The 72,089-nt window shown below is 40.4% G+C and overlaps 1 protein-coding gene and 2 long non-coding RNA genes across 3 annotated transcripts; all 3 read left to right on the top strand.

The window, feature by feature from the left end:
* Positions 1 to 4,232: 4,232 nt before the first annotated feature.
* On the top strand, positions 4,233 to 9,550 carry PMP2 (peripheral myelin protein 2). The gene is given in 4 exon segments (NM_001082230.1): positions 4,233 to 4,350; positions 6,332 to 6,504; positions 6,704 to 6,805; positions 8,108 to 9,550. Coding segments are annotated over 4 exon segments (399 nt in total). The 5' UTR covers positions 4,233 to 4,277; the 3' UTR covers positions 8,159 to 9,550.
* A 20,587-nt stretch (positions 9,551 to 30,137) lies between these two features.
* Positions 30,138 to 41,615, top strand: LOC149126256 (uncharacterized). Its single transcript, XR_016235772.1, has 2 exons — positions 30,138 to 30,284; positions 40,246 to 41,615. It is a non-coding gene; the product is annotated as an uncharacterized LOC149126256 (long non-coding RNA).
* Positions 41,616 to 44,637: 3,022 nt separating this feature from the next.
* Positions 44,638 to 47,864, top strand: LOC138850006 (uncharacterized). The gene is made up of 2 exons (XR_011389391.2): positions 44,638 to 44,881; positions 45,341 to 47,864. It is a non-coding gene; the product is annotated as an uncharacterized LOC138850006 (long non-coding RNA).
* Positions 47,865 to 72,089: the final 24,225 nt, after the last annotated feature.

Here is a 72,089-nt window from a genome sequence, read left to right as displayed (position 1 = left end):
GCTTCTAGAAAACAATACCTTTCAATACATAAGTTACAAGCAACTTTGTAAAAGTTATCTTTCTTGATCTTCAAGACTACTTGTTCTAGCTTCCCGCCGGTGCTCACCCTGGGAGACAGAGGTGATGGCTCAATAATTGGGTCTCTGACACCTACATGGAAGGCCTGAATTGAGTTTCCATCTCCTGGAGAATCTCTCTGCCTCTCTACCTTTCAAACAAATAAAATGAAATTTTTAAAAAGCTCATCAATATTTTATAGATGATAAAAATGCAGTCCAGTGGCCAGCACTATGACATAGCAGGTAACACCCTGCCTGTAGTGCTGGCATCCCATATGGGTGCTAGTTGGTGTCCTGGCTGCTCCTCTTTCCATCAGGCTTCCTGCTAATGCACCTGGGAAAGCTCCTGCACACGCATGGGAGACCTGGAAGAAGCTCCTGGCTTCAGATTGGAAGCCATTGTGCCCATTTTGGGAGTGAACCAGCAGATGGAAGACCCCCCTCTCTCTCTGCCTCTCTGTAACTCTGCCTTTTAAATAAACAAATAAATCTTTTTTAAAAAATGCAATCCAAGTGCCATCGATTCAGTAAAGGATAAAGGTGGGTGAGAGCTTACTGCAAATCCACACTACACATTCTACTGTTTCACATTAGGAAACGGTCAGGCCTCTGTGGACCACAGTTTGAGTGCCACTACTACACATGCTTGATTTCTCGCTGGAAACCGAGGGTGCCCTTCCGTAGTACAGTGTGGGGGCTGGGAAGAGTCTGCAAGGCAACCACTGTGCTCTGCTGTCCCCTCCCCTGTCTCCAGGGGCCTCATGACAACATTTTGCATTAGTGGAAGAGTTACGGGCCCCTTCTGAGTCAGGACTGGTAAGAAGCAACCCTTGCCTTCCTCGGCCACAAAGGATGCTGGGGGCAGCAGATGAATGGTTCCAAGGCCCGTGGGTCACCTCATGGAGAAGAACTACTCAGACACCAGGAGAGTTTATCCCGATCCAGACATTGAGTAAAATAGAAACTTCGGGGTGAAGTCACTGACTCTGGAGTTTATTGCAATAACTGCTGTTACTCTGCAGCAATGTGAAATTTAAGAGATTTCATTTTTTCAGGATAGCTGTGGGCATGTTATAGGCTAGAATTTAACTGCAAAACGAGGTTTTAAAGATATTACGGTTGTGTTGGCGTGAATAAAAGAAAATATAACTTAAAAGTGAATCTAGTTGATTTCTCTGATCTAAGTTTACTCAGTCTGAAATCTCCATACAAAAATTCACGTGTAAGGGCTGGCACTAAGATACAGTAGGCTAAGCCTGTGTCTGAGGAGCTGGCATCCCATATGGGCACCGGTTTGTGTCCCAGCTGCTCCACTTCCAATCCAGCTCTCTGCTATGGCCTGGAAAGCAGTAGGAGGTGACCCAAGTGCTTGAACCCCTGCACCCACATGGGAGACCTGGAAGAAGCTCTTGGCTCCAGACTCTGGCCTGGCCCAGCCCCAGCCATTATGGCCAACCCCGGGAGTGAACCAGCAGATGGAAGACCCTTCTCTCCGTCTCTCTGCCTGTAACTCTACCTCTCAAATAAATAAATAAAATATTTTTAAAAAATTTGCATGCAAATTACATTTTCTCTGAATTGTTGGAAAAAAATTATAAGACCCAATCAAGGAAACAACAAAAGGAAGCAAATCAGGCTACCAGGATAACACTTGACTAGAAAATCACTTGAATTTTTGAGTTTATATTTGTTTCTTATGAAATCTACTAGACACACACGTTTTTCACCACATTTTGCAAGTAAATTATCTTAAAGGGATTCCTTTCTGCCCTCAGAGATGAGGGAGCAGTTGCCTGAATCCTAAAAAACACTTTGTGCTACTGCCTTAAAGTACAACCTACTTGAAAGTATTTGTAAGTGTTAATATTGCTTTCAGTACAAGAGGACATGCCAATAGAGTGGGAAAACTATGGAATCTCAGTATATGCCATCCTGGCAAGAAAAGAAAAGTGGAAATGAGAAATCCTGTCTTTTATTCCCTCCACAATCGATAACATCAATTCTCAGGTGTTCAATTAGAAATAATGATGTGAAATCTGAGACTAGCCTTTGGAAAAGAACCTGTGTGGCTCAGATTCTAGCAGAAAACAAAGCTAATTGCATTGTTTGGAGGAATCACAAAGCTACTTATTCTTGCTCCTTACTGTCTTAACAAAAGAGAAGCTATTAACTGCCTCTGGGGCAGCATAAAAGCAACTGTCACCATAGTAACCGAAGACCAAAGGTCCATTGGTAGAGAGAAAGTTACAAGGAATGACTAGCCTTAAGAAGGCAATTTTAATCTATGCATTGTTAAACTTAGAGAAGAAATGCTTATCTGAAACATGAAAGGGAGAATATGGATATCAGGCCTGCAGAGCTGTCTGGGAGGGGCAGGTGGTGCCCCGGAGGCTTGCATGCACTCTGCATCTTGGGCTCAGCTCACTTGCACTTTCCTGGTGTCACAACAAGATCATGTCATCCTAAACACGAAGGAATCCCTGCTTTTACTACTGAAGGACTAGGTGCTACAACCCATTTCCATACTTACGGATGCCTCCACAGCCTTTGCTATTTTCTTCCTCTAGCAGGAGGGAAGAGGAGGCAGGAGAGGGAGATGGAAGAGAGAACATTAGCAAGATACTATTAGTGACCATAAGCACACATTTTTGATGCATTTGTCGTATTTTTATGATTGTGAATAACCCCCCAATAAAAGTAGAGATTTTTGAATTTTCTTTCCTTCTTCAGTCAACAAATGTTCATTATCTACTATGTGCACACATGGTGCTATACCTTGGGATAGCACATGAGCAAAATCACATGTTGTCCCTACTCACATGGAATCAAGATTTCAGTGGGTGACAGAAATATTTTGGGTGTATAAAACCTGGTGATATCAGCTGTATCACAACCAGAATTAATCAGAATGTGAAAAACTTGCCAGGAAAAGGAATGGCAGCAATTAGACATTTCAAAGAGTGACACTTATGCTCAAAGTGGACTTGCCTTTGCTCCCTTGGTCAAATTCAGGGGCTTTAGTGTGCCACCATAGCCTAGATCTCTTGATTTTCATCTCTGAAGATTTTTAAGAAGACAATGAGTACTACTTTTAACCATGATGATGTCAGCATCGCCTCCCCTTTGACCCGGGCCACTGTGCAAATGTAATATAGAAAGAGCAGGGTGAGATGGTGGTCTAGGGCCTAGGCATTGGGGGACAGCGCTGGATTCCGGTCCTGCTCCTCCTTATTCAAGTTTTGGGTGCAAGTGACCTAACTTCCCCAGCTAGTTTTCCTCTCTGGTAAAACTGGTATGTTAACAGTAACAACTTGTAGAGTTGTTGAGAGGATTACATGAGATAATCTGTATTAAGCACTTAGTCTGATGACTAACCTGTAGTGAGCTTCCCATATCCATTAGTATTATTTTTTAATAGAAAATCCTTTCTTTAGAGACCTGTGGATTTATTTTTAAATGGCTTAAACTCAAAGTTGCCATAGTAACTAAGAACCTGCTTAGTTCAGAGTTAAAGATTTTTTTAGATGAAAATCTTTGCTGTGGTCAAAGAGGCTGCTATAGTGTTGCTTCTTGTCCTATCACATGAATACCATTTCTGTACTCTACTGTAACAGACTGATCTCATTGTCTGCCTACTCTCCCTGCCTGGGATATGTGAACTATGCCAAGCCTCCTTTACCTATGAATACTTCCTCACACTGCTCCCTGCATTTCTCTCCCACAACATATTTGAGACTGTTATTACAATACTCATGGACACTTCCCCTTCTTTCTTCCCTTTCAGTAAGAATTCTTAATTGTGCAGACTCAGGATTGAGAATGACCAAGATGCTTCAATGTACACACACACACACATTCACTCACAATCATATAGTCCACAGAATCTTCCAAGGCATTAAATACCTAAACATTCTTCTAAATCTAAGATTGGCCAAATATTTTTGTGAAGTTTCACATAGACCTCTCATTCATTTTCATAAACATTTTTTGGAGACAAAAGGCAACATTATGTGGGTTTTCTTTTATCCTGATGGATGGGCAGCTAGCGATTGAAAAGCCATTCACTGCCCAGTCCTGACACTGCCTTTCCCCATTGGGTCTCTGTGAGAGTCACATGCTCTGGACATCTTTGAAAAGAATCTTCCGAGGCCTCAGCATCTCACTGGAGTCTCCTGGATCCCACCTAGAACTGTGCGGAGTTGCTTCTGTCCATCACGATGAGCAACAAATTTCTAGGCACCTGGAAGCTTGTCTCCAGCGAAAATTTTGATGATTACATGAAAGCTCTGGGTAAGAAGCACTCTTTCTTGTTCTGGCTGAGAGGATCCTTTTTAAGGAAAGCTGTGGGACACTTCCCTCTAACACCTTTTCCAGGCCTCCGGGGGAGTTTGCATAGGTTGAACTATAATCCTTTTCTGGGGTTAATCTTCTTCTCCATCTTTTGGATAATGTATTATATTTTGTTTGTGGCAATTTTTAATAGAATTTAAATGCTAACTCCACTGATTTCAAAGACAATTTTGTACTAATAGGGCTTTAGTTGCAGGCCCAGAAGAAGCCATAGAAGGCTAGTCAACCCATCCTCTGGCCTTCCTGAAACCTGGTTTTAGAGCAATTCAAGTGCCTCTCAAAGAAGGAGTTGAGTATATTGAAGGCACTAGAAAATCCCACTTTAAAATGTTGATGTTTAGCCAAAATAAAATTTACTCTCTCTGCATCTAGGATGTCCATTATTACACAGTTGTAGATACAGGGATTTTGAAAAGCAAAAAATTTTCCTAAGTTAGGATGTTCAGAGACTAGGGGTGTGAATAAGAGAAAAGCAACTGGGATTGTAGCAGTGGATTGAAATTCAGTTACTCAAACATCAGAGAACTTCCCGGGAGTTAGGACAGCAAATGGGGATGGAAAATCTGGTCATTAGTTAAAACTCTATTTTCTAGACTTTCTAGAGAATGATACATAAGTATGAGCACAATAGATGCTCTTAACATCTATTTCTCTTGGAAATTTTCCGAGAAACATATGTATAATGGAGAGTGATGTCAGGAACCACAGGCTGCCCTGCTTGTCACAGTGCCTGCAGGTTTGCCTATCTGTCAAGAACGCTTGTATAAAACATTCTAGTGTTAGCTAAAATGAGCAAAATCATGCTACTGTTGCCTGGAAACTATGCGAATGTCATGAGATAAATCCATGTGTGATTGGTTAGACCTATGGACTTTACTTTGCAGATGAAGAAGAGGCAAAATATGAGAGTCTTGAACAGGGACTCTCTCATTCCATTGTTTTCAAATCACAGAGTGAGAAAGAGCACCTTGCAGACTGGTGAATGTAGACTCAGCTCTACCGCAGAGACTATGATTCAGTTTGAAAAACGTCCTAAATCATGTAATAGAAAAGCAATCAGAATTAGAGAAAAGTATACAGTTCACAGTTTATTAGATGTAACTCTTCACTTCTTGTTTAATATAGATATAAGTTTAGATACCAAACGGATTTTTTTTTAAAGAGGGAAAAGTAAATCAAAACATTTGGACTTCCCATAGGGGCCTTAGGAGACAAGTTTTTCTTTCATGTATTTCTTATTTGACATTTTTCCTCTTCCATGTATTTCTACAGTCTTGATGATAGCAGTAATATCAACAGTCTTGATGACAGTAATATAACCTAAAGATCTAGTTTTATTTTATTTTTCAAACACAGAAGAGCTTTAAAAATCACTTTATTTACTTGCAATCATTTGAAATGGTACAGATCTTGAAAGTAGGTGGATAGTTTTTTCTTAATAGCTAAATTTAGGAGCCACAAAATTTCAGAGTTGAGATTCTGGCAAGGAAATGAGGGGAATTATGCTCTGTTATCACAATATATTAACAAGGAAAAAAATATAATGGAACAACATGTTTATTCCCGTTTCATTTAAAAATATATTTATAATATTTGTAGTACAAACTATAGTATCTATATTAATTCAGATAATGATATATTTATGATTGGACATGGTAAGATTGGACATGGTATAAGTGGACAGCTTTCATTATTTCAGCTGCATATTTGTACTCTGTAAAATCTGAAGACATCACTTACTTTTGTAATGGTAAAACCTAAAATATTTGAGTTCTGGACATGTATTCCACCAGGTAGTGAACCATCATGAGAGGAGGCACTAGTAGTAGATGACACTACCTGCCAGCTACACACCTGTGACCTCCAGGCTCCTTGGGGACATTATCTTGAGCAACACAATCTAATACTACTTCATTTTCAGGTGTGGGGTTAGCCACCAGAAAACTGGGAAATTTGGCCAAACCCAATGTGATCATCAGCAAGAAAGGGGATATCATCACTATACGAACTGAAAGTACCTTCAAAAATACTGAGATCTCCTTCAAGCTAGGCCAGGAATTTGAAGAAACCACAGCTGACAATAGGAAAACCAAGGTGATCCTTAATGTTTCTCTTTCAAGTTGGTCCCATCAGTTGCTTCAGAGAGGCTTATTCCTGCTGGTGTTTAAAACCATAGGCTCCATTCTGCTGAAAATGAATGTGCCTCCTGAGACCTCTATGATAAAAATACTGAATGAACTACTTTAGTTACCCGATGTCCAGGGCAGTCAATGACATGAACTTGTCTTTGCAGAGTATCATAACCCTGGAAAGAGGCGCATTGAATCAGGTACAGAAATGGGATGGCAAAGAGACAACCATAAAGAGGAAGTTGGTGGATGGGAAAATGGTTGTGGTAAGAATATTTCTACTTCTAAAGACAGAAATAATGCTACATAAGCAAGCTGGTTATATTGTTTTCAAAATATGCTTTGTTGTTTGAATACAAATGGGTAAAACCGCTAACAAGAAAGTCAGAGTTAATGCATGAATCACATTTAAACCATAAAAGACTCGTTTTCAAATACTGGCCCAAGATTTTAGACATAACAGTACATAAATATGATAATAAAGTTAAACAGTGAATGAAAAAAATCTCATTAGTTTTGACTCACAAAGGAAAAGGCAAGTCTAATTTTTTTAAGATTTATTTATTTATTTATTTGAAAGTCAGAGTTACACAGAGAGAGGAGAGGCAGAGAGAGAGAGAGAGGTCTTCCATCTGATGGTTCAGTCCCCAATTGGCCGCAATGGCCGAAGCTGCACCGATCCGAAGCCAGGAGCCAGGAGCTTCTTCCAGGTCTCCCACACCGGTGCAGGGGACCAAGGACTTGGGCCATCTTCTACTGCTTTCCCAGGCCACAGCAGAGAGCTGGATTGGAAGTGGAGCAGCCGGGTCTTGAACCGGCACTCATGTGGGATGCCAGCACTGCAGGTCAGGGCGTTAACCCACTGCGCCACAGTGCTGGCCCCGGCAAGTCTAATTTTTAAAAGTAATATATGCCTCATAAGGCTCAATTGTAGAAAATTTGCAGAAATAAGGATTTTTTGCCTTCAAGAATTCACAGTAACTTAGAATAAACCATGCCAATAATGTAAGCTGAGCTTTTTGGAAAGCTCTTGTCAACTGATATGAAGCATGACAAAGGTTGTCTAATGGTTTTTAAAAATTAAGGCTCTGAGCTTACGAATAAACACACACTTTGCACATAAATAGATTGTGCAAGGATTTGAATACTTCTTTCTTTAGTACAGTGATTCTAAGTCCCTGTTGCACAATAGATCTACATGGAGAGGACACTCCACTATGGGGACACAAACAGATCCCCTGAACACAAATACTTGGGGGACAAGGGAAAAGGCATTAGTACATTGGAATGTGCCCAGGGTGATGCACATGTGCAGATAGCTTTGAAAACTATACTTTTAGTAGATTTCAATGTATAAAACTTCCCACTTTAGTAAAAATTCCTGCTTCTTAAAAAGCATAGATTAACTTCAAAACTGATTTTATTTCAGCGGTCATAATTCTGGGTTATCTACTGATATTTTATTACCTCCAAATTTAATCTTATAAATGTATTCCATTTTATTATAAATTTATTGTTCTCTGATTTGAATTTTTGGTAGTCAATTAATCTCTTTCCTCCTTTTTAAGGAATGTAAGATGAAGGGCGTGGTCTGCACCAGAATCTATGAGAAGGTCTGAGTAATTTGTTTCCTTGCTGAAGTGATATTTCATCATTTAATGTTGGTAGTCAATTGACAAGACCTGAGTATACTGCATTGTGCTCATTTGTTTGGTTTTGCTTTTGTTTCAAAGGCTCAGATAGGCAAAGGCCAAAAATGAGGATTAACCCAAAGTTCAGTATTATTTAAACATTCTCCATGTATATGCACGTCATTACTGTATTAAAGCAACTTAAATAATTGATGATGTCATTTAATTAACTGCCAAATTATAACCTATGCTGTATATTATAAATGATAATAAAAAAGTAATTGTAGACTGTTAAAAGGAAATAAAAATATTGTTTGGAATAACAAACTCAAATAGATTCAGGGACCAGGAAAGTTAAGAGGAAGGAGGATCAGAAGTGAGGCAATCTGCCTTAAGTTGAGGAGTTCTGCTGAAGGCATTGTGGGAACATGGTTAAGAACCTCTGGGTATGCCTGCATTCCATATCAGCATAACTGAGTTTGAGTTCCCACTCTGCTTCCTGTGCTTGCTTTCTACTAATGCATATCCTGGGAGGCAGCAGGTGTTGGCTCAATACTTGGTCCCTGGAAAGCACACGGGAGTCCCAGATTGAGTTCTGGACTCATGGTTTTAGCCTGCCTCAGCCCCAGCTGTGGCAGGCATTTGGAGAGTGAATCAGTGGGTGGCTTTCTCTCTCTCTCTCTCTCTCTCTCTCTCTCTCTCTCTCTCTCTCCCTCTTTTCCCCTTACTGTCTCTCTCACCCTCCTCCCTCCCTTCCTTCTTTTCTTCCTTCCTTCATTTCTTTTTCCTGTCTCTCTCTTTCCCTCTCCCACCCTCCCTCTCTCTCTATTGCTTTTCCTTTCAAATGAATAAAAATAAATAAATAGAGGATTTCTAGTCTCAGCTGAAAGGGGCAGCCTCTACCCCAACTGATTCTTTAAATTGAGGGATAATGTATAGAAGGTGAAATGTAGATATTAAGGGTAGAGTTGAATTGCTTGTGATGAATGCATGCACCATGTAACTCACAGCCAATCAACATACAAGACATTTCCTTAATCCTAGAAAGTTTTCTTATGCCCTTGCCCAATGTCCTGCCCAGGGCCACTCTCACTAAACCCAAGTATAGTAGTGATTTAGTTCCTCTCACTTCAGATTAGTTTGTCTGTTCATATATAAATGGGACTATACATTGTTTTTCTTTCTTCTGTTTTCCTTTTTAAATTCAATAAAATGTTTTTGAGTTTCATCCACATTGTGCCATATAGTGGTAGTACATTCCATTTTATTGTAAAGTAGCATTCCATTGTAAGGATATATCACAAAATATGTATACATTCTTCTGTTAAAACAATTGAGTTGTTTTTAGTTTTGGCTACTATGAATAAAATTGCTACCAACATTCTTGTCTAAGACTTTTTGTAGATGCATGAGTTTTTTTTCTTTTGGGCACATAGCTAGTCATCGATTTACTGGGTCCAATAATTTTTCACAGGCAGGAATGGGAGGCCACTATGTTCAAGTGATAATGGAACTACTTCAGATGTATTATATAACTGAGAAACTATGTTGATGTCGATGGGAACCAGGGTGTTTATATAAAAGAAGGGACTTACAAATATAGATTAAGGACAAGCAAGAAAGAAACATGTAGGGATGGAATAGAATCAATACAAATTCATGCTTTGTAAGCTATGCAAATGTGTTCATACATATGTATAATCTCAAGCACAGTTTGCATATATATATATATGCATGTGTGTAAGGTGTTCATGCATTATGTGTATGTATACATATATGTGTATAAATATACATTTTCTACCTTTATGTGCCAAAAGAACTTAGAAGCAAAGACACCGCAGAAGGAATGATAATATCTGGCACTCAGATGTTGGTGTCTAATATCATTTCCCATTAAAAAGAATGAGAGTCTTGGAAAAATTGCTGAGTCCAAAGCATGAGCAGGGCAGGTTTAAGAAAAGCCTGAAACATTTCACTGGAAAATAAAGAAATGATAAAAAAATTCAGGTATGCCATCAAAATATGAAGGGGTTTCCACTGACAAATCTGGGACAGTTTGAGTGCATAATTAGTGAGAAAAATAATAAGTTATAAATGACCAGGAAAAAATAGAAACCCATGAATTCATACAGATAATAGATAGAAATATGAAGATATGTCTTCTTTATCACAGAATTCAATGTACCAACTGGTAAATGCAGAATGAGTTCTGGAACCATAAAAACATAATTTTCCAACCATTATAGCAAATATTGGCTCAGTCAAGCAATGTCAATGGGTGCTAAAACTCGCGCGGGGACATTTGAATTAGGAGCAGGGCATTAATTTTGCCTGAATGCATCTCTTCACAAATTGTTTATTAGTTACAAGGGCAAAATAGGAGCTGTTCAGTGGAAAATTGCACAATCTTTGACTTGATTATCAAATTTAACCTCACCAACAAAGGGCGGATGAGCAACATGTGCCTTCAAATGTGATAGCCTGCGAAGGAAGCAATAGCACTTATGTAGGAGTTTGGCCTGGAATCCATACCTGAATTTAATCATCAGGAAACATCAGACAAATTCTAAGTGAGGAATGTCCTACTTTTTTTAAAAGGAGGAAGTATTGCCTAAATTTTTTGAAAATGTCATAGAAGACAAAGAAACACTGTGGAAATGTTCCAGATTAAATGATACTAAAAATAAATGACAATTCAATGCGGTGAATGATCCTTGACTGGATCTTGTACAACAGATAAAATAAATGCTCCAAAAGACAGTATTATTCAAACAGCAAATCAGATTAAAAGTACATTGAGATCAAATAAAAGAGTAACCTTATTCTTGGGAAATACACACTGAAGTATTTTGGGGTGATGGGAAACAATATATGCAACTTATTCTCAAAACTTTCAGAAAAAATACATGAATATAGAAAGAGAAGAGCTGATAAATAAATGGGGTTAAATTTAATAGGAATCTGAATAAAAGGTATTTTTCTTTTTAAAAATATTTATTTTATTTATTATTTGGAAAGGAGAGTTACAGAAATAAACAGGGAGAGATAAAGAGAGAGAGAAGATCTTCATCTGCTGGTTCATGCCCCAAATGGCCACAATGGCTGGGGCTGGGCATGCTGAAGCCATTAGCCAGGAGCCAGGAATTTCATTCTAGTCTCTCATATGGGTGCAGGGGCTCAGGGACTTCGTTCATCTTCTGCTGCTTTCCCAGGTGCATTTGCAAGGAGCTGGATTGGAAGTGAGGCAACCAGACTTGAACCAGGGCCCATATGGGATGCCAGTGTTGCAGGTGGCATCTTAAACTGTTATGGCCACAGTGCTGGTCCCAATTGAATTAGCTTTATTCTTTCAATTTTTTTGTAATTTGGAATTTATTTTCAGACAAGATTTAAAAAATATAAATCCTGTTTCTTCTTGCCATGTGATGCTCTGTGCCACCTCAGGTCTCTGCTAGCAAGAAATTCTTCACCAGAACCTGAACCAATGGTTTCCACTGGGTCTTAGGCTGCAAACATCCAAAACCCACTTAGTAAAGCCTGCAATGGACACATACCTCTTGTAGAACCACAACATGAACTCAGCTTCCTTATGGGGGACCAACCACCTGAGAGATAATGATGCTGCATCTGGGAGCACACAAATTGAATGAGAGTTTGCCCAATCTGCCAGAGACTTGTTGCCTCCCTTGCATGCAGTCCACATGGGTTCTTCTTCAGTTGCTGAGTTTCTCATGTTCCAAATAGACCAGGTGGAAAGAAGTGAATCAATAATCACCAAGTATCTAGTTCAGGCAAAAACTCTTGAGTTATTGTGTGTCCAGAGCATGGCCTAGAAATAGCATGCAGACTATTGGACCAGGTACGCTGGAACAAGATATAGCTACACACATAGTGTGAATTCACGATTTGGGATTAATTGGGACAATGACCTCCTCAGAGAGATGACCTGAAACTAATGGACCCCTCAACCTGGTTTTGCATAAGCTCTCAGGATTTTGATTCAGCTTTAAGAGCAACGGAGAGAATTCTAAATTGACTGTGATTAAGAGCTTGTGGGAAGTGGAGCTTATGAGAGTTGTGAAGTTGAATTTTAGAAAATAAAGTCATATTCCTTGGGGAAAAAAAAGCACAGCGCTTGGCAAGCCTTTTTCTGCTTCTTGATTTTCTTTCAATAAGAGCCTGGGCAGCATCACTAACGTGGTTTTTTTGCATTGTTTTGTTTTGTTTTTTTTTGTCTCCTTCCAGATAAATCCATTAAAATAGGAGAATTTAAAAAGCGTTGCTATTTTTACAGGTTGGTGGTAATATTACTGCCATAAATTGTATTCTTCAATAAACAGAATTGCTCTATTATATAAAGGATCATGCATACTTTTTACTTTCATAACAGGAAAAGTGGGATTATGCTGATATGAGCAAAATAGTCTAATCATTTCAGCAGATGGCACCTGCTGCTAGATTTCAAAAGATTTTCAATCTACTAAAAGAGAGGGTTTAAAAAGAAACAAACCACACCAAAAACTTGGTGTCTTAGTCCATTCCGGCTGCTATAACACCATAAAATGGGTGGACTTATAAACAACAGAAATCAATTTCTCATCCTTCCTATAGGCCCGGAAGTGCAAGACGAAGGTGCTGACAGAATTGGTGTCTGATGAGGGTCTCTTTCCTGGTCCGCATGGTGGGAAGGGATACACAAGCTTCTCTGGGCCCTTTTTATAAGGGTTCTACTACTCCCATTCAGCATGTGTCCCAACCATTCTTGAGGGGCTTACTACTGATGACCTCGCCACCCCTCATGCCATCACCTTGAGGGCTAGGAATTCAACACATGAGTTTCAGAGGTGCAAACACGTTCAGACTATAGCCTGGGCATTTTGGAATATTAAAAAAATCATCTCAAAACATACTTTTGCTTGTCTAGTTCTTTTTTAAATAATAAGGTGGTTCAGAGCATAGACTGCCCAGTTCAAATTTTAGTTACTGACTGTGTGTCATTTGGCAAGTCACTTAACCTTTCTTGACCACAACTCTTTTGTCCATTAAAATAGGGATAATAACAGAACATATCTCACTGAGTTATAAGGAATATGTTAATATGTAAAGTGATTAGAGCAGTTCTTGGCACAGGGTTAAGTATTGTAGAAGTAGCTTCTGTCATTATTACTTATCTGATAATGTATGTAATGTTCAAATGGATCATTCTTTTACACTTCAAAATAAAGAGAAGGTCTTAGAGGTGTTGATGTTTTAAGAGATTTGTACACCAAGTGACTCAATTTATTAGGAACACTGTTTATATAAGTCCCTACTTAGATGTTATTTGGCAGTTTCTGATTAAATCTTTAGTCAGAGGTTAATTGGAAGTTTCTGTCTGGAAAGTCTCTAGTTAGAAGTCAGTTGCAGGGTCGACACCATTGCTCACTTGGTTAATCCTCCACCTGTGGCACCGGCATCCCATATGGGCGCCATGTTCTAGTCCCGGTTGCTCCTCTTCCAGTCCAGCTCTCTGCTGTGACCCAAGAGGGCAGTGGAGGATATCCCAGGTGCTTGGGCCCTGCACCTGCATGGGAGACTGGGATGAAGCACCTGGCTCCTGGCTTCAGATTGGTGCAGCTCCGGCCGTAGCAGCCATTTTGGGGGGTAAACCAACGGAAGAAGACCTTTCTCTCTGTCTCTCCCTCTCACTGTCTAACTCTATCTGTCAAATAAATTAAAAAAAAAAAAAAGTCAGTTGGTGGTTTTGTGAATTCACTAGTTAACATTAGTTGGTTATTTCTGCATGGGTTAAGTTCAAATTTTACTGCTTACATTGAGTTATATTTTAGTTTGCTTTGGAGGAACCCAGAACACCGGAGCTATCTCAGCCTGATGGCTCCCCCATTACATTTTTAACACTGGTTTGTTGTTGTTGTTGTTGTTTGTTTGTTTGTTTAATTCCTCAGGTGATTTTAAAATCTGGCCAGTTCAACTACCATTATGCCAAAGTCTTCCAAAGTGAGAAATTTAATATAGTCTACTATCAGGCTGCTATCAATTCAGTGTAGTGAAAGGTCACCAAAGTCAGGAGTAGCAAGGGTTTCCAATGTGAAATTAAGTAGGAGTAGGCAGTAATAAAAGCACTACCTTAAAAGCAATTCAGTATTATCAAGTTCTTTGTTGGGGAGCCAACTGCTTAGCTCTTTGTTATTTCCACTGGAGGCAACACGATTGCTATTATTCATAACAAAGCATATGGGAAAGTGAAGGCTTTAAAACAGCAAATGTGCACCAACAGGGAAAGCAAAGCTATAAAATAATGCTAAACACTTGCAAATAATAATTCATTTCTCAGCAGAACTTCAAAAGTAAGGTCAAATTACAATAAAAAGAAAAATGTAGTATGGAACTAGTTCTTGAAATAGCATTTCCATGTATTACTTCTTATTTAAAAATAAAAATCCATGTAGGAAGACAACCTTTGGGAGGCCTGAATGCCGTATCAGAGTACCTGGGTTTGGGTCTCAGTTCCGCTCCCAATTCCAGTTTCCTGCCAATCCCCACTCTCAGAGGCAGCTGGTGATAGTTCAAGTAGTTGGGGCTGTGTTACCTGCATGGGAGACTCAGAATCAATTCCATGCTCTTGGCTTTCACCTGCTTGGTCCTAGCTTTTGCAGGCATTTGGAAAGTGAACCAGAGGATGGGAGATCTCTGTATTTTCCTTAAAAAATGCAGCAATTTTCATTGGTTTGGGAGACTAGAATGACTATCCTAGTAGTACCAAAGATTTAATGTCTGCATTGTAAAAGCATATTGAAAACTAGCTATGTCACAAGGCTGTTTCATATCCATTAAGAAAACCAAATAATACCATTATCTTGTTGGAATTTAAAATGGAAGTGAGTTTTTTACACAAAGTGGCATTTGGCATAATATAATTATATGTTATTCTTCATCTTCTATAACTATACTTTTTTAGATAATTAATGCATCATTGGTACATGGAAATTGCATTAGATAAATTAAATAATATAGTGTATATTGGTGATGAATTTCAGTTTCAGAGTTTCCAAAGTAAATCATCACTAGATTTTTATTTCCTAATGTGACTTGGAATCTAAAGGATACTTTATTGTCCTCAAAGCTGGAACAATGTAGATTTTTATTTAAAGCTCTCTCATGTATGTCCCATTTCACTCGTTTCAGCCCTGTTTCCCTCAGCAAGATTGTGCACAGTTGAAGGTAGGACCACAGCTACTGAGACTGCTTTATGTCAATGAAATCTCCCAGGAAAGAGTTCATTAAACACTAGCTGGAGACAGGAAGGTGCAGGACATCTAATGTACAGTTCATACCTTGGAGAGGCAACAGGAGTATTCCAGCAACAATTCCCCAGGTACAGTGAGAAAACACAGATTTGAGTCCTGGCTTTGTCACTTATTACTTGCATGACATTAAGTCACAAAGTCTAACTTGGAATTTCCAATTCGCTTAACAGCTGTCCCACACAATGTTGTATAGCAAGAAATAAAAAAGATACATTGCATGTGACAGCACTTTGTAAAGTGAAAAGTATTTTTCACACATAAAATATTGTTGCTATTATTATGGCTATGTTTCTAGACACAAGTAAGTATGAATCCTTATATTTAACATCTAGATTTTGTTTTGTTTTGTTTTGTTTGTTTTTGTTTTGGGGCCTCCTGTTTGTTTTGCTTGTTTTGGTATAAGAGTGCTCCAAATAATGGCTGTAGAAGTATACAGGGCCTTTTCTGAATGCCCAGATCTGAAAAATAGATTAAATGAAGTCAAATACATTATGCAGTCTTGATTCATTCCACGACTAATGGGGGACAGAGTGACAAGATACTGTTAAATAGAGCACTGTTCAGCACCTGGAGTCAGGGGCTGGGCCACTGGTCCTCTCACCCCCAGCTGGCCACCCTAGTGTGAGTCATTCACCAGTGCACAGCCTCGATTGCTCCATCTTAAAAAGGGATGGACAGAGGCTCTGAGCTGACTTCAATGACACTAAATCCTAATCAGTCTAAATTTTATATTGTTATGTCTAATATCACTAGCCACTTACTACAGAAATAAGCTTATGGTTGTGAGCTTCTCAACCTTAATAGCTGCGTACTTTCCCACATTACAGAAGTTCCATGGACACAGGGGTATAAATTCTACATTTTTCCCTTCCACACTCCATCCTGGTCTCCAGCCAATAGATTCCTCATCATCCTCCAAAAGATAAGGCTTTCACATTGATTTCTCTGACATGCCTTGAGGGGGCGTATTCACTAACGCTTTCCACTGTGCTACCCCTGCAACTTAATGGTTGAATTGTATCTCTAATTCCAGGCTGAAAGCTACATTGAATAAATTTAAAATTTTTAAAAATTTTTAAATTTACAGCCTATGTGTTTGATTTAAAGAAAGGGCTTTTACAATATTTGCTGGATAAATTAAGTATGAATGGGGCTGGTGCTGTGGTGTATTGGCTAAAGCCGCCACCTGCAGCACTGGCATCCCATATGGGTGCCACTTCCTGTTCCAACTGTTCCACTTCTGATCCAGCTCTCTGCTATGGCCTGAGAAAGCAGTAGAAGATGGCCCAGATCCTTGGGCCCTGCACCTGCGTGGGAGATCCAGAAGAAGCTCCTGGCTCCTGGCTTTGGATCAGCGCAGCTCCGGCCATTGCGGCCAACTTGGGGAGTGAACCATCGGATGGAAGACCTCTCTCTCTCTCTCTTTCTCTCTCTCTCTGTCTCCCTGCGTCTCCTCTCTCTGTGTGACTCTGACTTTCAAATAAATAAATCTTTTTAAAAAATTAAGCACAAATGAGCGCCTCTTCATTTCCAACCACTGTATCCTGCACCTAGATGGTTCCATCTACACCAAGTTTGATGGACAAAGTATTTCTTTTCCTTGGAATTTCACAGATCACATAGAACAATCAAATCCCATTACAATGTGCTGTCACATGTAGCTTTCCTTTCTTTCCCTTTGCAATGGTTAGAGGCATACAGGAAACTAATAAACAAGAAATCTGTATGCTTCATCATTTTCCTGATAAACTGCATGCATAACTGTGAGATTACACCTGAAATGATTCCACAGGAAAGCCCAGAGAGGATTTTCATATTTAAAAATCATGGAAGACGGCCGGCGCCGCGGCTTACTCGGCTAATCCTCCGCCTAGCGGCGCCGGCACACCGGGTTCTAGTCCCAGTCGGGGCGCCGGATTCTGTCCCGGTTGCCCCTCTTCCAGGCCAGCCCTCTGCTGTGGCCAGGGAGTGCAGTGGAGGATGGCCCAGGTGCTTGGGCCCTGCACCCCATGGGAGACCAGGAGAAGCACCTGGCTCCTGGCTCCTGCCATCGGATCAGCGCGGTGCGCCGGCCGCAGCGCGCCAGCCGCCGCGGCCATTGGAGGATGAACCAACGGCAAAGGAAGACCTTTCTCTCTGTCTCTCTCTCTCACTGTCCACTCTGCCTGTCAAAAAAAAAAAAATCATGGAAGACAAGAGATTGAGTCCATGAATTAGTGATATGATTAAGCTTGCTTTCTGTTCTGGTAAGAAGCACAGACTGGGTCACTTCTGAGACCGTTTCCTACCACATACTCTGTAATTATCTTGCATATAATTCATGTTGCTTTCAGATTTTAAATATTAATGTGAGGGCAAAAGCATTTGGGTGGGGAGGACACAGGGAATGGTCAGAAAATCACAGAAGAAAACTCCTCTCAGTTCTCCGCGTTTTTGTGAACTGCCTTCATTGCTCATGGAATCCAGAATCCCCGTGGGGTTCAAAAGAGATCTGCACAGCCTTCCCATGGATTTACATCCACGCTGCTGATTCAGCTGGCGAACATCTGAGATCATTGTTAGACCATTCTACAGTCAATATATGACTCCATCAAAGCAACTCTGCCTGCTTTCTGTCAAAACAATCTGGTCATCAGTTGGTGAGAAACAGAAAGAAGGTGTTTGAAATAACTCCCAAGTAGACATTGAAATAACTCCCAACTTGTTATGGTTTGGTTATTGTCCCCTAAAGGACCTGATGTTTAAGACTTGATTTCCAGAGTTTTACGTTAATAGATTAACAATGAAGCTTATTGCAATTGCAGTGTCTGAAGGTGGGGCCTCAGACAGCGAGTGCATTGGATTAGGTGGTTAGGGTGGAGCCTCTGATGGAATCTTGATGGCATTGTAAGAAGAGCCCACACAGAGGGTAGATGACAAGCTTGCTCCCTGTCTCTTGGGTTCCTGGCTTGCTGTGTGATCCTCCCTCCACACACACTCTGCCACTGCCAGCCTCCACCCTCATCAGACCCCAGAACGATGGGAGTGGCCAATCTTGGGCTGTGAACCTCTAAAACCATGAGCTGAAATAAGCCTTTCCCCTTTGTAGGTAGCTTCTCTCAGGTATTTTGGCTATAGTGAAGAAAAGCTGACCAAGAAGCAAGTGAACAGAAAGGAACATAAATCTAACCTCACAGGACACTCTCCTCCTTGGAGAATGCAGGAAGAAAACAATACCATCAAATATTAAATTAAAGCAACCACTATTCTTGTAAAAGTATGACTCAAAGCCAAAGGAATACCAAGTAGTGCTCCCCACCCCACTTTCTCTTTCCCAATGAATGGAGCAAGAGCATGTTATTTCTACACAGTAGTTATTAACAACATATTGGGCACCACCTTAAACAAGTGCCCTGCTTGGAAACACACAGCCTTGATTCAATGGGCAGAGTCATTCTTCGACAAATACTGCTAAGAAAGAAAGATGGAGAAAAGGCCTGCCTTCAAACTGGGGACAGGAATAGAAGTGGGAAACAGGAACCATGCTGCAGGAGGTTGAGAACAAAAGAGAAATTATAATGTGGTTCATGTCGTTCTTTGAGGCGAGGCTTAAGGAAGGCACACGGTATGATCAGGGACAGACGTGAAGTGGTCCTGGGTCTATCCTTCCCTCTGCCCTCCTTCATTAAGAATTCTACTTGAAGGGTGAAAGAAGACTCCAAAGAGGCAGCAACATGGATAGCTCTACTGCCTCTGCATCCACAGCACCACATCAGCCACATAAACCCCGGCAACGACTGGCTAGGCTGTGCCTAATGTGCCATGCAAATGACCTGCCCTGCGGTTGCCAACTCACTGCCCCAGGGACTCACCATTAACTCTTGCCTACTGCTCTGGTCATCCAATTGCCAATCATGACCAGGTATGGCAAGATCAGAGCTGTAGAAATACTTAAGGAAAATCTTCCTAAGTTAAAGTAAGATATCTGCTGGGGCCTGTGCCGCAGCTCACTATGCTAATCCTCCGCCTGCGACGCCAGCACTCCGGGTTCTAGTCCCGGTTGGGGTGCCAGTTCTGTTCTGGTTGCTCCTCTTCCAGTCCAGCTCTCTGCTTGTGGCCTGGGAAGGCAGTGGAGGATGGCCCAATTCCTTGGGCCCTGCACCCACATGGGAGACCAGAAGGAAGCACCTGGCTCCTGGCTTTGAATCGGCGCAGCGCGCCAGCCATAGCAGCCATTTGGGGGGTGAACCAATGGAAGGAAGACCTTTCTCTCTGTCTCTCTCTCTCACTGTCTAACTCTGCCTGTAAAAAAAAAAAAAAAAGATATCTGTTTATCTGTTTATCTATTGGTAAACAGAAACACTTAGAAAACTCAGAATGGATCTTGTTATTACACAATTTCATACCAAGCCACCTAAGTACAAAGCTCCAATTCTGCTTTTTCTTTTCTAAGTTAATGAATGACATTAACTGAGAGTGTAAAAAAATCTGAATAAAATATCAAGTTGTATTTTAAAATTTTAAAAAGAACTTAATGAACACCTACCTACATCTGTACCTTATCATAAATACCTTCTTTGGAACCATGATAGGAAAAGTTTTGGAAATGAAAGAAATCAATTTCTATATGAAATAAGTTGCCTCAGTGAGTACTTTTCAGTGTTTTTAAAATACTATTTTCTTGTGTGTGTTAATATCAAACATGGATGAAGCAAAGGAAAGGTTTCTGTTAGTTCCTTAGCATTTACAGCAATTTGAGTGCAAACAGCTTGACAAATTCCACAGCAATGGAGACAGCCGCTCTTGAGCCTACTGAGCTCAGAGAATGTGGTCTTCCACTGCCAGTCAGTCACAGCACTTCCTCCAGTGAGCTCTCTATCAGCATGTATGGTCCGAAGGAGAGGGAAAAAAATACAATTTCAAGTGGACTGAGGTGATTCCAAATAGTTCATAGGACAAAAGTGTGAAGATTTTTGTCACTTTTCCTAAGTTACTTAAGATCAATTTCAGTAGACAATTGTTTTCTATTTAACTTTGCCTATGTAAGAAAACCCTAGAATGACATTTATTGAGCTTTTTCTATGAGCTAGGCACCACTCCTGGCACATTGTTTCCATAATTTTATTTAATTATCATGATAACCTATCAAGTAAGTCCTTTAGAAAACTTCCTATTTAATAGATAGGGCATTCAGTGAAGAGTGATGAACTTGATCAAGGTCACACAGCAGTAAGTGGTGGATCTTGAGCTTCAATCAGGTCAGGTCCTCAAAGCTGATGCCCCTACCTGCTTACACATACAGCCAAATGCCAGTTCTTCTGAACTGCCATCAAACATGATTACTGAATCTTATTTTTTAGTTCGTTCCTAAACTGAGCTATTAAAGACACTTTTAAAGATGTTGAACTGTTTAACCAGCTAATCCACTTTTAGGAGCTTAGAGAAACGTGCATTAATAGGATATTATACAGCAAGTTAAAATCATGATATAAGCCTATATTTACTAACACAGAAAGATGACTTTAATTTATAGCTCAAAGCTATAAAGCTACAAAGAAAAGCTACAAAGTAGCATGTAGTTTTATTCCGTTTTTGGAAATAATATGCCCAGTAGTTGTCAACAGGTACATGCAGGGATTCTAATATTAATAAATTCTGATTAACTAAGTATTATCAGTCACTGTTACACATTTTTATGTATTAATTTACTTAAATCTCTAAACAATCCTAGATGATAGCTACTATTTTTACTTCCATTATATGGAAGAGGGAAAAGATGATTACACAGCAAAGACTGAATAACTTGCACAAGAAATGCAAAAAGCAATTATCTTAAGAGAGTGGCCACAAAAAAGAATGCTAACTACAATTGTCTCTAGATGACAGGGTTTTGGAACATCACTGAAAAATAATTTTTGATTTTAAAAATTTTCCCCAAATAAATATTAATTACATATCAGAAAGATACTTTTATACATTTATTTTTAGAAACAAAAGTTTTTTGCTGTCTAATATGCTTATGTGACACAAATAACACAAAAATATTCACCAATACCAACCATTTACCAAATGACCTTTAGAAGAAACAGTTGGTCAAAATGAACTGGCTCTTCTTGAAAGCAACACTTTATACGTGGGTCCAGGGAGAGATTTATCCAGAAACGCTTATATTACAGTGGAATAAAAGAGGCCTTTAAACTTTGTAGTCAATTTGCAAGTGGCTCCTTCTACCACATGCAGAGTGTGTCAAAGTCACTGGCGCCTGGGGTCAGATACACCAGTGCAAGGGAGTGGCCATTCCCAGCTGGTAAACTGTTGTGGACAGACATTCCACAGAGTGTTTTGGAGCATAGGACACCCTTGGGAGTTCTGCACAGTTAAGAACAGATGTAGCTGAAGCCAGAGAAATGTACTCTGTGAAGGCTTAGCACTAGCCTTTTGATTTCGGGATTCGATGATTGTTTACAGCCCTTGTCTCTACTGTTGAGGAACATTATTATTATTATTATTATTATTTGTTGTTGTTGTTATTGTTGAACTCTTTACTTAGTGTAAGGTTAATCTTATGAGTACAAAGTAAGCTGAAAATAGATCTTTGTAAAAATTAAGAGCAGGAATGGGACAGAGAGGAGGAAGAAGGCGGGAGCATGGCCAGGAGAGAGGGTGGGGTGGGAAGCATCACTATGCTCCTAAAACTGAATATATGAAATACATGGAATTTGCATACCTTAAATAAAAATTTTAAATATAAATAAATAAAATTTTTAAAAAACAAACTAAGAATTTGTGACAATTTTTAAAAAGTCCTTAACATGGAAGGGATCATTGCAGGCAGTGAAGACTGACACAGAAGGTGACACAGATTTGCATGCCAGCAACAACTACCAATGGACATTGAGCTGCCTGTCAGTCACACTAAGCTGAGTGCTTCAGGAATTCCTTCGAAAGGATGTGGGTAACACTGATTGAACCAAATGATTATTTCCTTTGTCTTATATTCTCTATAGTAATGATTTTAAAACTCTATAATAAACAAAAGACAGACCTAGATAGAGTTTATTTTATGAAGTTGTGGATTCCCTCAAAAAAAGTGATTTCTTTTTTTATTTTCCTACTTTAGCTGAAAATATTGAGCTAAAGATTTCCATCAGTCAATGTAGTAATTAGGTATTTCACTATATCTAAATCTATATCCCTATGGATCATTTAAATCAAGACTCTGGTAATACAAGTGGAGTGACTTGGTAAGCAGCAAATCTTAGAGAACAGTGCCTCCATAAACTTTGTACTGGCTTAACTTTGTTACAAATCACAACACATTTTCAGGGGTGGTTATTTGTCTTGGCTAACACCTCTCTGTCTCTCTCCTATGCAGACATACACACACACACACACACACAAATGCATTAACAGTTGTGCACATAATAGCAAGAGGTATTATGTGTCATGAGCCTGTGTACCTATATAGAGTTACAACAGCATTTCAAGAATTTCACCACCTGCTCTATGTTTGGAATAGTTTATTATAAAGTTATTTTCTGCTGACTTCTCCACTCCCACTGAGAGTCAGCTTGTACAAATAGCTATAAATTAGGAAAATTGACCTCAGTTACATGGAAAATTATTCTGAACAATGCATAATATCATGGCAAACTACCAAATCTCTGTGAAAATGCCAGAAGGAAGTCATTTGGTTCTAAATGTGAATGACAAGGATGTTAGTTCACAATGTCCAATCAAGACATGGTATACTAAGGGTCCCAAGGGAATAAACTTTAAATACAGCTAAGGTCACAGAAGCTAATGATTTTATCATTGCTGGATCACTTCCCAGTTGGCAGAATACAGACTGCTTCTTTTACAAACTCCATTTCCCTAGCTTCCTACATGGAGGCAGGGCTACTTTGCTTCAAGGTAGCTCACAATTTTCTCCCAAATGTCTCTTGCACTATATTTAATACCCAGGAAAGATGCTCAGTTAAGAACAACACACTCTGCCCAGATATATTAATGGTGGGAAGATGTCTTCACAAGTTACTGTTGTCCTAGGGTCGGGGATAATGGTCAGGAAATCCCCTTCTTCATCACATTCCAGCCCTGTTGTCTCTCCCCTTTACCTTCTTCTCTTTCATCTATTGCAACTCAGTGTGGAATCTGTGTACCAGCAGTGACCACGACCTGGCAACTTCCAGCAAGGCAGTGTCTCAGTGCCCTCCCACATCTACTAAATTAGAATTTCATTTTAACTAAAATCCTCCAAAATGAGTCATATACAATCAAAGTATATAGAATATCCTCCTAGAGATATATTTTGTCCAGTCAACAATTATAGAAGCTTGGAACACTGATTCTTTTTAGTAGTTTTGTTTTTATATCTCCACTATCATCCAAGAAACTCACAATCTAGAATCAGTCTTCATGCTTTAAGTCAAAATGATAAAAGTCTTCAAGATGTTCATAAAAAATGGCTATCAGGAAAAAAAATCATGCATGGATTTCAGATTTTTTGCACTAAAATAAACTTGTTTTAATTCTATATTTTTTTAGAATGTACTCTGTTAACACAAATAAGTAACAACCAACATTTGTTTAACACTACACACTTTACAAAATACTTTCATAATCATATCAACTTGCTGCTCACAGCATCCTTGAGAGGTAGGTATGTATTACAATTCTTATTTTATAGACTAGGATATTATAATAGCTGGAATTAAGCAATATGCCATAAATCACACACATACAATCCGTTTATTGGCTCCAAGTTTAGTGAAGAACCAGGTGGGTGGCTAGGAATCAAGCCACGGCCCAGCATAATGGCTGCGGGAAACTTCTGACACCTATACCTCAGTCCATCAGCTATGATACAACCACCATGCTCTGGTAGCATCTCCCTCTAGGCAAAAGTCATATTTGCTTTATGATAATTTTTGCATTTGTCTGATTTTCTCTAAAGCTTATTTGTTACTCTTCCACAACAGACAACTTTCAGCTTCACTTTTTGGGAATTCCTTATTAGGAAAACATAGGCACATTTTCCTGAGACTTTTGTCTGCCCAGACCATGGCCAGGCCTTGTCATTGATCTTACTCACATTCTACCACCTAGGGAGCTGTACACCACACCAGTGAAAACATCAAATGCTTCTGCACGGGGCATAGTCTCTGCACTCAGGGATTCCATTTCCAAACTATATGCAAGCTTTGGCAGATCATGATTGAAGAACCAAAGAGTTAGACTCTCTCTGAAAAAAAAAAATAAAAATAAAAACGAACAAAGTTCATCATCAAATCTCTATAAGGTTTTTCTTTCAAAAGTTTCCAAGTGAAAAGTGATCTGGCAATTTGGGGAGTGTCTGAGTATGTTCGGAGATGCAGACCTTCTTGATGTAATTTTCAAAATGTTTTCCTCAAAGTTTGAAGACAGGATCAGCATACAAAAGGCGTGATGAGTATTCCAAGCTGGATTGAGAGCATCTGTTCTGTTAGTAAAGGGATGAATTGAAAACACGGAAGGGCTGACACCACAGCAATGCACTGAGCAAGATGGGATTTCCAGATATAGACGTGCACCACTCCCTGGGGACCAGAGTTGGAGGAGAGCCCTTTACAAGAGATGGAGAAAACAATCCTGTTTTAAATCCAGCAGCAGTAGGGATGGGTAATTCTTCCAACAATAAAGTAACCACATCACCAGCTAAATGCAAGAGAGACAATGTGTCCACAGTTTAAGAGAGATCTTAGGAAAACTCAATTAAAATCTGGCGACATCCAGGATTTCCTAAATAAGCTCAAAATTAATCATGTTCCAGTATGTTTGTCCCTACGCTTTAATAATTGCTGTCTGGAATGTGGACTTGGTGGTGAGCTGCTTTGTGACACAGAAGTAAGGGACAGAGGAGCTGGGAGATGAAGGGGGCTGGTACACTTCTGACTTCATGGAAGGAGACTACTGTATAATTTAGACTTTAACACAAGAGTGAAGTGGGGGTGGGCGCTGTGGCACAGCAGTTAACGCCTGCAGTGCCAGCCTCCCATATGGGCACCGGTTCCAGTCTCTGCTGCTCCACTTCTGATCCGGCTCCCTGCTAATGTGCCTGGGAAAACAGCAAAAGATGACCTGCGTCCTTGGGGCCCTGCACCCATGTTGGGGACCTGAAAGAAGCTCCTGGCTCCTGGCTTCTGATCGGCTCAGCTCTGGACGTTGTGGTCTTCTGGGGAGTGAACCAGCAGATGGAGGACCTCTCTCTCTCTCTGTCTCCACCACTCTCTGGAACTCTGCCTTTCAAATAAATAAAATATTTATTTAAAAAAAAGAGTAAATTGAGCCTATATCATGTTTTTCCTCCTGTTTTTACAATTCCCAAATCTACTTCCTACATAATATGACTACATAGATGACTCATACATCTTTCCCAAAATTCTGACTAAAACAATTTACTTGGTCTCAAGTTCTAATTGCTCTTCTTTCTAGTCTTGTCTTCTCCCTGGAATTCTGTGGTCATTTCCAGGATATATGAAAACTCACTACACTTTGGAATGAGCACTATCTCTAACATAGTCATGGAGTGACCCTGTAATCGCCAGAAATAGTCTAAGATAATATTCTAAGTCAGATTATGCTTTATTATGAAAAGTTGCATTGATGTTGAAGGCAACTCTTTAGTTAACAGAAAGTTCTTTCCTCTCAAAGAGGGATGGGAAGGATAGTTTGAGACATATTTGAAACACAACTTTCATGTTTGAGAATACATTGGGATACAGAGAAATCTGAACTCGTGTCTTAGTGAATAGATTCCTTTTTTGAATTTCAAATACAGGGACCTATCAAGATTATTTGAACCAAAACCTTTGCAGAAAGCCCTGGAAGAAGAGGGGTAAACATTTGTATTTTCTCTATTCAGAGAACTCTTTGATAAGGCACTTAGAGGATCTCTCCTTTATCCACAAGTTTGATGAAATATTGTGGTTGCTTTACCATATTCCCAGAAGCTAATGATTTCTGAACTGCTAAAGAGCATGGTTTATGGGTTTACCATGGCCTTAGGGCTTTGCATAGAGTAACATATCTACTTATGAGGAAAGTGAGGAGTAGAGATTAATAATTACCCACGGTCCTACAGTTGAAAGACCCAAGAGATAGGCTACCAAAAATTATTCTAGAACTTCTAGTCTATAAGACTAAATTTCCACAAGATACAATTTAAGTCAGGAACTTGTTAAATTTCAAATAGTCACAGGGACATCACACGCTCTTCCATCAAAGCCCAGTTACTTGTCACCCAGACTCTTAGCCTGTGCAAACCTTTACAAAGTGATTGTCCATGTTACTGCCTGCAGGATGTGGGCCACATGATGGGAAAATTGCTTTTAAAAAATACTTATTTATTTGCAAATGCAGAGAGATGGAGAGAGACAGACAGAGATCTCCCATCTCTTAGTTCACTTCCTAGATGCCTGCAACAAATAGCACCAGACAAATGCCAAGACCAGGAGGCTGGAACTCAACCCAGTTTTCCATGTGGGTGATAGGGATTCAACTACTTGAGCCACCAGCTGTTGCCTCCCCAGAGTACACATTAGCTGGAAGCTGGAATCAGGTGCAGAGCTGGATCTTGAACCCAGGGTATTTTGTTATGGGATTCAGGCATCCTAAGTGGTGTCTTAACTTCTTTGCCGCATGCCTATCATGGAATGTTCTGTTTGCTTTTTTACCTAGTCAAGTTGCTGGAACTGTAACCATGTGCACATTTAGCTTCAGTGTGACATTTATGTGCTCCCATTTCCTGTGAGGCTAAGACAGAGAAATGACAGAATTGAAGAGTTTTCCTGGGTGCCTATGTACTAGCCATCTTTTGCATGAATATGTAGCTTAGTAACATTCAGGCAATTGAGCTACAGTGGTCTCCTGTTGAATATCAACCACTGTGCTTAAACACCATCCACCATCACCAAACAAGGATGCTCTGTTTGTGACTGCTGCCTCAGCAATTCTCTCAGAACTGCTGGGAAATGGAAGGAAGTGGAAAATTGGCTGCTGACAAATCCTCTGCTGGCACTGCTGGCCAATACACTGGACAGGAACCAGCTCGGAGTGCTGTGTCCTTTCCCAACCCTGACTTCAGGCTTTGCTGGAAATGACTACATTTGTCCCCTAGAAATCATAGCACAAAAAAGCGAGGTGTGAGTGAATGCAAACAGAGCTAATGTACTTGCTACGGGAGTTACAGTGATTCACTCATAGGCCCTGAAATATGCAGTCCTTCCAGACCCAGAGACGTTTCTTGAAAGATTGAACTGTCCTATGCCTGCATAATGATTATCTTTCTGTGGCCCAGAGTTGTCACCCAATGATTTCTTCAGACCATAGTGAGAATAATGTCATTGAGCAATTTTATGGCTATAAGGGACAGTTTATCTAACTTGTGATAGTCATCAGTGGTTTTTCATAAAGTTTTTGAAGACTCTGCATCTCTGTAGGTACCGAGTAAGTCTATTGAGTAAGGGGATTTGTGGCTTTTTCTTGCCATTGAGTTCTGTGTAGAATGGACATACGTTCCTAGGCTTGTATTTAATTGCAGCTGTGAGAACCCTGCTGTTCTCTTGACTCTTGGATATGGCAACCAGCAAGGTTTGGCATGGGGGTGATACTCCTTAGAGCTTGGGTCCTTGCAAGATTGAAATGAGTAAATACCTACTCCACACTGAATGAAAAGTGTCTTTGATGAGAAATATGTTTTATACTTGTAAGTCCTTAACTTTTAGAGATATAGTTGCTATCACAGCATAACCCACACTGAGTTGGTGGATAAAAAAATTAGTATGTGCTGCACCAAACTAAAGTGTGTGGCATTGGCTCAGGGACCAAGTAGTGCAGTGGCTGCTGATGAAACTGTTCCTTGAAGGTATAAAGGATGGCAGCCTGTAGTTTTCTATGGCAGAACATGTAGAAACTCCTTACCTGAAATAACTGGAAGCATACAAGGGGACCTCAAAATAAGCTATGGATGAATGAAACTAAAAGATAAGCTTATAATGGTGCAAAGAATTTGAAATTCCTATATAATATTTTTAATAATATATATATATTGTACATGAACTGTTTTATGAACCTGTGTACATTACATTCAATGAACTCAAGGTTTGGAGAAGACACTTGAAATTGTGTACTTGGGACTGGTACTGTGGCATAGCGGGTAAAGCCTCTGCCTGGGGCTGGCACTGTGGTGCAGTGGGTTAACGCTCTGGCCTGAAGTGCTGGCATCCCATATGGGCGCCAGTTTGAGACCCGGCTGCTCCATTTCCGATCCAGCTCTCTGCTATGGCCTAGAAAGCAGTAGAAGATGGCCCAAGTCCTTGGGCCCCTACACTCCTGTGAGAGACCCGGAAGAAGCTCCTGGCTTTGCAATGGCGCAGTTGTGGCCAATTGGGTGGTGAACCATCAAATGGAAAATGGAAGACCTCTCTCTCTCTCTCTCTCTTCCTCTCCTCTCTCTGTGTAACTCTGACTTTCAAATAAATAAATACATCTTTAAAAAAAAATAAAGCCACTGCTTGCACTGCCCTCATCCCATATGGGCACTGGTTCAAGTCTTGGCTGCTCCATTTCTGATCCAGCTCCCTGCTAATGTGCCTGGGAAAGCAGTGGAAGATGGTCCAAGTGCTTGGGCCCCTATATCCCCTTGGGAGACCCGGAAGATGCTCCTGGCTCCTGGTTTCAGATTCACTCAGCTTATGACATTGTGGCTATTTGGGGAATAAACCAGACAATGGAAGATCTTTATCTCTCTCACCCCCTCCCAACTCTGCCTTTCAAATAAAAAAATTAATCTTTTTCTTTTTTTAAAAAAAGAAACTGTGAACTAGGAGGATGTGTTGATTGCTTTGGAATACATGTGATCAGGTACTGAGTCTGAGGCCCAAAATAATTATCAGTGTCAAAGATCTTCCAATCCATCGTGGACATATGGAAACCTTTGTTTTTTATACAACTGAAATTTTGAGTGTGTGTGTGTGTGTGTGTTGTGACAACACAGCAAAACCTATACTGACTGAAATGTGGTTCAATTAGCCTCATTTTATAGATGAAAAAGTTGAAAGACATTTGATGAATTTCCCAATGTTTCAAAGTTATTTAAGGTAGAGCTGACACAAACCAGCCCTATGTTTTACCACGACCCGATGTGTGTCCTTTTAGTCATCAAACAGAACACACTCCAAATAGGGAGATCTTACTCCTTTAACTTCTGTCATAATTTGTGCATAAATGGATGAAATGTCCTTTGGCCCATAAAGACTTTCCTGAAAAGAAGCAGGACTTGCCCAGGAAGACAAGGACAGGAGGCTACAGTCTAATGTTCCAGTTCAGGGGGAAGGAAAATGAAACAAAAACTACTATACACAATGGAAACATACACTCAAGCATTACTCCGAAACCAGCACTCAAAAACAGCAGAGGAGACAGCTGAAATGTTTCTGTGACTCCCCAAGTCAACACTCAAGGGTGGAAATGTTGTATACTTTCAAAAATAACATATAAACCCTATACTTGCATCTCAGATGCTGTGGCGTCTTTCCAAAGAACTTGTGTGTCTCTTCATGGGAACCCAGATTACTCTCCAGAGAGTGGGTTGTTATGGAAAGAGCAAGACTGACCCCTCTCTGATCCCCAGCCTTGTATTTCACTGTGCGAGCTCTCTGACTCATGCTTCCCCGTTGGATGCCACCTGCCATAAAGCTTTCAGCAGAGAAAAGCAGAAGCCGTGCTCTTGACCCTCCAGAACTGGGAGCTAAATGAACTGCTTTTCTTTATGTATCACCCAGCCTCAGGTAGGTTGCTAAAGCCACAGGAGGTGGACAAATACACACAGAGACAGCCAGCTCCTGTCTGCATCAGCGGAGCGCCACCTCAGCGTTGCTTTACCTTTGGATATGTCTTCTTTCATCTCTCCTCCTTCCCACCAGCAGCACTTCTGGTTTTTCCCCTCTCTGAATTTATTTTCCATTTCTCTATGGAAACCAGGCATGATGCCTCTGTCTTATGTAAGTATTTGAGAGGTTTTTTTCTGGCGGTTGATTATCAATGCACCAGCCTAGAAATGCAGGTTCTCAAACAAAAGTCATCTTGTTTTAAAATAAATAGCATGCTTTGTATTTTCAGTTAGGAAGTCTTTCTTTTTGTTAGTCTTAGCATTTCCTTTCCTGAAGTCCTGGAGAGATTCAACATGGACAGGATTCTGAACTGACTTCAAATTACCGAATTGTAGAAAGACAGAAAGAGTGCTTTGGGAAATTCCTTCTTTTCCCTATGATTTCTCTGTCCATATTTCTCACTCAGTTTTCCCAAAATGACATAATGCCCTACCACCAACAGTTTTGCCCACTTACCACTTGCTGCCCTTTGGGCAGCTTTAAAAAGAAGCCACTGTGGGGCCTGCGCTGTGGTGCAGCCTGCAGTGCCAGCATTCCATATGGGTGCCGGTTTGAGTTCTGTCTGCTCCACTTCCAACCCAGCACTCTGCTAATGCGCCTGGGAAAGCAGCAGAAGATGGCCCGTGTTCTTGGACCCCCACACCTACATGGGAAACCAGGAAGAAGTTCCTGGCTCCTGGCTTCAGATGTGCCCAGCTCCAGCTGTTGTAGCCATTTAAGGAGTGAGACAGTGAATGAAAAATTTCTTTCTCCCTTTCTCTCTCTCTCTGTCTCTTCCTCTCTGTGTAACTTTGACTTTCAAATAAATAAGTAAATCTTAAAGAATTATTTTTTTTTTCATTTTTTTTATTTATTTATTTTTTTGACAGGCAGAGTGGACAGTGAGAGAGAGAGACAGAGAGAAAGGTCTTCCTTTGCCATTGGTTCACCCTCCAATGGCCGCTGCGGCCAGCGCGCTGCGGCCGGCGCACCGCGCTGATCCGATGGCAGGAGCCAGGAGCCAGGAGCCAGGAGCCAGGTGCTTTTCCTGGTCTTCCATGGGGTGCAGGGCCCAAGCACCTGGGCCATCCTCCACTGCACTCCCTGGCCACAGCAGAGAGCTGGCCTGGAAGAGGGGCAACCGGGACAGAATCCGGCGCCCCGACCGGGACTAGAACCCGGTGTGCCGGCGCCGCTAGGCGGAGGATTAGCCTAGTGAGCCGCGGCGCCGGCCCAAAGAATTATTTTAAAAAGTAAAATAAAAAGAAGCCATTGAGAAAACTCAAATAAATATCCTTTATCTGACAATCAGAATTCATCACCAGAATGACTTGCTGATTTTGCTCAACTAGCCATACAGGGAAGTTGGGTTCTCATTTTTTTTATTTCATTATTTAAACAAGGAATTGACAAACCAAGACTTGTAAACCAAACCTAACCAGCTGCCTGATTTTGTTGGGTCTATGAGCTGAAAATTTCTTTTATCCTTTTAAGTGGTTTTACAAAATTAAAAGAAGAATAATATTTTGTAGCACAAGAAAATTAGGTGAAATTGGAATATTAGTGCTCACAGAGTTTTACTGGAACACAGGCATGCCCATTTGTTTACATGTTTTCTATGATTGCTTTTTGCACTAAAATGGTACAATTCAGGAGTTGCAACAGAGACTTATGGCCTAAAAATCCTAAATATCTACTGCATGCCCCTTTATAGAAAAAAAATTTCCAACACCTAATTTTGTTTTAAGAGTTATTTTAGTTATTTCAAAGGCAGAGTTACAGAGACAGAGAGAGGGAGAGAGAGAGAGATCCTCCATCTGCTGGATCACTTCCCAACTGGCTGCAATGGTCATTGCTGGGCCAAGCTGAAGCCAGGAGTCAGGAGCTTCATCTGGGTTTCCCACATGGATGTCAGGGGCCGAAGCACTTAGATTTTTAGCATTAACAAGGAACTGGATCAGAAGTGGAGCAACCAGGAGTCAAAGTGGCACCCATATGGTAGGTAGCGGCTTAACCCACTATGCCACAACACCAGCCCCATCCAGCACCTAATTTTAAAATAGCTAGCTTCACTGTTTAAAAGTAATATAATAAAATATAAGTACTTTAGAACTCTGAAGCCTTTGTTTTGAAATCAGGAAAAAAATCAAAAGACATACCCCAAAGATTTGGCTTTTTCTCCATAGGAAAGATTAAAGCTAACCTGATAAAAAGAAAAAGGGATTTGGAATCAGAAGACCAAGACTGAACTCAAGTTTCTCTATACACAAGTGGTTTTGACTAACTCATATTAATTTCTTTCATTCATTGATTAACATTTTCCTGTGTATCTATTACATTCTAGGCACAGCAAAAACCACAGGGGTAGAAAAGTCAAAAAAAATATAGACCCAGTCCTGAAAGGTTCTTAGATTTGTTGTTGAGCATTAAATATACTTGCTGGAAAGTACTCTGGACAATTTAAACCACTGCATAAAAATCACTCATTATTCATGCACTTTCAAGCCACAAGTTTGTAGGACATTTGTCTTTGTTCTGACCCAGATCTGACAAAGCTTATGAGACCTTTCAAACTCCTGCTGCCTCTCACTACATGAGCGGGCCATGCATGTTTCCCCTCTTTCAGTTTTTTTCCTTTATCTTGATGTCACTTCAGCTAGGCAATCCCTCTTCTTTAATAATATTTTACTTATTTAGCATTTGTTTCAATGACTTCACTCTGCCTACCCTGTGGGTAGATGTGACCTAAGAGCCAAACTCAGCCATGATATCGGTTGTAATTTGTTTCTTAGTTAGCTCTCAATAGGCTGAAGTATGGATTTCTTTGATAGAAAAATGATTGGTAGAGTGTCATTATCTTGGGAAAAATCAGCAGCTATGGCCTGGCACAAGTTAACCCTGGTTTGCACCCTCATATGCAATAGTTGCTGAGTAAGCACTTTTACCTAAGAATTAATAGTTTGGATTATCTGTTAAAAGGAAAAACAGCTAACTTTTATATTAAAGTTTTTGATAAGAAGAGTTGGTACAAAATAAAGTCTTTTCTTCTGATAAAGAAATACTTATAAGAAACTATTGTTTGCAATAATATGCCATTGATTATTGGATCAGAAATGGTGTAATGTCAATTAGGTAGTCAGTTGAAAAAGTAGAAGCCAATACCCATCGTCTCAGGGAGACATTAATTTGAATAACTATCCACATGAAAAGAGCTACATAGGAGCCAGGGAATGCAGGTGAGAGGTTACAGCACCTGGATGGAACACAGAAATATGAAAACATACATTGAAGAGTATAGGAAGGAAAGTTTCATATAACACACGCCACCCTTTCTCAAAGTCTGCAAAGCACACTACAGAAAGAAATACCTTCCACATAGGAAGAGAGCAAAGTAAAAAATCACCTTTACCACATCACCCAGCACCAGGCCCACCCCTGTGAATTTTGGTACCAAGTTTGCTCCTGGAGTCCCAGGCTCCAGGTCCAACTCAACACAACAACAGCCTTCATGCACTTAGGCTTCAGGTTGCTCTTTGTTGTCCTGAGGTCTCCCCTCACGACCCCTGGCAGAAGGCAAGCCCCTTGTGAAGCCTGGAAGCGGGTTCATTGAGTCACTGACTCAGACACTAGGCTAGCCAGTCTGAGAATGTCTGAAGCCAGCCTACACATGGACTCTGGCAGCTGGACCACCCAGATTCTGTGGGTGGATTTCCCTATCAAAGCTGGTCTGTAAAGACTGGAATAGGTAACTACATACATCCTCAAATGTGTGGATACCAGTGCAACACCACAAAGCTCATGAATAAACAGGGAAACATGTCACCATTAAAGGAACAAAACAAAGAACCAGCAAATGACCCTGCCTTACAAATAATTCAAAATATTCATATTAAAGGAGCTCAGTGAGCCACAAAAGAATGCAGATAGACTATGTGTGTTTTCATAATGTTTAAGTGTATCAAAATATTATGCTGTATGTCTTAAATAATTGGCAACTTTCATTTGTCAATTATTCCTCAATAAGGTGGGAGGAAGCAAAAGCAATGCCATTATTCTATAAATGCTTTTCAGAATGTTGTTTTTGATTCCTTTAGCTTCTTTATCAAATTAGTCAACAAAATCCAATATGTTAAGCTGATTTTTCCGGATAAAATTTTTTTACATGATTTTAGAGTGAATTTCTAATATTCATGAAATGCACATAATATGCATTTAATTTTCCATATATAGAATAATGTATTAGAAATATATAATTCTGATACATTTAGGTTCACCAAATAGTTGTTCAGTCTCCAGTTTTTTTAAAAATTATCCTTTAAATGAAAATAATAAACCACTGATGTTTTCTGCTAAGAGGTTTTACCAACATAAACAATAAGTGGTTTCATACCTCTCTTCACATTAATTTCCCATTTAACATCTGCTAAAGGGTAAAACAATCATGAAATGTTGCTATATTGAAATATTATATGCTATCCCACTAGGGGAAAAATGGGAGTATGATAAGATATATAGCTAAATGTGTGTTTAGGATTTAGCCAGTGTCCTCATTTCCTCCTTGGTTAAAATCATACCAGCTCTCTTTTAGCCATCAGAACTAGCATAAATAAAGACGATTTAAAGTTAAAGGAGTTAAAGATCTAAGAATGTCTCTGATTCATTCAAATTTTAGTGTTAGGTGTTAGAAAAGCAACCACTCAAGCTAACATGAAGGAAGGGTGGAAATTTAAACTCTATCAAGAGGCCTTCCCTTAGGTTATACCACCTGTGCCCCACCATCTTTGAGAATACCCCTAACTCTGGCTGGGGAAGTAAGCTTCAGAAAGGTATCAGGTCAGTTTCCGTTCCCCTTAATGCCTGAAATAGGACAAATTCCATCTATGTGGATTTCTGTGTACCAAGCAGAAGCTAGGTGAGTGTGCATATTCGCCAAATGAATCAAGCCAATTATCATTGTACATCTTGTGTCTGTTTCATGTGGTGTCGAACCAGATGACATTACCAAATGGTCAGACGGTTCATCATCAATCTGCTGCACCTTTGGAGTCCTTTTCCCTCAGAGCACAGTCCTTCTCTCAAAGCTTTCAGTCTCCTGTGATTTAGCATTTCTTGGGTCAGGCTTTTATTTGTAAAGCCAATGAAAAATACGAAGCGTTCCTCAGAGAAAAGGCAAACATACTACAAGAACTGTTTTTGCAGAGTTCCTGTCTTTGGTGGAGCACCCATTTTCAGAGGTTCCTCATTACTCTTTAGTGAGGGTCAATTTGGGCATTCTCTATTACTCCAGTCCTAGAGGGGGAAATGTCTCATCAACATCTGTTCTTGTGAAATACCTCTGGAGGCTGTGAGGATGGGAAAGTAGAGAAATTTGACAGAATTGCTTTAACCCCCGGAAAAAGCACTGCCAAGTCTGCAGTTCTGTTCAGATAAAAATTGGCCAAGAGCCAATTGCTTGGTTCTCTACCAGCTCCCCCAGGTCACGAAAAAGTTCTAGAAATGACGGCTTTCTTCCTGCATGTTATCAGTGCAGATACCACCCTGATGTTCTGGTCAAGTGGTTTAGTTACACAAAAAGAATACAAAGAAAACAAGTGAGCAGAAGCATTTACATGGCACTACATGGGTATCTGAAATGGAACTAAAGCATGAGTTTCCCCAGATGGAAATAATCTAATGGACTTAGCTGTACAGGGAGGCCCATGAAGGTGCTGAATGGTAGTATGAGCATATATTAACATACGAGTTACTTTTTTCTTTTTCTTAAAGACTTATTTATTTATTAGAGTTACTTTCACAAAGTTAATAAAAATGCATATTCTGAAAAAACTATGCATAGATTTCAAAATTTTTGCACCAAAATAAATTAACCTTTGACGTCCTTTTTCTACACTTTTTAAAGTACCCTTGTGTAATGACATAAATGAAAGAAATCCCAAAAATACTTGATAAGGTGCAACGATTGAAAGCATCTCTGTATTTGAGAAGGCAACACATCTAGTTGGAAACACAACTAGTAGGAAATGAAAAACTCTACACTCTTCCACTTATCTTATGTTTATTCCTGGCATTGGCTTGGAAGTAGAAAAATCCCTTCCCTTTTGAACTGGGATATGGGATACTCCAGGTCGACTTGGCAGGAGCAAGAGATCACTTCACATGTGGGGCTGCCAAATGTATTTTTTTATTTCTTTTTTTTTCCTTCTTAGAAAATTTTATTTAATAAATGTAAATTTCAAAAGTACAACTTTTGGATTATAGCAGTTTTTCCCCCATAACCTCCCTCCCACCCACAAACCATCCCATCTCCTACTCCCTCTCCCATCCCATTTAATTAAGATTTATTTTTAATTATCTTTATATACAGAAGATCAACTTAGTATATACTATGTAAAGATTTTAACAGATTGCACCCACACAGACACACAAAGTATAAAGTACTGTTTGAATGCTAGTTCTATATTAATTTGCATAGTACAACACATTAAGGCCAGAGATCCCACATGGGGAGTAAATGCACAGTGACTCCTGTTGTTGATGTAACAACTGTATTTTAAGATGCCAGAAATTCCATCATCCCCAAATTCTTCTTCACCAAAAGTAAATCCCCAAAGTTAGTGTTGATATTGAATTGGACAGGCACCTGGTCTCTAAGATCACTTTGATTCTCAATCCAGATTGTTACAGGATCCTTTCAGGGAGAGAGTAAGACATCATCAAGCCCTGTGCTGGGTGCAGGCCCTGAGTGAACAACACCAGTGTAGGAAGGGAACAGCGGTTCCACTGGGACGTGGGAGAGTCACCTGAATACCCTTTAAGAACAGCCGCACTTCCATTCCCATCTCCTCCTTCTCCCCCGCCTCCTCCTCCTTCTTTACAGTATCATCTCCTCTGATGACTCCTCATTCCTCTGCTGAGTGAATGGCTCATGGCTGTTTCAATACACAGTCATTCTGATAGCTCCCATCGCTGTATCCTCTACAGGCCATTTTTCAAAAAGTGAGGTAACCAAATCTTGCCTTGTTTCCCTTTGCTTCGGAAATGCATGTCCTGTGTCACGCAAACCCCAGAGGTCTCTGCAAAGCCACTTGCCAGAAGTCATTAACCTCTTTGCAGTTGAACTCTCAGAATCTCATCACTTCAAGTGGACAAGAACAATAACTCCCCTTGCAGCTGCAGAACCAAAACACACCCCTAGTGCTTTGTTATTGTTTAAAAATAGTAAAAATTTTTAAAGACTGTGCACAGCATAATTTATGAAGGGAGAAGGGAAGTTTGGGAAGGAACTACGAATAATTGTGTGGGAGACCCTATTAGTTCTTAAAGAACACAACTTTCTATGTTTTAAGTAAGCTTCGAAATTGATAACCCATCCATGAATTTGCTCACAAGTACCATCGCTTTTCTCTTTTTGAAGCACATCCAGCCCCCTTCACTGCTCCCTATGTTTTAGCCTCAATGTCTAATTAAGCCAGGGAAACTAAGAGTTCTGCGAATTATTTTATGTGAACAGATCATAAGTGCAACTCTCTCAATATTTCCTAAGTGCCTCCTATCTTATCTATTACTTCAAATACAAACTTTCAAGAAAAGCTAAATGAAAAGGGAATTAAAAACACTTTAGGGGCTGACACTGTGACGCAGCGGGTAAATACCCTGACCTGCAGTGCCAGCATCCCATATGGGTGCCGGTTTGAGACCCGGATGCTCCACTTCCAATCCAGCTCTCTGATATGGCCTGGGAAAGCAGTACAATATGTCCCAAGTCCTTGGGTCCCTGCACCCACATGGGAGACCGGGAGAAAGCACCTGGCTCCTGGCTTTGGATGGGCGCAGCTCCAGCAGTTGCTGCCAACTAGGGAGTGAACCAGCGGATGGAAGACCTCTCTCTCTCTGCCTCTCTTTCACTCTCTGTATAACTCTGACTTTCAAATAAATAAATCTTAAAAAAAAAAAAACACTTAAAGGAATCTTTGTATAATAATCTGGAATATACTAGCATATGGTAACAAAAATGATATTGGTTTTTGTTGTTGTTTAAGATTATTTATTTGAAAGACAAAATGACAGAGATAAAGGTAAGACAGAGAAAGAAGTCTTCATTAACTGGTTCACTCTCCAAATGGCCTCAATGGCTTGGGCTGGGCCAAGTGTGAATCCAGGAGCCCAGAACCTCACCCTGGTTTCCAATGGTGGCACAGCCCATGTACTTGGGCCGTCCTCCTCTGCTTTCCCAGGCACATTCACAGGGATCTGAATCAGACGCAAAGACACCAGGATTCAAACTGGTGCTCCAATATGGGGTGCTGGCATTGCAGGTGCAGGGTTAACTGGCTGATCCACATTGTCGGCCTCATGCCACTGATTTTGTTCATCTAAAATAAATTGACAATTTTGTTTATTATTTAAAAGGGAGTACAAGTTAATAAAACTGATTTACTGGATTATTTCAACAGTCCCCAAAATTAAAGAAAATGAAAAATTGGCTTTCAGATTCCAAGCTTTGTTTCTGGAAAGTTGAAAGCCTTCTTCTCATAAACTGAATAAATTTTCTAATTTTTCATTACTATGGCCTGTTTTTCCTTAGGCTTCTCAGGATTTATTATATGACCTGAATAAATTTATTTTTCATGTTTAGCTTACATTTTTCCTTCACAGTTATAATCACTTGTGATAGCACTCCTAGTGTATTATTACAGACATATGTTTCTTTTGAGTGATTTCTACCAGCAGCATTGCTATAGGACCCAAAAACCCTGGGTTCACTTGCCTGATACGCAACAAGACAAACACTGGCACTTCCTTTTCAATTAGGTAAGGGGTGGTGGAATATAGCAGGAGTTTATTTTGTAATGCACAAAGCAAGGAGTATGGGTAGCTATCCATCAATTCCCAAACTCCCTCAAGGATTCAGGGTGGTGAATCTGACTAAGTTGAGATCTGCTTATGTGTGGGTCTCTGGTCCCCTGAGCTCATGGTCCTCCTTGGATTGATCAACACTAGGAGGTCAAGGTGCTCTGAAAATACTATTATGGCGAAGTGGGCTCTGGTCCTTCTGAAATCCATAGGTCGATTGATAGCACCTTCCAGAAAGGATCTCAAAACACAGTCTATCACTGATAGTCATTGAGTCCTCAGCCTTGTCATTGAAGTCCTGCAGGACAAGCCTAAGCCTTGTGAATTTCATGAGTTAATCTCTAGATGAGGTTCACTTACAATTTTTGCAACAGACACAAAGAAAATGAAAACTCAGGGAGGGAAAGTGGAGCCTGATATAATCGGCCCCAGCTTCAGCGTCGTGTACCTACTGCTACAAACAGATTGTTCCTTAAATGTCATGGACACAGGGCATTTCTGAGTGGTCCCAAAGACTGAAATCCCTATTCCTGTTTCAGCAGCCAATGAAGGCATGTATGCTGTTAAATAAAATACATAAAAAAATTACTGCTTTGGACTGATCTCTTGTACAGGGTCCAACAGACCAAACAAAATGGAGTCACTCAAGCTCAAGTTTGTCTCCTAACTGAAACTAAGTGTTTACCTGAGCTTCCTAAGATTCCAGAGAGAAATTGCCTTCAAATCGGTGGTTTACTCTAGCATGGTAGGACTGCTTGGACCTTTAAAATAAAAGTAACTTTAAGCAACTTGGTTTTTTTTTTTTCTCTGTTTCTACTTTCCTCAACCCTTTTCAGTATCTAAAACCAATCTCCTCTGCTTGGTTCATGAGAACACCCAGTCTGTGTTATGGAATGAGTTTGTTGCTTGATTCTCAAATAAAGCCAATTAAAACTTCACATGTGTTGTACTTTTCCTTTTGACAGTGATGAGCTGTCATTTTTCAGAGCAGATTCTTTCACTTCACAAACTCAAGCTTCTCTTTCAGATTTTCCTCTGAGAGCAATGATGCCTATGTTACGGGGGCCAGCTGCAAGCTGGCTGAGTATAGATTCTTGAGACGTGGTAAATAAATCAGACTGACATGGCCTGAATCTTACACTGCGAAGGAAGCATCTACGTGTGGACCCAAGGTGATAAAGATTTCTCAATTTCTGCCAATAGCTGAAGTCATTTCCTTCAACATCACAAAGAACTGGTTGAACAGTTTACTCCTTTCTTTCTCCTCCCCTCCCCATCCCCCATGCTTGATTTCTTGCTAGGGGAGGGGTTTTCTCAGAATCAGAATGTGGGCTTGGTTTCATTCCTTGTTGTTTACTCTGCCCATTATATCCCAAAAGAGTTCCAGGAAAACTAAGTGGCCAAGACTGAGTGAATTCAGAAAAAGGTCTAAGGAGCTGGCAATGAGCATACCAGGCATTTGTGTCCTGCTTCTGAATGAAATGGAGCGAGCAACAGTTGCCCAGGATGAATGAACCGCCAGGGTGATTTGCAAGATCTTTGGAACTTTCATAGCTCAAAAATTGAGTTTAAACCAATTGGCCTATTTCCACAGAGAATGGGTGGAAGTTAAGTAAGATCTGCAACCTGGACTCAAGTGATTTGAGTTAGTGTCAGGACAGCAGGAGAGGGAAGAACAGACGTACCATTTTGCGTCCTCCTTCTTGGGGAGCTGGACTGAAGAACTCTGGAGAAGTTGAACACATGGAAGTAACAGCATTGAAAGACATATTTCTTCATTTATAGTGTTGAAACACAAAAATTATTTTCAAAAACTCAATTCAATGCAGCTATAACTTTGCTTGTCTTTGGAGAGAAACTACTGGGATTTTCTTTATTTTTAATTTGAGAAGGAAATACTTTAATAGACATTCTTTTGCTATGAATCATGTAAGGTTTACTGTAATCTCAAGGTATGATTAACAACCAACTTTACTAGATATAAGGAATAAACCGAACAGAATCAGAAATAGATTGTTACACTTAAAAATATTGAGAATGGGGGCCAATGCTGTGGCGTAGTGGGTAAAACTGCTGCCTCCAGTGCCGGCATCCCATGTAGGTGCCAGTTGGAGTCCCAGTTGCTCCATTTCTGATCCAACTCTCTGCTATGGCCTAGGAAAGCAGTAGAAGATGGCCCAGGTTCTTGGGCCCCTGCACCTGTGTGGGAGATCTGGAGGAGGCTTCTGGCTCCTGGCTTTGAATCAGTGCAGCTTCAACTGTTGCAGCCACCTGGGGAGTGAACCAGTAGATGGAAGACCTCTCTCTCTTTCTCTCTCTCTGTCTCTCTCTCTCTCTGCCTCTACCTCTCTGTAACTTTGCCTTTCAAGTAAACAAATAAATCTTAAAAAAAAAAAATAGTGAGAATGTAACTTTCTGTTCATATGTTCAAACAAGAGTCTCCACAGCTTGATTTGACTATTTCCAGAAAATATTAAAAATAACAAACTTTAGGTTATAACTTGAAGAAATATTATGGAAAATTGAAAGGTGGCTTTCATAAAGAAATCAATCAAAATTGCAATCAATGCAAATGATCCTGAGAACGCGGGATGGGTAGAGTGGTATTTAGTAATCAATGCACTCAGAAAGTGCGAGTTTTCTTCCTCATGAAGACCACACACACACATGAACTGGGTCACAAGTTTGTCAGTGCATCACTAGCACTACTAAGGGATCATTTGTCGCCACCGTCCAGTTTCTTGTCCTAAGAGTTTTATCCACTTGGTCTTTCAGTGTCCTGGCCCAGACCACAAAGCCAGCCAAGTCCTATTGGCCTGGTTCCTGGCTTATCACACCTACTGTATACCTGGATTTTCTTCTTTAGTAACTGTTTAATTATTCTAATCTTCATCTATAACTCTTTAAAAAATGATTCTTATTTAGCATTTACCATATTGTATTGTAATTTTCTTTAAAATATTATTATATAAAAGATAGCTATGAAAGGTGATATATATTCATAGGTTTAGCTTAAAAATAATTTTATAATGTCCCCACTATACATTTAGCAACCCCTAGAACACCGTCCCCTCTCATCTCAACCCACTTCAAAAGTAACCATAATTCTGAATTTTTCCATAAATCATTCCCCTGCCTTTCTTTATAGATTTACTATTTCTATATATGTCCCCACTCATCTAATGTTCATATTTCATGTATTATTCTGTGACTACTTTCTTTCAATTCTGGTACTTTAGTTTTGAAGATTTATTTGTTTATTTGCAAGGCATAGAGACAGAGAGGGAGAGGTAGCAACCAGGAAAGAGAAATTATCCATCTGCTGGCTCACTCTCCAAACGGCCACACCACCAAGGAGTGGGCCAAGCCAAAGCCAGGAACCTTCAACCCTACTGGGGTCTCCTACATAGGTGCCAGGGGTCCAAGCACCTGGGCCCCCATCCACTGCTTTCCCAGGCACATTAACAGGGAGTTGGATTGGAAACAGAGCAGCCAGGACACTAACTTGCACTCTGATAAGGGATGCTTGTAGCATTGCAAGCAGTGCCACAACACCAGCCCCTGTGGTATATTTTTCAAATCTCCCTCTGTTGATATGTATAACTGAAGGTAATTCTGTTTCATTCCTATCTATATTCCATTGTATGGATAGAAACATAACATAAGTCATTTACCCGGTCTATTGGTGAAAATGGTTAACTTACTTCAGGTTTTTAGTTTACAAACTGTACCGTTGTTATTTTTCTGTATCCTTCCTGGTGGACTTGTGCCAGAGTTCTTTTGAGGGATATGCTTAGGAATTGAATTGCTGGGTCAGAGAAGTTCAAATTTACTAAGTAATGCCAAGCTTTTCTAAAATGGTATGATGAACATGCCTTCTCATGAGGCATAAATGAATGTCTCTACTGTTTCATGTCTGTATAAATGCCTGAGTTCATCTGGCTCCAAAAAGTAGCCTTTTGCCAACTTGGTGAATATGAAATGTTTTAATTTGCCTTTCCGTGACTAACGAGGCTGGACATCTTTTCATATTTATATATGCCAGCATGGAAAGCACAGGAAACAGACCCACATATGTGCAGAGACCTGATTTATGACAATATGAGCATTGCAAATGAGTGAGGCAAAGATGGCCTTAACTATTGATTCCACCTGTGGAAAAATAAATAACTCAAAGTGGAACCTTACCTCATGTTCTGCATGGAATCTGAGTTTCAACTGGATTGCCGACATAAATATAAGGAAAAGTTATACAACTTTAAGAAAATAATTTAGGAGAATACCTTGATTATTGAAGAGTCTTAAGAGATTTCTTTATCAAGACATAAGAAGCACAAACATTACCAGGAAAATACTGATAAATTCAACTACATCAAAATGAAATGATTTTGACTCACTGATCTGTGATAAATCCACATTTCATATGTGTGTGGGTTTGTGTGGGATATGTCCTCAGTTCCATTTATCTACTTCTCTATCCCTATGTCAACCGCATATTTTTAAATCCCAATGGATTTATAGTGATTTCTGATAAGGAAAATCTCTCAGTCTTGTTTTCTTCTTTAGGAATATTTTGGTTACCCTTTTAAATCTTAAAAAATTCATTCCACAAAAATAACACTGTTGGAACTTATATTGAATTGCTTCAAATCTGGAGACCAATTTGAAAAAAAGTAAAATTACTGTGTTTAATTTCTATCCAAGGATGTGGTGTATTTACCCACTTCTTTCAGTTTGCTTTTACACCTTTCAAAAGAATCTACGGTTTTTACCTTGAAAATCCTAAGTACTTTAAATTGTTGTTACTTTCGTAAGAAAAATGTTTTTCAAATATTTTTTCTAGTTGACTTGTGGTGTAAAGTCAAATAACTTTCTATATAGATTTCACTTAAAGAAATCTTTCCAAACTCTTATTCATTCTTATAATCTTTTGGATTTTCTAAATAGATCTTCCTTTCTTTAATAAACATTAATTAGGTGCCTTCTCTGTTCTAGGTACCATCAAGGGCTAGGGAATTCAGCAATGAATTTGGGAAGCAGAGGAGAAGAGATGAGGAGAGGGGATGGGGAAAGAGGAGGGAGGGAAGGAAGGAATGAAGGGAGGGAGGGAGGGAAAAAGGAAGGAAGGGAGGAGAGAGGGAGGGAGGGAGGGAAGAAGGGAGGGAGGGAGGGAGGGAAAAAGGAAGGAAGGGAGGAGAGAGGGAGGGAGAGAAGAAGGGAGGGAGGGAGGGAGGAGAGAGGGAGGGAGGGAGGAAAGGAGGGAGGGAGGAAGGGAGGAAGAGAGGAGAGAGGGAGGGAGTGCAGGGGGAGGGGGGAGGGAGGGAAGAAAGGAGGGAGAGAAGGAGGGAGGGAGAGAAGGAAGGGAGGGAGGGTGAGCCAGCCCTGCCCTAGTGGAGCTTATATTCTCAGAGGAAGAGACAGACATCTGAAGTAAATATGCAGAATGTTAGATGGCCAGAAATCCTTTGGAGAAAATAGAACAGGACAGGGAAAGATGAGAGTTAGAAAGCAGAGGAGAGGATGATTGATTTTTTTAAATAGGGCAGTCAAAGACCACGCGGAGAGAGAGATTTCTGCAAGGACCTGAAGGGGTGCGTGGTGAGAGGAAGACACCTCAGGTTACAGTTGCAGGCAGCAGGAAGAGCAAGCACAGCGGCTCTGAGGTAGGTGCTTGATGAGTTCACGTTTAGATTTTTTTTTTCCTGATATTTATTTTATTTGAAAGGCAGAGACACAGAGACACAGAGATTTCACATCTGCTGATTCATCCCCTAAATGCCCACAATAGCCAGGGCTTTGCCAGCAGCTCCATCCAGGTCTCCCAAGTTGAGCCATCATCTGCTACCCGCCAGGGTGCACTTTAGTAGGAAGCTGGAATCGGGAACAGAGATGAGACTTGAACCCAGGCACTCCAATATAGGATGAGGAATCCCAGGTAGCAACTTAACACTGTGCCAAATGCCTGTTCCTCTTTTTTATTATTATTTTATTTAATTTTTATTCACATGTTAAATGTGCATTTTTATGAGATACAGTGCAATATCTCAAAACATACACACACAGTAAACTGATCAAAGCCAGATGACTAATCTTTCCATTTCCTTTTATCTGTCTGCTTGGAGCCTACCAGCCCCTCTCATCCAGTGCTCTACATAGTGAGTAGTACATCGCTGTGGACTACAGTCCCCCCAGTGTGCTGTGGAACACAAGACCTTGACTCCTTTCTTGGAGGAACAGCAAGAGGAAGCGAGGCTGGGCAGAACACGAAGAAATGAAGGCAGGGGACGGTGCAGGACCTTGGAGACCATCAGCCTGACACCTTATCCTTTCTAATCTGCAAATTTGCTCTGTCTTTTTCTTATTCTGTATTACTTATGACAACCAGTAGAAGGGTGGTGACAGAGGGCATTCTTGCTTCATTCCTGATTTTGAAGAGTGTTTTCAACATGTCACCATGAATTAGGGTGTCACCTGTAGTGTTTCTGGGGGCATTTTACCAGAAAGTTTTCTTCCCTTTCCTGGTTTACTGAGTTTTATTTCATGATTGAGTATTAAATTTTAACAAATTTTGTTTGCATATAATGATGTGATCCTCTAGAAAGTATGAACTAAATCAACTTATAGTATTAAATCAGCTTTGCATCTTTTTGGATGAATCCAGTATGGCAATGATACTTTAAAAACATGCATATAACAATGCTATTGTTACATAGTACACATATGTATACATAAATGTTCACTTTCATTACTGGATTTAGATTGTTTACAATTTATTTAGGATGATACATTTGAATTCATGAATGAGACTGATTTATAATGCTTGTTTCCTGTGCTACTTAAGGATTTTGTGTAAAGGAAGAAATAGTCCCATTTCCTCTATTTTCTACAAATGCATTTTTTGTTAATCATATGGGTGCTTCTTAAATGGTTGATAGAACCTGCCAGTAGAATTAGTTGAGACAGATTTTTCTTTATAGTGAAATATATGGAAGATTTCTAAATACTACTTATATTTCTTTAATTATTATTGTATTATTATATTATTTAGATTATTCTTTGTCATGTTAAAATAATTATGCTGACTTCACATAAATATTCTGAAGCTTTCCCATATTTTTCTATATTCCAAAAACAGTTTCCATATCTTTGCGGATTTGTGTTCTCTAAAATGTTGGATTCAGTAATATTTTGTGTGTCGGAAGTGTACAAAATAGAATATAATTTTGAACAAGTTTCTCTGTTTTATCTAACCAGTCTTTTGGATTTTCTGTTTCTTTAGATAGATCAATTTTGGTAGCTTATACTTTATTTACCCATTTAATTCAGTTTATTAAATTTATTTTCATAAAATGAAGCAAAATATCTGATAATAACTACTTATTTATTTTGTGTATGTGGTATTGCCATCTTCATTTCTTATTTTCTTCATTTTAATCATTGTTCCTTGAAATTATTGGCTAGTAGTTTATAGTATTTTTAATAACCATAGCTTTCATTTGTTTCCTCAATCTTTTCATTGTTCCTTTATTAGTAGTCATTTCCTTCTGTTTGTCTTGAGTTTGCTTCATTCCTTTATATTGCTTAGATTGGTTATGCCATTCATTACTTCGTTGTCATTTATTCTTATTTGTCAACTTAAATTTTAAGACAATAATTTTCCCTAAATATTTCGAATAATCCTATAGCTTCATATTGCAGGCTTTTATTAATAATGCTTTGTAGATAAGATTCATCAATATGAGATTTGATTTCCTCTTTTATCTGAGACTTTTATATTAATGTTTAGACAATGAGGATTATTGTCAGGGATTTTCATTTTGTGGTCAATTTCTTGTTTCATTGCAATCTCATCAGAGTATGTTGTCTGTGTTCTTACTGCCTTTAGGAATCTATCATGATTTTATTTGTATTAAGATTGCTGACAATCTTTATAATTGTTTCATGGGCTCTTTGGTTTCCATAACCTTACTCATTGTTTTAGGATTTGTCAATCATGCACAGCAACAACCTACTATTACTGTATTTCTGTCTATTTTTCCTTGTAGTGTAGTATGGTTTTTAACTGTATGACTTATGTGATGCTATGTTTATAGACAAAAAGATGTTTTCCGTTGTGGATCATATTATTTATCTCTATAAAATTCCCTCTATTTTCTTGCTAAATTCATTTACTCTGAATTTAGATGTGTCAATCTCTTCTTAAGGCAAATGACTCACCTAGGCTATGTAACAGATATTTGAGAAAAAATAAACCACAAATTTGTTTTAGCTATGAAAAGGACAGCTAGAATTCTAGAGGAAATTTCCATTATAGCTTTCTTCCTTATAAGGAATAAAGCAAAATGGCCCAGTGCCATCCAAACATATTTCTTATGCCCAAGAGAGACAGAGAAGCAAACTGTTATATGATTTTCCCAGAAAGAAATATGGAGAGAATTCTCTTCATGGTTGTATGTTTATTTCTGCTTGAACAAAAATCATTCTATCTTCTTTTAATTATAACAAAATAGAAAATGAATTGTCAGACTGATTAGGACTATTGAGAATATAACAACACTCTGAGTTAAGTTACGCCTCTTCTAGTCTCTCCTTGCTTAAAAATAATATTTTTGAAGAAAATAAATCCGCACACAATTTGTTTACATTGTGTCTTTAGTTACTATTCTTTACCTGTTACTGTCCTGTAGCCAATATTTTCCCCTTAAAGTTGTCACTTTATGATGCCACTATCCTAATCTTATTCTACTGAGAACATCTCCAGTTATTCATTTAGATATATTTGTAAGAGTGGATATTCAGCCTAGCAGCAAAGACAACAGTTAAGACATCTGCATCCTAGATGGAGTTTCTTGATTCAATTCGTAGCTCTGACTCTTGAGCTTTCTGCCAAGGCAAACCTCAACTAATTGGGTTCCTGCTACCCACATGGGAGGCCTGGATTGAGTTTGAAGTCCCTGGCTTTGGTCCTGACACAGCCCTACTCTTTGCAAGCACCTGTGGAGTGAACCAGTGGATGATAGCCCACTCTCTCTCTCCATAAGTAAATTTAAAAATATTTTAAACTTGTTTGTACACTAGCACAAGTACTAGTACAAGAGTACTGCAAAAAATTAGTAGAAAATGTGTGGGGAGCAACTCGGACTATACTGTTACTGGAATTAAGACTTATTCTATACATCTGCTCTCCCACAATATGGTGCTGGGAGAGGAGGAAACAGCTTCTACCCAGCTGCCTCTCACCAACTTGACAAGCTGCAGGACCTGCTCCTGATTGGAGGAGAGCAGCGTACTCGGCATGTGGGTAGCAGAGTTGGGATTGGCGGAAGAGGACTATAAAGGAGGAGAGAGACAACATGCACCAGGAACATCTATCTGAAGGAACACCTGTGCAGCCCCCGAGAGAGCCGGCCGGCGGTGTGCCGCTCCCCCGCGGAAGTGGGGAATGTGGCAGGGGGAACCGCCCTTCCACGGAGGTGGAAGGGACGGTAGCCAACCCGGGAAGAACCAGCAGCAAACCCGGGAAGGGCCAAGCAGACAAAAGAACAGCGCAGGGTCCTGTGTCGTTCCTCCATGAAGAGGGGGAGCGACAAAAATGAAATTTAAAAAGATGTTTATTTTGTTGAAAAAAATTTTAAATAAATGCATCCAAAAGGTCTCTCAAAATTTTCATGGAAAACACTTATTATTGAAAAAAAACTTATGTATATTTCAAAATTATTTTGCAACAAAATGAGTTTTTCTATTATTTCCATCTTTCCACAATTTTTAAAGTCCCCCATAGATAAATTTATTATCTCTTCAATCTTCACAGATTTGTGAGACAGATATTGTCCAATCATTCTTATGATCATGGCAACTCAGGAAAGAAAAGGAAATGGGCTGGCATTATGGCACAGTGGGTCAAGCCACTGCTTGCAATACCAGTACCCCTTATCAGAGTGCCAGTTGGTGTCTCAGCTACTCCGCTTCTGTTCCAACTTCCTGTGAATGCACCTGGAAAGGCAGCAGAGGATGGCCCAAGTACTTGGGTCACTACCACCCACGTGAGAGACCTGGATGAAATTCCTGGATCCTGACTTCAGTGAAGCCCAGTTTGGCTATTGTAGCCACTTGGGGAATGAAAAAAACAGATGGAAGATCTCTCTCTGTATGTCACTCTTCCTTCAAATAAATAAATATATCCTTAAAAACACAAAGAAGGGAAGACTGAGGCTCAGAGGCCTGAAACATGTTACAGATCCTAAGTTCATACATGACAAGGCCAGAATGTGAATCAAATCTGGCCAATTCCAAATCCTTTCCTCTTTCAATACTCTTTGTGTCTTCACTGTACACAGAGAAATTATATAGAAATATTGACAAATTAGCAGTGCTCTGGATTGCAATTGGAGATTTTTATCTCCTAAAAGCTATTTCATGCTTGTAAAAATGAGGATCTATATGTATAAAATGGCACTGAATTATACTTAAGGAAGACTACGAACAGTGCTCTCTATCCAATTTGCTGCCTAATTTCTCCCTTTATATCTAAGTAGACCATTGGGTATCTATAATATTTGGTCTACTTTTTTCCCTAATAGGAAAGCTTCTTGATGCTAGTGTTTTGGTGTTATCTTCACGCCTTTCTCAAAAACCTCATAACAATAGCCAAATGACAGCTATTTCTTCAACTTTGGAAAGTCATCAAGTAATAAATCATATGACAGTGAGTGTATATGGGTTGTAGACAATTGGAATCAGTACTCAGTAATAATGCAAGAAGATAACAAAAACGATAAAATATAAATTGCATAGACTGATGAAGAACAAGCAAATGAAACACAGAAGACACAGTCCCATCATCTTGCAGTATATGACAAGAGGTAAGAAGTAGGTCAAAGTGTCTTGTAGATTTTGCTATCTCCATCACATGAGTGCTACTTTTAAAATTATTCTCAACACTGCATTAATTATGATCAATGGGTTCTTACCAAATAAGTAAGTACATAAGTTTACTGATTACCAAATGATTAAAGTATGTGGTAGGCTATTTGATGATTTCTCTGACCAATGCTATGCAATATGTATTGTTGGGTACCTTAATACAAGACTACAGCAAGCCATTGGCCAACCACAGTGGAGTTTTTCTGTGCCTCACTTCTACTGATGGTAGTCTCATGTTTCAGAATAACGTTGGTCATGATTCACAGATGGAGTTCAATGATGGATTCACAAGAATTGAATCTCTCCTTTTCCTATGCCTTGTACCATTCTCAAATCCTGGACAATAGTCTTACCTATATCACAAATGCCCTCGACACCTATTTGATACCCACACTTGCCTTGTACTTTGTTCTACATAAATATCTTGTCTCTTTCTAGTTATTACCTTTCTAGAATCCTCTGTCTTTTTTTTCTGAGCACATAACATGACTATTCCTTGGAAAATCCACCCTTCCTTCATCTACAAAGAACTTGGTATGAATGAAGCTGACTCAACCCCAGCCCCAGGATTAGACACTTGACCTAGGTATATTCCAGCCAGTGCAGTCCATCCCTCTTCTTACACTGATTGGACTAATGGTGGACATGGACTAATTAAGGTCAATGGAGTTAGTTTCTTTCCATCATAAAAATTTGGGAGGAATGTTCTTTTGGTGTTGGTATTCTGGGAGAAAAGGATCTATAGCTAGGTCATTGTCAACCACCTTCCCCCCTAATGGAACCCAGTGGGAGATAATGAAGCTAGGATAAAGGACTGAAGAGCCAAACAAGGTTCTTCATCATTTCAATGCTGTTATTTAAACCATTACATCCAGCAGTAGCTGAGATTTATCTTTAAACTGCTCACTTAGGGCCGGCGCTGCGGCTCACTAGGCTAATCCCCTGCCTTGCAGCACCGGCACACCAAGTTCTAGTCCCGGTCGGGGTGCCGGATTTTGTCCCGGTTGCCCCTCTTCCAGGCCAGCTCTCTGCCGTGGCCCGGGAGTGCTGTGGAGGATGGCCCGAGTCCTTGGGCCCTGCACCCGCATGGGAGACCAGGATAAGTACCTGGCTCCGCGCTGGCCGTGGCAGCCATTGGAGGGTGAACGAACGGCAAAAGGAAGACCTTTCTCTCTCTCTCTCTCTCTCACTGTCCACTCTGCCTGTCAAAAAAAAAATAAATAATAAATAAAAAAATAAAAAAAATGCTCACTTAGAAAAACCAATTGCTTTTAAGCCCACCCAGAAGTAATCCTTGATACAAGGCTTATAGTACAAGTAGTTTATTTAAGAATTAAGGCCAGAAAATGCTAGTAAGAGAATACGAAAATGAGAAAGGAATAGAACAAAATCTAATAAAGGGTGCAGTATCAAGCAAACTGTCATTTTGGGTGAGTGGAGCTTGATCTTGTTAGGGAACTCCTGGACTTAGTGTAGGTACATGCCTGAGAAAAGAGAGGGCTTGGATGTTTGTTCAGTAACTCCAGTCAATGGTTGATGAATTTACCTAAAGATTCATTCTAGAGTACTTCCACTCTCTCCTACACAAGCCCAGAAAGAACTCACAAGCAAAGAGTGCAGGAAATGAGCAGCCAGACCAGTGAGAATGGAAATGCTAACAAGCAGGAAAGATATTGGTAGGGAGCTGAACAATCAATTAATTCCCTGTCTTCCTTACCTGTGTGTAGATTGGGTTGCTGTCATTCAAACTAGAGCTCCAATGACAAACACACACCAACTAGCTCCTTATGATAAAGAATAAAGAATTTCTTCTCTGGTTCTTTCCTTACACACACGTCCACAGTGAGAGCTCCATGGCTGATCTTTAGGAGCTGGCTTTGTGGTCTAGTGGGTAAAGCTGCCACCTGTGATATCAGCATCCTGTATCAGGGCCAGGTTGAGTCCTGGATGCTCCACTTCTGATCCAGTTCCCTTCTCGTAGCCTGAGACGAGAAACAGAAAATGGCCCAAATACTTGGGTCCCTGCTGCCCATGTGGGAGACTCAGTTGCCTGGCTCCTGGCTTCACGCAGGGCTGTAGCCATCTGGGAAGTGAACCAGCAGATGGAAGATCTCTTTTGCTTGCTCTCTCTCTTTCTCTAACTCTTTCAAATAAATACATAAATATTCTATTCATAAAAAGGGCATATTGTAGCCATTGATTCAAGTAGAGTTTCACCATGTTAAAGAAGAAAATGTCACATAAACAGAGTTATAGTTAACTAGAAACACAAAATACTTTCACATAAGGCCTTGAAATTTATGAGGAAGAGTAGAATGTTCACTTAAAAAGCTGGTTAAGAGAATTTGCTCATAAAAATATCTGTGCAAACTTGTCATGAAGTCATCACACAATCTGTTCTGAAATCCCCTTAATTTAAATTTAACAACCATCAAGGAAATGTTTATCTGCAGAAGTATGAATTATGTCCATTGTCTAAAAATTAAGAATAAAACCGAGGTTATTTTTGTTTTGAGATTTACATTTATTTATTTGTCTATTTATTCATTTATTCATGAGACAGAGAGATGGAGAGACAACAAAGCTCCCACCCATTGATTCATTTATCAAAGCCTGCCATGGCCAGGGTTGAGCCAGGCCAAAGCTGGGAGTGATGTACTGAATTCCTCCTTTCCAGTTTGGATCCCCTTATTTCTTTCTCTTTTCTAATTGTTCTGTCTGGGGACTTCAGTATCATGCTGAACAAAAGTGGTAACATGGGGCAATCTTGTTGTGTTCCAAATCGTCAGACTGATTAGGACTACCCAGAGTATATCAACACTCTGAGTTGTTACACCTCTTCTAGTCTCTCCTTGCTTAAAAATAATACTTTTGAAGAAAATGAATTCTCACACAATTTGTTTACATTTTGTCTTTAATTAATACTTCCAAGACACAGTCCTTTGATTCCTGGCTATCTGCTCAAGTTGGAGGAAGGTGACAAAGGCAGCCTTTTGGCCATCCAGATTGGTCCCGGCTAGTCACTTTTGGCTCTCACAGTCCCTAGGACCCACAGTGTCCCCGGGGTATCCTTCAAGCCCACCCAAGTCTGGCAGTGACACACACCAAAATGAGCCTGACACACCACTGCACAGTTGTCTGCCTAGCGCTGGGCAGGTCTACAGGCTCAGTTTATGAGCACTGACAGGGTAGTAGGGATCTTTGGGCTTCATCAGGTGCCAGGTCTTTGTGCAATAGGCCCAGTTATGAGCTCCAAGGCATGGTCCTAAAATCCTACTCCTGACCTCTCCATGAGGCTGGAGTTTCAGTTCCTGCTGACAGCTGGTGGAGTGGTGGCAGAAGCTGCCTGGCTATGGAAGCTCCAAATACTCACTCCACAGATTAGGGCCTGGGGCCAGGGACTGTGAACTCAGCCCCACTAAATTTTTTAAATTGCATGAGGTTGTCTTACAAGACTGGGTCCCCAAGTTTCTTAGGCTCTTGTTCCCTATCCAAATAGCAGCCCTTAGTTAACTCTTAGGCCCTACTTAGTGTTCAACCCTAGTTCTTACTTTCCTCGCACCTCCCACCCTCTACTTCCTGTGCAAAGCCAAGTCACAGGAGAGGGATCTCAGAGCTTTCAGTACATTTAATGGGATCCGTAGCACCCAGAGTTTGTCCCTCTTGTCATGTTCTCTCAAGGCAATACTTAGGTGACTGAGTTGATCCTACAGTCAGGATAACAACATACTGGTTATTGAGACTAGTAGGGTTGTCTGTAATCCAACCTTACTCCTAGAAGTAAAGCAATTCCAGTAAGTGACTTTTTCAGTACTTGGTATCCACAGAGATAATAAAAAGGGAACCCTTTGTATTTAGACATCAAAACTCAGTGTTCTTGATTTCAAGTAATTAAAAACCACACAAAAAAATTAGTGGCCTGCTAAAAGCTGCCTGTCTACTGAGGGCCAATTTCATAAAAACCTGAATGATCAGACTTGAAAACAAGCCATAGGAGCACTCATGAAAGAAGGTGGTGTTGAGGCAGAAGCAAGGTGGTAGCTGAGTAAGCGCACTGGCAACACCTCCCCAGAGACAGTGTGAACAGCTCTTCACACACCCACTCATCTTCACATGAGCCACAGAAGCCACGTGCCAGACCACAGTGCCTCCCCTTTTATAACCATAAGAAAAGTCACCTTGAAGAAAATAAGAAGGAAAGTGTTGCCCAGGTCCCCCCTACCTCAACTCCAGCATGGTGGCTTCTCTCAGGAGAGGGAGGCCAAGCCGAATCCCAATGTCAGCTCACTTGAAAAATATTTCAAATGTTCATGCCAACTCTCCAATCTTCCCCTCCCATTTTTTTCTATAGCTCTAACTATAGCATGAAAAACTTCTTGGGACTTGGCATAAAGCCCTTTTGTTACCCAAAGCATAGACACTTTAAAACAAAAATAAAGGAAGGACTTCAGGCAAGAGTTAAGTGGAAATTTTTGTGCCATTAGCATTTTATAAGAAGTAGAGGCAGACAAAAATTGACAAAAATACATTTTGGAAACCTGGTGCTATCTACCAAGCTGGATATATGAGGGGGCTTCAAAAAGTTTATGGAAAAATGTGAACTTTCCATTAACTCTTTTAAGATGCCTCATAGTCCTTATTAAAGTGATTCTAGTTCCACGTATTTAACCAACATAAGAATAAGTATATTCACCTAAAGAATGTACTAGAGTGCTTATGGAAGCACTATTAATAATAAACACTAAAAACTGTCCAAATGTCCATAAAGAGAAAAATGGATATAAAAAATGAGATATTCATTTGATGACTACATACAGCAATGAGAATAAATGACAGGCAACACCATGGATGATTCCTAGCAAGTTAATGTTGAGTGAAACTGCGAAGCATGTTTGGTACCACTGGCAATAAAATACCCACCCAGGTGTAATTAACAGCTACTATTAGTAGCTGGAATAGTGGTTTCCCTTGGGACCTGTAATGATTGGAAGAGCATCCAAGTGAGTGTCCCGGTGGATAGTATTGTTTCTTGGCCTGGGTGTTGGTTACAAGAGTAACTCGGTTTTTAAATATTCGTAACACTATATACTTACGCTGTACACACATTGTGCTTCAGTAAAAAGTCTGTGTGTCTCTATGCGTCTTGTTTTGTTTCCACAGCAAACGAACAATATTGCTTTACACAGCTGGCTGGCCCAATTCACCTCCAGGGAAGCAAACCACCCCTTGCTTCTGAGTGACTGGATCTTGTCTCATCATCACTTAAGTGTCCCTGATTTTCAACCTGGCCATTTCGGGAAATACTAGTTGTCTCATGAATAATGCCCACTGCTCTTCTTTCTCTCCAGCTATGATTTCATCTTCACCACCACCCCCATATTGATACCTTGCCCCAGGGGTAATAAGAGCACCTGTCAGCTCAAGCACAGATTAACCCAGCAGCACACCTGCGTCCTCCAGCCTCCGCCTTCCGCTCTGAATCCACAGTTGGTGCTGACGCCTATCATGTGGTCTCTCAGCAACTGCTGGAATCAGCCCCATGTGGGTCTGGCGTGGGCCCCAGGGACTGGCTCATCTCCACCTGCCTGAGAGCTGTTCCAGGCCCCAGCAGAAGAGATCAGAACCTCATTACCCTTCCCTGTTCTTGCAGCAAACACAATAAAGCAAGATAATTACGAATTCTGTACCCAATCACATGTTGCCCACAACTCAGCAGTCAGCATTTATAAATGTGCTGATCTTTTATCGGACACTAATCTGGTTCTTTTCTGTATAAAGAAAAATATCACAATAAATTCAATGAGCTCTCATGAGAACTGCCCAAATCAAAAAGCTTTTTGTGTCTATTTAGACTCCACAATGGCCTGTTTGATAGACTAGCTGTGCTAAGCATCAGCTGAACAACTGAATTTAGACCCATGGAAACCTAGGCCTGGCTGATGACGAATATGGAATAGAATAGAACCTAATTCCTAGAGAGTTCTGAGTCATTCCCCAACCAAGAGGTCCTGTTTTCCAGAAGCAAAAAAATGGGAAAAACAATACATGTTATCTAAACCACTTCCTTGCTGCTACTGACATAGGTGAAGAACCAGGCATGTATTCTTGCGGGAAGAGAAGTTGCTCAGCATTTGAAAGCATTTAGAAATGAAGCAGCCCAGTAATTTTGTTCGAATAGCTGCTCTCTAAATGTCTGCACCAGGGCTGCATTTTTTGCCAATTCTCTTTGTCCTTTCTCTTGAAATTCTGTAAGGATCAGCTCTTGCCTTGTAACTGGTTTAGTAAATGGATAAGGCAGAGGAGTGGATGACCCAGAATTAGAATGTTTGAGATTCCTTATTCACTTAGGTTTCTTTAATTTGGATTTCATTTTGTCTTTATTATCTTTATCTGAAGGCTAAATTACTTATAAACTTATAACAACAGTTAACTATGTATCTAGTTAACTACATATACCAAGATAGAAGATGGGGGAGGGGGAGAAAGAGAGAGAAGAGAGAGAGAGAGAGAGAGAGGAAAGGGGGGGGGGGGAGAAACTATAGGAATTGGAGCTGTGTACAGACATTTAGCCCAATGATTAAGATACCCTCTTCCCCCACTGGTGCCCAGGTTTGACTCAAGTCTGGCTCCTGACTGCAGTTTCTGGCCAATGAAAACCCTGGGAGGTAGCTATGTTGGCTCAAATTACTGGGTTCCTGCCACCCATGTGGGAGACCCAGACTGCATTCCTGGCTCTGGCTGTTGCAGGTATTTAGAGAATAAAACAGAGGATGGGAACACTGTCTCTCTGCCCCTCAAACATAAACATTTTTAAAGATGTAAAATAAGTTTTGAAATACATGAGAGCTTTGTCTAGACATCCTTGCTCACACGAGGAAGGAGCTGCCAGTGGTGAACCAGCTTAAAGCAACCAGACCCGATTCTAGCATGCCATCTCCAGTGTCCCTCATTCTCATCATTGTGTTCTTTTAGATACTATGGACTGTTAAGCCTGTCCTAATCATGAGTTATGCATACATTGGTTGATATTGAACCAGAGAAGCTAATGGCTTAGTTTCAGTTTTCTATAGGAATAAGGCACAAAATATGCTCCTTTGAGATTGGACACGGTAGACTGGGAAAGATTCCCCAGAAGCACAAGGTCCTAATGATACACCTTGCTTCCCCAAGGATGAGCTGATAGGATCCACCTAATCCCCAACCTCCTCAGCCCTCAGAGCGTGCTGCTCATTGGACTAATCCCAATAGGTCCACCTGACCTTAGTGTTGAGGAATAGTTCTGATCTTAAAGAGGTGAGCTTTCAATATCTCTAGCCCGACCCACAAAGTTGTACATGATCTACCCCTCCCCTCGCCTCTCTGATCTCATCTTCTACTGGTTGCCTCCTTGATCACTTCCTGTAAGCCACACAAGCCCTCTCCTTTCTAAAGAACTTCTCATTCACTCCAGCCCCAGAGCCTCAGGACCTTTGCACCCTTTCCCTGGGCCATTCCTGTCCAGACAACTGTGTGAATCATTCCACTACTTTTTGTTGTTCTTTTGGTTTTTATTCAACTGTTCTTCACTATCTGATTTAAAATCACCACTACTTGCAATGCTTTCTTAGCCTTATTTTTATTCAAAGTGTTTAGTGCTATCCAGCAAACTGTGTATTTTACTTATTTTTTTTCTTTATTTGCTGTCTCCTCTTACAATTGGCTATATGAGAACAAGGATCTTTATCTCTTTTTGCTTTATTTTTGCTGTCTCTCGTTGTATCTGGCTCAGAGAAAGCATTCAATAACCAATTGTTGAATGATAGAATGATTTGTTTATGCAGACCAGACAAGTAAGCACCTGGCTTATTCACTAGCCTGATTTTTTTCTTTGGCACCTTTCTTTCATTATCAATATCTCGAGAACTAATCCACTCCTGTTCTCTTGGGCCACAGATGCTTGACCCTGAACCTCTACCTAGGTTTGTCTCCCGTTGTCTCCTAAAACACTTTGCCCTGGTGCCCATTGCCTGAATTTCTGGATATCCCCATTATTGGTGCTATAGGATCCTTCATCACCTGTTCTTCATTTAGTCAACAAATAATATATTTTTAAGAATTATTGATTTATTTGAAAGCCAAAGTTACAGAGAACAAGGGAAAGACACACAGAGAGAGAGAGAGAGAGAGAACTTCTATCTACTAGTTCACTCCTCAGTTGGCCATCAGTTGGGCCATCTTCCACTGCTTTTCCCAAGCCACAAGCAAGGAGCTGGATCAGGAGTAGAGGAGCTGGGGAGGCAGCACCCATATGGGATGTGTGTATCACAGGCTGTGGCTCTAACATGCTACACCACAATGTTGGCCCCAACAAATAATTTTTAAGTGACTTCCACATACTAGCGATTGTGAAGTATCACCAGGACAAAAAGATGAAAAGGACATGGCTCTCAAGTATCTGGGACTTCTGTTGCCTTAGCACTCAGCTTTGTCTTTCAGCTTAGATCTTTGGTCATTCCTGAGCACCTCTGCCTACCTCTGTAGATGAAGGTCTGATTTCCTTACAGTGTGGCCTACCTCACTATAGCTAACAAGCCATGTCCAACACAGTACGAAACTAGAAGTCAGCAATGTATAACATGTACTGCAGAAAACTCAAGAACTCCCAAGAATTCTGTACTGATTTAATACCTATTTATTTCCTCCTTGAGAAATACTCGACCCTCATTTTAAACAAACTCAAAATACCTTACTTAGCAAACTATTTTTTCCTTCTACTTCTCCCTTTGAAGATTCTTCACTTAGCAACTTCGGCAACACCAAACTTGTTCAAACAGCCGGGGGTTTAGCTCCTATAAATCTAAAACTCCCCCTTTGGCTTAGAAGGGGAAAGACTTGTACTTTCTCAGGCTCCTTGGTTTTGTTTGTACAAGTTACTGCCTTGACAGTTTTGATATCCATCAGGTATTTTAATTGCTGAAAGTCATTAGATTCTATAGAGCCCCATTTAGAGAGGCAACATGAAATACTCTCCACATCGTGAGAAAGCAACAGTTGCTCTGAAAACAAAGCTTAATCCTCTGTGAAGATTATGTGATAGCCGATCAAATAATACCATTCACACCCAATCTGATTATTGCCAAAGCTATTAGCATCTTCAGTTCACAGGCCCTCTACAACCAAACACATCAATCCAATGCAAATGTCATCAATTTCTATTTTCCTCTTTTCCTAGGAAAAATGGTGGGAAGGAAAAGGTCCTATGCTTTAACACCACCTGCCTGCTGGTTGGGTGCATTTACCAGTTATCGGTGAACCTTCCATCTCAATTTTCATTCATGCTACCGGGTTGCCATGTCAGAAGCACATGTGTTAGTACTTTTTAATCTCTCAGCCCACAGTCTGTCTATTACACAGGAGTAAAGATTTTACAACCACCTTAAAACAAGAATTATTTTTCCTCTAAAGTAGATCCAAGTTGAATGGAGTGTATTACACATAATTACTCTCTTTAGTCCCACAAATGGAGTGCCTGTGCTATTGGCCAAGGAGAAACATCTAGAACAGTGGAACCCATTCTGCCAACATACAGATTAGAGTCTTGGCTGCCACCTTCTCAGATCAACTCAGACTGACGTTGTATTCCAACCAATCCTGAAATCTCAGCCCTAGAGAAAAAGAAATCCTTAAAATAGCATGATGATTTTATATCTTTAATCAAAGATTCTCTAGAGAGCTCTATTGATTCTAGACTGTGGAGAACTCATAATTCCCATCATTTGACACAGTGGGGAAATGAATGTAATCATTTTAAAACCCAAGCAATAAATTCCACTTTCTTCTTTCCTTCTGGATTGTTCCATGAATAGTGTTTTTTTTTTTTTTTTCTGGACTCTTTAGACCTTTTCTCTCCAATGACCACTTTTTCTGGACTACGTTTCTCTCTGATCTTAATAAAAATCTGTGCAGCTATTGCTGCCTCCTTCGTCTCAGTGGGTTGTCCTGTACCTTCACTGCTAGCATCTTCATGGAGTAGCCACAATGCTCTCTACCTACCTCCTTCCTTCCCGCACAGTTGCTGTGGAAGGCCCTGTAATTTGAATTCCACAGTCACTGGTTAATTATACTTTCCAAAACCCTCAATCAATTTTTATTTTTGTAAAAAAATGTTTATTTTAAATTCATTTCCATCCACTTTAAAGACAGAGTCACACACACACACACACACACGCACCAGGGTGTCGGGGGAGATCTTCCATGCACTGGCTCACTCCCCGTTTTTCCAACACAGCCAGGGCTGGACCAGGTTGGAGCCTGGGATTCCATCTCGGTCTTTCAAGTGGTGGCACTGCGGAAGCCATTATGCCATCATCTACTGCCTCCTAGGATGCATTAGCAGGGGGCTGGGTCAGAGGCGAAACAGCTGGGGCTGAAGCAGGTATTCAGATATGGAATGTAGACATTGCAAGCAGTGGCTTAGCCTGCTGTGCCACAATACCCGCGCTTGACTTTGTAAGTACACAAGGCATCCTACTAAACCTGCATGCTTATGAAACGGCCTTTTTTGGTTTCTTCTATTACTGCCTACTGTCCATTTTCCTAATGGTATCTTCTTCACTCTTTCTCCAATCTCCCTTAAATAGAGACATTTGCCATAATTTAGTCATCAGTCTTCTTGCTCTTATATATGGCATGTTCTGTCTTGGTGAACTCACCCAGGGCTTCAACCACAACCTCTAAAGAAAATTATTCTTGACTGTGTGCTGACTTTTCTTCTGAGCTCCAAGCCCACATTCCAGCTGCTTGCCATTCATCACAGTGAAACTATCAAGACTGGAATGATTGATGCAAATCTTCTTGAGAATTCATCATTTCCCAGAAGCTGTTCCTGTTCTCCCGTCTCCTGTCTCCTTAGATATCATCACATTGGAGAGAAATCATTGAATCGTTTCCTTCAGTGAGTGGTTCAATCCTGTTAGCTCTAGCTCTAACCCAGGGCCCACCGTGGACCTCCCCCATCCTACTCTGCCAGCTGTCTTTCATTCAGACCTTCTCCCTCAGTGCCCTCCTGCAGGTCTGCCATACCAGCCAAACTGGGTATCTCTGCTCCACGTTGGTGCTTGTTGGTAGTTTACACACGTCAAGTCATTATGCCATGGCAAAAATTCTAAATGACTCCCCAGTCCTGGATAAAGTTCAGACCCTTCAGATGCTTTTTAAGCTTCTTTCTGTCATGCCTAATTTCACAAATAGCTTAAACCCTGAATACACTATTCACTTACACTTCTGAAGTGCCATCAAACCTCTAGGCCTTTTTCTTTTTTTTAGCATTTATTTATTTATTCAAAAGGAGGAGTTACAGAGGGGGAGGAAGAAGCTGAGGGAGATGGAGAGAGAGAGAGAGAGAGAGAGAGAGAGAGAGAGAGAGAGAGAGAGTTCTTCCATCCATTGGTTCACTCCCCAAATGGCCGCAACAGCCAGGGCTGGGCAAGGCCAAAGCCAAGGAGTCAGAAGCTTCATCCCTGTCTTCCACATGGGTGCAGGGGCCTAAACATTTGGGCTACCCTCTGCTGTGTTCCCAAGGAGCTGCGTAGGAAATGAAGCAGCCAGGACTTGAATTGGTGCCCATATGGGATGCCAGTCCTGCAGGCCACAGTTTAACCCACTGCACGCTGGCCCCATCTCCAAGCCTTTTAGAAAACACTATTGTTTTTGTCTAGAATGTTTTCCTCACTCTCCTATTTTACCTGCTGAACCCTTGTTTATGTGGCTAGTTTCTGCATGAGATGCAATTCCTCTTCATGTTATTCCCTGTGTCTTCCATTATCACTTGATTAATGGCATCCACGGCCCCTCTTCTGTGTTGCTATGGCTACTACAGACTGTGGACGCCTCCAATACTGAAGCTCCCCATAAATCAGAACCTAATTCAGTGCCTGGCTTGTAGCAGGTGCTCAGTGAGGAAATTCTTTTTACAAATATTTCTTGAGGGCTTGCCATATACCAGGAACTGCTTTAAGTATTGTCAATACAACGATTGAAAAAGTAGACACAGCACCACCTAAATAGGACACAATCACCGTAAATAACTGACAAGTGTTTCTTTAGATTAATTGCATTTTGAGTACCTCGTATAATCATTAACTCACAGAGTAACTTCTTATTTGCGAAATTGCTAGTTTCCTGAACTATCATTTAATGCATGATTATTTGAAAATAAGTTTAAATGTCAGTAGGAAAAATTAACATTAGAGTGATCTAATGTCTAGATCTTTCTCCCCCTCCCCTTCTTTTTCTTTTCTTTTTACTAAAGGAGGAAGACTGAAGAATGGATAGGAAAACATGGTAAATGTGTGAAGCTGTTATGAATATTTGTGTTAAGTGTGTTTTTGTAAGGCAGTTGGAGGGATATAAGCGAAAGCGGGACAATGAATATTTTAAGGAGAGGCTGAAGAGGAACCATGCTGAGAAAGACAGAGTGCTGAGCAGTAATTAAGTCACAAGGTTTTGTTATAATTTTTGGTCCCAGACAACCTGGGTTTTGTGTTCCACGGTCGTGCAATGTTACTAAGTTTTCAAAAAACTGTCTGGATTCTTCCAGGCATATCTGGATCTGCACTTACATTGTTAGACTAACTGAACAAGTAGCATCCCTACAGTTGTACTGGAAATGAGGACAGCATCAATTAATTTGGAAAAAGAAGGCAATGCTCAGTGGTTCTTCAGATTCATTATAATTGATGATGAAAATTTCCATAAAGGTCTCCCTTAGGAACAAAATACATTATTTACTACTTGATAATGCTAATCTTCATACCATCTGTTCTTTAATGTAAGGGGGGTCATTTACGCTTACTATTTATCTCACCTGAAAGCATCCCAGCGTTCTAAGTGAAACTTCACTATTAAAAAGACTGAGATAAATTGTGTGTGCAGATGGTGATTTACACATGCCAAGCTATAATCAGCCTTAGAGTCACACCAAACACCTCGCTGACATTCCCAGGCGTGATGGGAAGGCTCAAGTGGCACTTTTCTCTGAGAACCTTTCTCTTGCACAACTTAGAAGGTTCCGGAACACAACCAACTTGTCTGCTCCTAATGACTGTTAATGAAAACTTGGAATTGAGAACCAGCCAGAACCTCTTCTCTCTCCTTTCCTGGTCTCCACAGTCCCTTCCCTTTGGTCAGATCCCCTTGTAGTGTGACAAATAGCATTGGTAACGATTCCTGACCAAGGGCCCAGTCAAGGCTCTTCCAAGAAATTCAAACACTAGGTCCTTTGTCATCTTTCCAACTCCATTTTATCTCACAGTTAGGCTTCTTTGCTGTAAGGAAAAAATATCTGAACAGAAGAGAGCAGAAATACTGTGTGCAGTAGGGAGAGGGAATGGAGGATAAATTCAGATATAAAACAAGAATATTTCAAAGTGAGCCCAAATAAGGCAGCAGAAAAGTATTTCAGATGAGGAAATGATAAGTTTGGTACCGTTTTGCATCCCTAGGATGTGCCAAATACCATACGCAAATGTTTGCATCTATTGTTTCTTTTAATCCTGCAACTATCCTATCTGTGAGGTAGGTCCTGTTATTGTTCCCACTCTCCAGCTGTGAAAATGGATCCGGAGATGTCATGTAACTTACTCAAGGACACGTCGCCAGTAGGTGAAGGAGCAGAGATTTAAATCTGGCTCTAAATTGTACATCTCTTCCCTCTCTTATTCCCACTCTTATATTTAACAAGGATCACTTGTCAGTTAAATTAAAACACCTAAGAATAACTGTGTGTTAATTACAGAGTTCAACCAATAGTATTAAGTAGGACAAAAAAATACTAAAAGGGATGAAGTATTAAGTTGTTCATCAACAGTCAGGACAAGGGCTGATCAAGTCACTGATTCTAATAGTGTCCATTTCATGCTCAATCGGACTTGCCCCAAATGGTAGAGTTAGAAATGTGCCTGGGGATTCCAATTCAATCCCATCAAGGTGGCATGTACCAATACCATCTCACTAGTCCAAGTGATCAATTTCAGTTCACTATTGATCATAATGATAGGTCTAAGAGTCAAAGAGATCACATAAACAAGACTAGTGGCTACTAATACTATCTGATAGAATTAAGAAGGAGAGAATGATCCAACATGGGAAGTGGGATACACAGCAGACTCATAGAATGGCAGATGTTTTAAATAGCACTCTGGCCTCAGAATCAGCCCTAAAGGCATTTGGATCTGGCTGAAGAGCCCATGAGAGTATTTTAGGCATGGGAAGCCAAGACACTCTGGAAAAAAAAAAAAAAACACCTAAATGAAAGATCTCTGTGAGTGAGATCCCAGTGGAAAGAACAGGCCATCAAAGAAGGAGGTACCTTTCTCTGAAGGGAGAAGAGAACTTCCACTTTGACTATGAGCTTGTCTAAATAAGATCAGAGTCAGCGAACTCAAAATGTTTCCATTGCCTTGGCAACTCATGACTAGAGCCTAGGGTGATTACTAATGCCATAAACAAGAGTGTCAATTTGTTAAGTCAACAACAGGAGTCACTGTGCACTTACTCCTCATGTAGGATCTCTGTCCTTAATGTGTTGTACAATGAAATTAATGCTATAACTAGTACTCAAACAGATTTTACACTTTGTGTTTCGGTGTGGGTGCAAACTGCTGAAATCTTTACTTAATATATACTAAATTGATCTGTATATAAAGAAAATTGAAAATGAATCTTGATGTGAACGGGATGGGAGAAGGAGTGGGAGATTGGATGGTTGTGGGTGGGAGGGAAGTCATGGGGGGAAAAAGCCATTGTAATCCATAAACTGTACTTTGGAAATTTATATTTATTAAATAAAAGTTTAAAAAAATCTAGCTCTAGATGATGCCGAAGGTATCAGTATTGTTTTTGTTAATTCTAGGATCAGTAACATTTTAATAAGTCTATAAGCAATTCCAAGAATGTTTTGGATGCTTGGATAATATGAGGGTACTTTTTAAAAAAATTATTTATTTATTTGAAAGACAAAGGTACAACAAGGGAGAGGCAAAGGCAGAGAGAGAAAGAGAGAAGTCTTTCATCTGCTGGTTCCCTGCCCAAATAGCTGCAATGACCAGGACTGGGCCAGACCTAAACCAGGAGCCAGGCGCTTCTTCCAGGTCTCCCATGTGCATACAGAGCCTAAACACTTGAGTGATCTGCTGCTGCTTTCCCAGGAGCATTATCAAGGAGCTGGATCAGAAGTGGAGCAGCCAGGACTCATACCAGGGCCCATATGGGATGTTGGCTGCTGCAGGCAGTGGCTTAACCTGCTATGCTACAAGGTACTTTTTTAAAGCTCATAGAAAATGAAATCAAAAGATAAGCTTATTTTAGTGTAAAAAATGTTTGATACTCATGCCAGGCTTTTTCATCATACAAACTTTCTGTGAGCTCTATGAAGACCCCCTTGTATTTATTAACCCCAAAAAGCTGTCCTAAACAAGAGACTGTTCTTTCCAGAAGTCTTATTGAAAATGAGCTGTAGTTGTGGCGACCCACTCTCTGTGTCTCGTTTCTGCTTCTTTTTTTAAAATTTATTTCATTTATTTGAAAGACAGAGTTACAGAGAGAGGTAGAGACAGAGAGAGAGGTCTTCCATCCACTGGTTCACTCCCTAGATGGCCGCAAAGGCTGGAGCTGAGCTGATCCAAAGCCAGGAGCCAGGAGCTTCCTCCAGGTTTCTCACGCGGTGCAGGGGCCCAAGGACCTGGGCTATCCTCTACTGCTTTCCTAGGCCATAGCAGAGAGCTGTATCGGAAGTGGAGCAGCTGGGACTTGAACTGGTGCCCATATGGGACGCCAGCAACTGCAGGCAGTGGCTTTACCCACTGCGCCACGGCGCCAGCCCCTCTGCTTCTTAGCAGTTGAGGGCTCAGGGGCAGAGGCCACACCACGTGCTTGTTGTGCTCCACACCTATTCCAGGCTCACTGAGGTCTGAAGGAAGTCGGGCTGCATAGGGGAGCTCCTCTCATTAGCCTCTGAAGACAAACTGCCTGGAAAGCCGCGGCATCAGTCCACTACCATGTCATGGTCCCCTGGGAGGCTGTGCTGCAATGAATTTATTACCAGAGATCAAAACTCAAATGAGAAATCCCTAGGTAAATCAGAGCAGAACAAGTTTTAAATGAGCATTTCTTGAACACTCATGTGTCAAAAGTGCCAACTGCATTATTCCGTCCTAATAAAATTGCTAAAATCTGTGTTTCATTATTCCAATGATACATATAAAAATTAGGCCTTAAAGTGATTCAACAATTTTCCTGGAGTTTTACACTTATAGGTGTCAGAGTCTGGACTTAAATCCTCAGTGGGCATTTGGCTTAGAAATTAAAATCCGGTTAAGACATCTGTGTCCCATATCAGAGTGCCTGGGTTCAGTGTTGCCTGAGGCTCCTGACTCCAGCTTCCTGCTAATACAGACCCCAGGAGGCAACAGCAATGGCTCAAATAATTGGGTTCCTACCACACACTCTGGAGACCTTGCCTGAATTTCTGGTTTCTGGCTTTGGTTCTCCAGCCCAGGTTCATTGTAGGCACTTGGGGGAATGAATCAAAGAGTGGAAGTGTTTCTCTCTCTCTGTTCCCTATCTTTTTATCTCTATCATTCTATCTGCCAATCATCTATTTCTGGACAATCTCTTCTAGAGATGAAACTGGGAACTAAGGCATATAATTTGTGCTTGGCTGGATATTTTAGGTAAGTAATTCAACTGTGTTTCATCTATTTACAATTTAGGAAAATATTTGATATGTATATTCCTCTTAAGAGTATTTTAGGAAAAACTAAGATATGGAACAATAACTATAATTATTTCACATTTAGTATATTTGTTAGCATCATACCATGACAAGGAGTTTAAGCTTTATTCTGTAGGCAATAAATTATTGCTGGGATTTCCAAGGAAAAGAATAACATGCATACATTATCATTTGGGGGTGGAGAAACTACTGGAAGAAATACATAGATGAAATGAGAAAGAGGAGACTTCCTTTATGTGAGCTGATGTGACAGCAGAGTTGCTGAGCCATCCTGAGCATGGGAGGAGGGAGCGGTTGAGCGAGGGTGACTGGGAAATGGGAACGGAAGCCATCCTGGGGGACAGCACAGGCAGGAAGGAACTCCTGGGATCTGGAAGCCGGCAGTAGGCCCAGCTTCAACACACTGCTTTCTCATAGCCTCAGAAATTTCAACAATGTGTGATTATTTAAAATTCCAACCAAGAGTCTTAGGATTTGATGACAGTGCTACTGTTCTACACAATCAGAAACAGGTGTGTACCAACACTCAGCTTAGAAGCAAATGTGTAATAGCTGATTCAGAAAACCTTTTTTTTTTTTTTTTTGCTCAGGATCACTAGCCATCAGGGAAAAACAAAACAAAAGCCACAGTGAATTATCATCACATATCAATTAAATGGCTATTATCTGAAAACTTTAAAAAAATAATAAATACTGGTGAGGTTGAGGAGAAAAGGTTACCCTAATACACTGTTGGTAGGAATGCAAATTAGTATAGCCACTATAGAAAACAATATGGAAATTCTCAAGAAAAAATAAGTCTACCATATGACCCAACTATCCCACTTCTAAGGATTTATCCAAAAGGAAATGAAGTCAGCATACGAAAGAGTTACCTACTGTCCCATGTTTATAGCAGCCCAACTCACAATAGCAAAGATACGGAATTAATATAGATGTCCCTCAGCTGATGAGTGGTTAAAAGAAATAAATAGATATATGATGGAATACTGCTCAGCCATAATAATGACATTTGTAACAAAGAGAATGGAACTGGAGATCATTATGCTACATGGAATATGACAGACACGGACAGACAAATACCAAATTGTTTACTCTCATATGTGGAAATGAAGAGAGAGAGAGAGCGAGCATAAAAAGGAAACTCGTTTTTCAAGATCCTTTCTAATCCTACGAGAAACAAATGTGCTGTGACTGCTTCAGTCAGTATCTGGAATGCAGAGCATCACACAGGGCAGCGTCCAAGGCTGTGGAAGGCACTGTTACCAAGAGGATAAGCGCACAAAGCTGTTCACATCGCCTCCTTGCTTTGTATTTCCTCGAAGAAATAGGATGAGAATTTGAAAGCTGGTGATAAGATGGGGTTACTGTGTGGCATTGGCCACATTGCTGAAACTCACTGACTTACTGTTTTATTTATGATATTGGAATAATCATAGCACTAACCTCAGAGGGATTTTTTTTAACACATTTCAGCTCTATTCAGATTTTATCTTGTGTTTGAAGGATAAAATCTGCTGTCAAAGACTTTGAAGGTCGGAGGAGACACGATCCCACAAAGGCGTGCTTGGACTTCATTCTGCTGTTCTGCAGGTTTGTTCCCCTATAAGGACGTAGGAAGACTGCGTTCACCGACATTAATTATTCACTTACTGGTTTGGCATTTGAAAGAACTTTGAATCAACTGGAATGGAATTTACAAAAAAAATAGTTAACATGGCACAGCATCAAATCAGCACTGTGAATGAAACTACCTGAAGGAAGAATGATGTTAGAAAAGAGGTCCAGGGGCTGGCATTGTGACACAGCACTGGCATCCCACATGGGCCCCTGTTTGAGTCTGATCTGTTCCACTTCTGATCCAGCTCCCTGCTAATGTGCCTGGGAAAGCAGTGGAAGGTGGCCCGAGTACTTGGGCCCCTGCCACCCAAATGGGAGACCCAGAAGAAGCTCCTGGCTTTGGACCAGCCCAGCCCTGGCCATTGTGGCCATCTGGGGAGTGAACCACTGGATTTAAAGTCTTTCTTTGTCTCTCTCCCTCTATCCCTATAACTTTACCTTTCAAATCAATAATTCTTTAAAAAAAAAAAAAGAAAGGAAGGAGATTTTAAATTCCAGGAGAAATGCAGATGTAATAAGGATACTACTTTCAATGTCAAATTTGTCACTAATATTGACCTTTCAACAAGAATCGTCTATTTCATTATACAGGCATGGTGAGAATTCAGGCTGTGGTGGAGCTGTGTTTGGGGGCAGCAACTTCTCAGTCGCCACCATTCCGTGCTGCCTTCTACAGCGCAATCTCTTTCCCCTTCTCTGAGTTTTTCTCAGCGGCTACATTTCTCACTCCTTCCCCAAGTGCACCGCTCCCAAACAGGACAGACTCAGAGCACCTTCGCGCCCCAGTCTGAGGCCGTGTTAAAGACCTATGTGAACACTTTGGATGCTGTTGCAAACTCACACCAGAAACATCTCCCACACCACAAACAAAACACACACACACACACACACACACACGGCACTCTCTTGCTATAACATTGCTTTGTGTGTGTGACTCTAGCATCCCAAACTGAAAAAGGAGGTATCATGAGAGTAGAACAATAAATATTTTCAATTATTCCTCTCTTGTAAAAATGTCCATGCAACAATATACAGATTATATTTAGGATCCCAGAATTCCTCTCTTATTTTTTTTTTAACATTTATTTGGGAGAGACAGAGAGAAACCTCACATCTGTTGGCTCACTCCCCAAATGCCCACAGTGACCCCGAGCTGGTCCCAAAGCTAGGTTCCGGGAGCTCAATTCAGTTCTTCCATATGAGTGGCCAGAACCCAGCTGTGTGATCCAGCATCACTGCTCTCAGCTCTGTCTCAGCAGGGAGCTGGAGTCAGGATTTGAAGCCAGCATTACACCGGGATTATTCCCCCTATGAGACACTGAGGTGCTAATGAGCATTTCAACCACACAGCTAAATGACTACCCTTCCGCTTCTTGAAACCATTTCAAACTTCTCTGTACTGTTATCAAAAACAATAACAGTTTCCTAGTCCCTGCCTCTGTCCTCTGCCCTATCTTGTACCCTTACTTTACTTCTCAGCTTTTTAAAAAGCAACATTCACACCAAAGTCAAAGAACTGGGCATAGTCTTGGTAGATTCTCCTCCATCCCTTCACCATTCCTCACTTCAAACCTCAGCACCCACTGAATGTCATTCAACATACAAGTCCTGTTATTTCTAGTAGGTTCTGGGTCTTTTTCCCTCCTATGGCTGTTTTTGAGACCCATCTCACTTCTTGCTCCAGTAATTGCAGTAACATCCTGATTGGACTATTTGCTTCCAGTCTTCCGCCCCTCCAATCTCTCCCCACTCATGCTGTCAGAGAGTGTTCTAGAAAGTTGTGTCACCTACGTGTCTCTTATTATTGGTGGTAGCATTTCTTGAGATTGCTTTAAGATGAATTAAAATTTAGATTATGGGGCCCTGTGTTGGGATCTGCAGAGGGATTCACATGATCAGAGAGCTCTGAGAAACATGGCTCTGTGGATTCACATGTCAATTCTCTTGGCACACCAGTTCTCCATGACCTCATAGGGCTCTCATTTCATCCTACTGTTTACTGACTTGGGCATCCTCTCCCCACTCCCTATCCCCCAATCCCCAGCCCTTTCCCCACTTCCTACCCCCCAACCCCCAGCCACTTGGTTGGGTTCAGTCCTCTTCTCCAGGCTCATATAGTCTCCAGAAAACTTTCCAACATACTTCTTTAGTTGGAATCAACAATAGAGTTACTGAGACCCCTGACAGACAATGGTCCAAGTCTCAGCTTACTTATTTATACATAGCTCTTTCCATAGGAGTTCTACGTGCATGCAAGAGAACACGACCCTGGTAAACACACTCATAAAGGCAGTTTATTTAAAAGACACAGAGTAGCTAATAGAATTGACGGAAATGTGAGAGAGGCCCCAGAAAACAGGCAAGAGTCAAGGAGAGCTAGATAGGTAGCCAAGGCCATTCCCAGCAGCAATTTTGCAACCTGCTTTGATATCTGCTGCTGAACACTTGGTGTTGTCAGAGTTGGAGTCCTGATATGCCTGCTCTTTCCACAGATAATTTCTCAACTGACCTTGTGTTTGTGTCATTGTCTCAAATCCCGGACAGCTGCATCTCTTGGATTGACGTAAGCCGTATTCCCACATTCTGTCTCAGTAGTTCTTAAAGTGTCATCATCAACCACCAGCATCAATATCACCTGGGAATTAGCTAAAAATGCTAATCGTCAGATCTCCTGGGGAAGGGGCTCAGCAATCTTTTTTAAAAAGCTCCCTGTGTGCGTGTGATCCTGGTACATCCAGGGTTTAGTAACTACTGTCAGAGCTACAGTAGGGTAGGAGGAGGCAGTTTTTGGATACTTCAGTTCCACAGTGGGACCAATGCCCACTTGGTAGGGGATTATCAAAAGAAAAGAAGGATGTTCAGTTGTTGAATAGCAGTGAAACAAGAGAGGATGGACAGTGAATAACAAAGAAGCAAACAAAAAGAAACATAAACCTACCATCTGTTTTTTACAATCCTGAATTTCAGAAAAAGGATTTACCTAATGCCATAAAGATAATAAATATTGGAACAATTCAAACTCGGTGACATCTGGCCCTACCTCACTCTGTTCCATATTTTATGACCTCTCCTGTCAACAGTAAATACCTGATGCCTATTTCAATTTCATCAACATGAACATGACCTCAGCTATGAAAATAGTTTTGTTTACAGAGTTGCTTCAATATCATCACTTGATTAAGGCTTTGCTTTGTCTACAGCACAGATGAACGTGGAATGCAACTTTCCCTGACAGGTGTTTCTATAGGGTATTTAAGATCATTGCATAAACATTTGGTTCTGATTCAGCTAAATGACATCTCAGAACACCCGTTGATCCTATTTGATCTCATCAAACCCCAAAACAAAATGATATCACACAACTGTTTATTTTGGTGAACACTAAACCGTATTTCCATTTGAAAATAAATATATTACTCTTTTCCTTACTAGGTAACATTTATTAACTAGTTGTCATGTGCTAGCAATATTTTATGTTCCTTACATGTATTACGTCATTTATTATCATAACGTCACCACTTAGGTACTAATATTATCTTCATTTTCTTATAAGGTAA

The sequence above is a fragment of the Oryctolagus cuniculus genome, chromosome 6 (genome assembly GCF_051225735.1).
Source record: "Oryctolagus cuniculus isolate XC-2025 breed Fujian yellow rabbit chromosome 6, ASM5122573v1, whole genome shotgun sequence".
Classification (NCBI taxonomy): Eukaryota; Metazoa; Chordata; class Mammalia; order Lagomorpha; family Leporidae; genus Oryctolagus; species Oryctolagus cuniculus.
Note: the sequence above shows the minus strand (reverse complement) of the source record. Positions and strands in the feature narration are given on the sequence as shown.